Raw genomic sequence first — 72,089 nt, 5'->3', positions numbered from 1 at the left:
ACATGGACAAATTTTTAGTTTGTATTTTTGTAATTAGTCTTACAATCATTCAAAAGTAATTACCTTATACATAAGGCATGAACAAGGGCTGGTTAGGTGGTGATTTGATGTATATATACCAATAGTAAATACGTATAGAAGCTAGGTATGATACGAGTACAAATACTCTAGATATACGTATAGAAATTTTGTGAAAAATGGAATGAGGATTCAAATATAGCTATCTTTTGTGAATACACTTATATGATTTTATGTATTTAAGTCTTTAAAAGTGATTAAATACATTACTTATACGATATATGTATAAACATTATAAGTCTTAAGTATTTATGTCAAATAACGTTACGTATAGTTATCGTTTTGAAAACTTAAGTTAGTAGTTTCAAAATATACTTATAACTTATTGTTATTAATACAAAATGAGATATTAAAACATTCATTAATCATGTTAAATATGTATATATACATATATATACACAAACGTATAATTATCATATATTGTATAGTTCGTGATATCATCGGTCAAACTAGACGGTCAAACGTTGTGTAAAACTCTTTTAGGAAACATAAATCTCAACAATTTGGATTGCTTATCATGTTGGTAAGGTTTAATTTATGTAAATATTAATCTTATAAGTATAGAATGATCGAAAAAGTGCGGGTCAACTTTAGGGTTTTTGCTTATCGTGTCGGAACCATATAGAGATTAGAGTTTAAATTTGGTCGGAAATTTCCGGGTCGTTACAGTACCCACCCGTTAAAGAAATTTCGTCCTCGAAATTTGGTAGAGGTTGTCATAAATAACAATAGGAATGTTTTCATGACGAATATGAGGTAATAGTGAAATTTTATCATTATTGAAAGATTTAGATAAAACGATTCGGTTATGTGAGACGCACGAGCGAAGCTATCACAAAAGAGTGAAATGAGTAAATATAGAATTATTGTAACCGATGACGTGATTATGATCGATTTCCGGGATTTAAGGGTTTTAAAGAAAATCTTATGTAATAAGATTTAGTTTTGCGGCGATCAGGATCTTCTTTGATTTAACGCGGCAATCTGTTTTGATTTCTTTGTCGAATATTTCACTATAAATTTACCTTCTTCCCTTTCTTTCTTCCCACATCTTCTATTCTTTCTCTTTAGTTCCTACTTTAAGACATTCGCTAATATGCTCCATCCCATTCTAATCCTTGTTATATTTCTAACTTTCATATCTTTCATTCTTCTTTTTCATCTATCACCAGAAGAATCTATTCTCTTTTATCCTTTCCTTGGAATTATAATGTTTTTAATTCTCCCGTGCCTTTACGTTGCAATACGTATTGATATGCACGGTTTGTAGTTTCGGGGTTGTTGTTAGGTTTTATACCTTCCCTTATATTTCGATGTTCCTACTCCCGTCCCTTAAAATCATTGTCATCCACAGTTAATGCTCTCTCTTATTTGCTGTGGTTTATGTTCCTATTTCTATTCTGAGGTTTTGTCCCTTCGTTTCTTCTTCCTGTCCTCGAGCCAAGCGAACAATGGTCCGAAATTCGTAGGTAGGAAATTTGGAATGAACCTTGCTATTGGTTTTAGAATGAAATTGTAATGGCACGATCTTGATTCGTTAAATTACTCGAATATTCCAAAAAAAAAATAGAACTATCAAGGTGATACGTTCTAATATGTTTGGAGACTTGATAGAATGTAAGAGCCGTGTAACATGGCACATGATGACGGTACTGTGAATCATCACATTCCATTAGAAACTTAACATGACTTACTGTAATATAATGAAGTTGATCAAGTTTCATTATATTATACTAATTCATGTATCAGTTCCCAACACTACTTCAAAACATTCATATTTTTAAACTTAGAGATTTCAGAATTTAGAAACTAACACAGTTTCTTTTATATTGTAGCGCAGATGTTACGGAGAGTTAAATGATCGCAGATAGGAATAGTTGTAAAAATATCTCCAGAAATATGAAAAATATGTATAACGAATGAAGATATCTTATAATATCTAAGATAAAATGATGGTGAAGAATATCATCTTGAAAAGTTTAGAATAAGGAGCAGTGTTCTTACTAACGGTTTCAGCAGGCACTGGATCATTTGGATCCTTTGAAGGCAGGTTCTGTTTTCATGATTTGTTCACAGCCTCCTTCATACTTTGCTCAATCCGTTTTCCAGTTCCAAACCTTCTCTTTTTCTCAGCTTTACCACCATACCATTCTTTATCATCAATCTTTTGATTGTTAAAGTCGTTTACAGTTTTTGCTGCTTCATCTGCATTTCAAGAGCTACTTCATAGTTCAGGGTGTTTTCAGAAATCATGAAAGGATTTGAATGCGAATTGTAATCGTCAAGTTACGAATGAGGTTTAAGATAAAATCAAGTGGCAAACTTGAAGAATTGTTTAGTTTCATATGTTACAATCAACATTTTAATTCATTTTAATTATCCAATGTTTTCTTCTTTATGCCACTTGTTGGATTCTGGTAGGTCAAAATCCGAATATGAAATTTGATTGAAAATGGTTATTCTGGGGTGAGCGGATACGAATATCGGTGGTTGTAAGTAAGATAATAGATAACCGTTGAATCAGATTCAAGAATGTACAATATAACTTATTAATGTGAATTCTAAATATTCCTCGGGTACTACCCACCCGTTAAAATATTTTCATCATTAATAGTTTGTACGAAGGAATTTTTAATTACTATCTTTATGAAAATATACTTGCATATATATTTTCTTCAGAGATAATCATAGATTTAATGAGTCAATAAGATATTAAACTCATTTGATTTATCGTTAATTCTAGATTACAAAATCTCTAAGACTTTAGAAATTACATAATCGTCATACGATACGTAAAGCGAAGATAATCGATGTAGAACGATATATAGAACGAAGATCATACTCGAAGTACAGATATTGAGTCGTGTGATGTTGATATTCGAGATACAGATTGTGATGTTGAGATTGTGATTGGGGTGATAAAGGTACTGTCGGCGTTGACGATGGTAGTACGGATTATGCTGCTGGTGCTGCTGTTGGTGTTTGTAACCTTCGCACCATATTCTCCAAAACCACTACCCGAGCACGGAGTTCGTTGACTTCTTCTATTATACCGGGATGATTGACGGTTGGAACGAGCGAATGAACAAGATTTGAAATATGGGATAGTATGTAATCATGACGAGATACTCTAGAAATGAGCGAGAAAATGGTGTTTCGAATGGGTTCGCCGGTAAGTGCTTCAGGTTCATCGTTAAGAGGGCAATTTGGTGGATGAAATGGATCACCTTCTTCTTGCCTCCAGAAATTTAGTATATTACGAACCCATCCCCAGTTCATCCAGAATAGATGATGGGAAATTGGTTGATCCATTCCGGTGACGCTGTTCTCGGAGCTCGAATGGAAATCCATGTCGGCGTAGCTATCGAAGTCGGAGGAATTCGAACTGGATGAAGAATTCATCTTGTATAGTTGGAGAAATGAATTTTTTTGGTTTGGAATAGATTATAGGAGTTGGGTTTGGTACTCTTCAATACATAATTTTCATATGTATATATAATACCGAAATCCCGTGAATTACGGAGAATCTTTGAAATTCGTCGGGCAATGTTTATAGTAATAGATACGCTAGGATATGAATTTTGTCTATACACTATCGATGCACTAGATGTAGTAAGACGTGTCTAGACTAAAGAATGATAAGCAGGCAACTCCCTAAGGATGATAAGCAGATGGTTTCCGACTAGAAATGATAAGCAAAACTTTTTAGCAGGTAGATACGGTCAAAGTCCAGACTCACTAATGTATCCTAACAACTACCAGTTAGACACACTAATGCAAGGCCTGGTTCGCTAAGACCAACGCTCTGATACCAACTGAAAGGATCCGAAACTAATCATCCGGACATCGTCCATATAGATTAAAAACGAATTACAATAGTTGATAACATCGCGAGGTACTTGACCTCTATATGATACATTTTACAAACGTTGCATTTATTTCTTAAAGGCAATCTATTATTACATCGAGAGTTGACATATTAGCCTAACATTTTATAACAACCAAATGATCTAATCTGCCATTTTCATAACAATAGTCTTTAATGAACTTCAATGACTCGAATGCAACGTCCTTGTATCATAGCTTAAATGGTCCCAAGTAGTATCCTTAACATGAGCTAATGCACAGCGGAAGACTTAATTCGTACCTGAGAATAACATGCTTTAAAACGTCAACATAAAGTTGGTGAGATATATAGGTTTGATGCTAGCAGCGTTATAACAATGGACCACAAGATTTCGTATATAATCATTTCAATAAAAATATTCTAAGTGGTTGAGCACTTGGTAACCATACTTAACATTTTCACGTCGCATATTCCCTTTAATATGAAATCTTACTACACCGTACCAAGTGTAGTCACAAAACGAAGTACTGTGCAACCGTTGAATACTGGTCGTCCAGTCCGGTTGGGGTTGTCAGGCCCGATAGATCTATCAACAGGATTCGCGTTTACAATACCGCTGTAAATATTAGTTACCAAGCTACAGGGAAGTATGCCAGTGGTACAACTCAACGTAGAATATATTTTTCAGTTACTTGTGTCCATAACGTAAAACATAAAATACATGTATTCTCATCCCGAAATATTTAGAGTTTAAAAGTGGGACTATATACTCACTTTCGTCTTGAAGATATATATATAATTTGACTTGGTCTCCGGTTGATATCACGAACCTATCCATATATAATATATCAATATATTTTCATTTTAAACAAACGTCTCGTATATATATTTATAATACTTTTAATACTTTGAATAATTCCTTAGTCCGTAGTTAGCGTTTCGATGTTAGTAATTCAATTTTAATGGTTCATTTTTAGATGTTTAATATACCCGCAATAAACAAAACCCCCAACGAAATAAATAAAACCCCATCGTATATGTATTGGTCGAGATTAATCTTGACCCATGGTACCGGTGTTGTCAAATGACGTGTTGCGTACATAAAGTACCGGTGTTGTCAAATGACGTGTTGCGTACAAACACGGGATCTTATGATTAATCTTCTCGTATTGTTTACGGGTGATCCTGAACCATATAAAATTGAATTATAAGTACATATATATAAAATATCATGTTATCTTAGAAATATGTGATTTATATCATTTTTTTCCAATTGATCCCGTAGTTGAAATGATCTAGGATAACCAATTTTGTTTCGGTCATAGTTTCTTCGTTACAAATCCGTTTTCGTTGATTCAAATTGCCATCTTCTTGGATCGAGTTCTTCTTTAAGACTATGAACTGTAAATACCTTGGTTTGTATTCAAAATCATACGGCATAGGTGAGACTTTAGTGAAACATATGAAGTTAAACATTTTTGCTACAACAAAATCATTTAATGACCATTTTTCTAAAAATACTTATACTTTGAAAAACCAAGTTTTACCTTGTTAAATTAGCATATACATAAGTTATATTACAGGTCTTGAAGTATTTTAAAAGTTAAGTTAGAAGGATCTATTTAGTTTGCAAACAAGTTTGAAAACATTCAAACTATGTTCTTGTTGTTAAACTTTTGTACCACAAAATAAGATAGCTATATATATATGAATCGAACAAGGTTATGAACATAGATTCTACCTCAAGTTCCTTGGATAAGTTTGCTGTAAAAGAGGAGTAAGAAGCTAGAATCAAAAGGGTGATGGAAGTGGATGAAAGATTGGAAGTAAGTTGGTGTTCTTGGAAGGTTTTCTTGAAGTATTTTTGTATGGTTTTCTTATGGTGTTTAAGTAAGGTTTTTGAAGCTAGATCTTCATGGAACTTTGCTGAATGTTTATGGAGTTTAATGTTCTTGAGAGTGTGGGTGTTTTTAGCTAGAGAATGGAAGTAAAAATGAAACAAAATGAGGATACATATATACTCCTAAAAAAATGTTTATGTAGTAGACATGGACAAATTTTTAGTTTGTATTTTTGTAATTAGTCTTACAATCATTCAAAAGTAATTACCTTATACATAAGGCATGAACAAGGGCTGGTTAGGTGGTGATTTGATGTATATATACCAATAGTAAATACGTATAGAAGCTAGGTATGATACGAGTACAAATACTCTAGATATACGTATAGAAATTTTGTGAAAAATGGAATGAGGATTCAAATATAGCTATCTTTTGTGAATACACTTATATGATTTTATGTATTTAAGTCTTTAAAAGTGATTAAATACATTACTTATACGATATATGTATAAACATTATAAGTCTTAAGTATTTATGTCAAATAACGTTACGTATAGTTATCGTTTTGAAAACTTAAGTTAGTAGTTTCAAAATATACTTATAACTTATTGTTATTAATACAAAATGAGATATTAAAACATTCATTAATCATGTTAAATATGTATATATACATATATATACACAAACGTATAATTATCATATATTGTATAGTTCGTGATATCATCGGTCAAACTAGACGGTCAAACGTTGTGTAAAACTCTTTTAGGAAACATAAATCTCAACAATTTGGATTGCTTATCATGTTGGTAAGGTTTAATTTATGTAAATATTAATCTTATAAGTATAGAATGATCGAAAAAGTGCGGGTCAACTTTAGGGTTTTTGCTTATCGTGTCGGAACCATATAGAGATTAGAGTTTAAATTTGGTCGGAAATTTCCGGGTCGTTACACTTGGGTTGTCAGTGCTTTAAGCTCTGACTTGAGCTTGTTGATTTCGGTTCTGGGATGGTACTCTTCCATCATCATGTGCTTGAAAGCGGACCATGGAAGTGCATAGGCGGTATTCTGTCCTACGTAATCCATGTAGGTATTCCACCATGTCAAAGCAGTACCCCTGAAAGTATGTGTGGCATACTTAACTTTATCCTCTTCTGCGCAGTTGCTGATTGCGAACACAGCTTCAACCTTCTCTGTCCACCGCTTTAGTCCAACGGGTCCTTCGGTTCCTTCAAACTCATTGGGTTTGTAGGCCATAAAAGCTTTGTAGGAACATCCTATCCGGTTGCCATTGTTTCCCCTACTGCTGGAACCCGATTGGTTATTGTTGTTCATTGCATTCACCACTGTAGCCACATTTACAGCGAAAGCTTGAAGTTCTTTTGTGTTCAATTGTTGTTGTCTAGTAGCTGGAGGAGCCATTTCCTTCAAAAATAGCCGAATGAGTTAATCATATAGAATTTTTAGAAGTAGCCAAAAAGTATTTTGTAGCTTAATATGAACTTATTATTATAAAAACATTTTCTTCATATTAGCATTTTATAACTGTAATAATGTTCATACTTAGCAGCTAACACACAAATTAACTACTAAAATTCTAATATGAAAAACTACGGTAAGTTATTACGTTACTACGTAATAATAAGTTGTAATAATAATAATAAACCTTCCTTGCTTATTCTTATTATTATACAATCATAAGGAAAATTACATTGCGAATTTTCTTACAAACTTAAACACACAATATAATACATATTTCACAATGCATGGAATACATGATAGCTGTCTATGGTTCAAGAATGGCGAGATTTCTTAGATGTTGACGTTGTTTCTTTCTCGGCCAAACGTTTGGATTTTCATTTGGATAGTTCTTTTTCCAATTCCTCCCAATTGGTTCTTTCGGCTAATTATTTGGGAGCAAAACCAACAGTCGTTATACGAGCGGTTATTTTATAAACTGGTCTCTTAGGTGGTTCAGGTGGATGATCACCCACATTTTGGGTCATAATAGGTTCATCGGGTTTGGTATCGGGTATAACAGCCAAAGATTTTCCCAAATCACGTTGTGGTTCGGTAATTTTCACAACTTCTTCAGGATCCTCTTCTTCGGGTTCCTCTTCGGGATCTTCTTCTGGATCCTCTTCTAGAACCTCTACTGGCAATTGTGAATCTTCCCAATTTTCCCAACAATTTTCCACTTTAATGGTAGCACCAAAAGTTAACTTTTCCGTTGGTTCATAAGTCGTATGCTTTGACTCAGCCTCTGAATCACTTGATAAGTAAATGAAATCTGAATCACTAGAGATGCTTATATGATCGGATGAAATCATCTATCACATAATAGCAGGCACGTTAAGAGAATGATATATCTTATAATATTTATATGTTAATAATCTTATGTTTCCAACAATTATATTAAGCAATCATTTTTAAAACAATTACGGTCGAAGTCCAGACTCACTAATGCATCAAAAATCAGTTAGACACACTAATGAAAAATTTTCTGATTCTCTAAGATCAACGCTCGGATACCAACTAAAATGTCCCGTTCATATTAATTATAAACGTTTCATATTAATTGGATTCTTTGCGAGGTTTTGACCTCTATATGAGACGTTTTTCAAATCTTGCATTCGTTTTTAAAAACAACCATAGCCTTTATTATTGAATAAAGGTCTTAATGACATAATTTAGATTGTCTATCAAAGACAATCTCTACAAATAAATAAGTTTTTACACAACCCATTACAATATGATCAAATATATTACAACAACACTCCGAATGCAAGTTTAAACAATATAAACAATTATGCCGACTCCAAATCTTGACCTTGGGTTGGCATACGACAGCGGAAGCGTTTTTAATATTTACCTGAGAATTAACATGCTTAAAACGTCAACAAAAATGCTTTTGGTGAGTCATAGGTTTAATTTCTAATTAATAATCATAATATTTAATAAGCCACAAGATTTCATTTAATTAAATGCGCAGGATCATTACAACTGCAAAAATCATTCATACGATGAGTCGCCTGGTAACCGACCTTAACATAGAGCGCTTAAGATATCTGGCATCATACCTTCCACTATTTAAATGTATGACAAGGACCCTTCGAAGTACTAAAGCATTTCCACTATTCAAAAATGGGGGTGGTTGGTGCCCGTAGATCTACCTTTAGGATTCGCGTCAATTAGTGTTTTTCACTAATTCTTAGGTTACCAAGCATAATAATAATAAGTACAGATATCCGGTATAACAAAACAATCGTAGAATGTAGTTCCATGAACTTGTGCTTATTTTGTAAAACATTTATAAATTTTGCATGTATTCTCATCCTAAAATAATTTAGATAGTAAAAATGGGACTATAACTCACTTGTGATGATTTCCGAATAGATGGTGGTAAGACTTGGCCTTTGACAAATTCACGAACCTAATAATAATATTCTTGTGTCAATATATGTATATATAATTAATATTCCATACTTATGATACTTGTGATAATTTTAATTGTCCATTGTTAGTAGTCCAACGTTCGCAGTCCAATAGTCCAATAGTCCAATAGTATAAATATATATATAAATATAAATGCGTATATTGTGTTATAATTCACTAACACTATAATATATTGTATTAATATAATAAGACACATAATATGTATATTGTCTGAAGCAATACACGACCCATTGTATACATGTCTCAGGCTCGATCACAACTCAAAGTATATAATAGTTTGGAATCCACTTCATCCCACAGCTAACTCAAAATTATTGCCAATGGTGTCTTATAGTTCGTTCCAATAATATATATAGAAGAAATCAAAATGATATGTCAAAACGCTGTATACGGATCCACGGTGATCAAGTCATATATATATATATATATATATATATATATATATATATATATATATATATATATATATATATATATATATATATATGGTGCCTTACGATCTTTATTAAGACTATAATATATTGTCGTAGAACTTAATCACGACTATTATAAATTGTACCATAAGTTCGGGAACAAGACATGTATAAATACATGTAGGATACAAGGTAAGTTAGCTAGGATAAGGTTAGCATCTATTTTTATGAATCATGTCCGTAGCTAAAAATTAAGAAAAATATCCAATTTTGTTTTACCCATAATTTCTTCGTTACGAATCCGTTTTGAGTGATTCAAGTTGCCATGGTTTCGTATAGAACTCAACATTACGAATCTTAACATAAAAAGTATAAGTTTATAGTCGAAAATACAGCTTATGTGTTAAATAAGAGAAGATAGTAATATCCGTCGTAAGAACGACATCTTGATGACCCTTTTGAAAAACATACTTCCACTTAGAGTTTAACCATGGATTTTGGATATATTTCATATCCATATAAAATAAGATTTTTCACCAAAGAAAATCTTTTAATTCAAAGTTTAAGATAGGTTTTTAAAATTAAACCCAAAACAGCCCCCGTTCGACTAAGACAGCGTATATTCGATTTTAAGGTGTTCTTCGTGTTTACAAGTTTTATATCCTTATGTTAGCTTGACATATAGTCATAATACATGTGTTGAAGTATTTTAAAAGTCAAGTTAGAAGGATTAAGTTAATTTGCAAACAAGTTTAGAAATAATCTAAACTATGTTCTTGTTGTTATTAGTTATAACTCAAAATAAGATAGCTATGTGAATATGAATCGAATAAGATTATGAATAAGGCTACTACCTAAAATCAAATGAACAAAGTTGCTGGAAAAATAAGGAGAATGTATTGAGTTCAAAGATACCCTTGATGGCTTGGAATTCTTGAAGTAAAATCATGAAATGAACAAAAGTTCGAATAAGAATTCTATCTTGAAATAAGATAGTTATAAGTATATGAATTGAACTAAAGCTTATATATGATTCTTACCTTGATTATAAGATGAAAAGCTACTGGAAAGAAAGTAGAATTAGTGATCCTAAAGAGTTGTTGAGTTAGTTTGAAAGATTGGAAGTGAACTTCTTCATGTTGGAAGGTTATCTTGATATGTTCTTGAATGATTATTGTTATGATGTTTTAAGCTTGTTCTTGAAGTGGTTTATGAGATATATGATGAAAGTTTGCTGAATACTTTGAGTATGTGTTTAAAAGTGAGTTAAAATGAAGATGTAAATGAAATGAGATGTGTATATATACACATACATACATACGTGAATATAGATATAGATATATGATATGTATAGTTTTGTTTTGTTACAAATAAGTCATGGTTAATGATAAATGATGGTTCCAACAAGTCTCCATCATGTTTATACATGGCTAACAACTGATTGAGGGATGCTAAGATCAATGATTTGGAATGTATATACCAATAGTAAATACGTTTAGAAGCTGGGTATGATACAGGTATAAATATCGAATGAATACGAGTAGAATTTTTGATAGAATTGAATGAGATTATGAGTATAGCTATATTTGTTGAGTATAATTATGTTGATATATGTATTTAAGTCTTTCAAAAGTGTATTAATACATCTTAATACAATACATATACATTTAGTTTAAATTAGGGTTTAAGACGTCGAAAAACGTTACATATATGTATATTGTTTCGAAGTCTTTAAGTTAGTAGTCTCATTTTATATATATAACCAATTGTTAATATACTTAATGAAATACTTAAATATCATTTTAACAATTCATAAATATATATATCCATATATATATATATATATATATATATATATATATATATATATATATATATATATATATATATATATATATATATATATATATATATATATATATATATATATATATATATATATATATATATATATTCCATTAAATAATTATTACACGTTATGACGTTCGTGAATCGTCAGACAAACTGGGTGGCCAAACGTTTGTATGAAATTCATTTCAAATAGACAAGTCTTAACAAGTTGGATTGCTTAACATGTTGGAAACATTTAATTATGTAAATATTAATCTTATATATATTAGCGGAAAAATCCGGGTCGTTACATTACACACCCGTTAAATTAAATTTCGTCCCGAAATTTAGAATAGTACCTAGTTAACGTGCGATATCGGAAAACAAATGTGGGTACTTCAGCTTCATTTGGTCTTCTCGTTCCCAAGTAAATTCAGGTCCTCTACGAGCATTCCATCAAACCTTAACGATTGGTATGTTACTTTGTTTGAGTCGTTTGACCTCACGATCCATAATTTCGACGGGTTCTTCAACGAAATTTAGTTTCTCATCAATTTTAATCTCGTCTAAAGGAATAATGAGATCTTCAGCAGCTAGGCATTTCTTTAGGTTTGAAACATGAAAGGTGTTGTGAATCTTTTCTAATTGTGGAGGTAGCTCAAGTCGATAGGCCACCGGCCCAATGCGTTTTTCAATCTTGAATGGCCCAATGTATCTTGGGCTCAATTTCCCCCGTTTTCCAAAACGAATAACACCTTTCCAAGGTGATACCTTAAGCATAACCATATCACCTACCTCAAACTCTAAAGGTTTTCTTCTAACATCCGCATAGCTCTTTTGTCGACTCCGGACTGTTTTCAATCGTTGCTGAATCTGAATGATTTTATCGGTGGTTTCTTGGATAATTTCTGGACCTGTAATCTGTTTATCCCCCACATCACTCCAACAAATCGGATATCTGCACTTTCTACCATAAAGTGCCTCGAATGGTGTCGCCTCAATACTAGAATGATAGCTGTTGTTGTAGGAAAACTCAGCTAACGGTAGATGTCGATCCCAACTGCTTCCAAAATCAATAACACATGCTCGTAGCATGTCTTCGAGTGTCTGAATCGTCCTTTCACTCTGCCCATCAGTTTGTGGATGATAGGCAGTACTTCAAAAGTGTATTATTACATCTTAATATAATACATATACATTTAGTTTAAATTAGGGTTTAAGACGTCAAAAAATGTTACATATATGTATATTGTTTCGAAGTCTTTAAGTTAGTAGTCTCATTTTATATATATAACCAATTGTTAATATACTTAATGAAATACTTAAATATCATTTTAACAATTCATAAATATATATATCCATATGTATATTCCATTAAATAATTATTACACGTTATGACGTTCGTGAATCGTCAGACAAACTGGGTGGCCAAACGTTTGTATGAAATTCATTTCAAAAAGACAAGTCTTAACAAGTTGGATTGCTTAACATGTTGGAAACATTTAATTATGTAAATATTAATCTTATATATATTAGCGGAAAAATTCGGGTCGTTACAACAAGTTTCTTAGTCGGAATTCGTGGTTCCACGGGGCAATAAACTAAATGACTTTAACATTTACATTCACTTAATACCTAAAATATATCATTAAATTGTTTTGTTTAAACAAACCCGTGTTTCCACGGGTCATTTCACTAGTAAATAATTTAATTGACAAAACAAAACAAAACAACTTTAAAGCTAACATAAATATAATTGAGAAGACAAATCAACTTTAAAGCTAACATATCATATAATTGACTTGAAAAATCAGCTTTAAAAAAAATATAGCAAAATATACAATTGACTAGGAACATTGACTTTAAAGTTACTCCCTCCGTCCCACCAGAAGTGTCCACTTTGACTTTTTCCAGTCTTCTTTATTTAACTTTGACTTTAGATATTATTGTTGGTGTTATATAATATTTGATGAAAGTCATATTAATGAAAACACAATTAAAACTCAATCCATTCATATAATTTTCATCAAATATTATATAACACGAACATAAATATTTATAGTCAAAGTTGACAAATAAAGACTGTCAAAAGTCAAAGTGGACACTTTTGGTGGGACGGGAGTAGTATTAAATTATCCGACCGAGTAGACAAATCAACTTTAAGGCTAAGACCAGTTGTAGTAGAGCAAGTTAGAGGAAATATGCTTGGAGCATGCCACAAGCACGTTGGTAATGCGCCGTGTTGGGCTACTTTTTCTTTGGCATGTTTGCTTCCTTCACACAAAAGAAATTGGCTTGTGTCTATTTATATATTTTTAAATATTATAATGCTTTTATCTACTTTTTTCACTAAACTTTCAATCATATTTAACACATCATTCTGTAACGCAACCCACTACCCATCTTCAACCTTCACATTTGTCACGTCACCGTCAACTGCCCCTTATAACGCAAGACTCCACCACTACAAGTGGTCTTCTTAATATAGTAGCGTATATGAAAGGACAAATCAACTCTAAACCTAATAAATTGTACGGTTGATAAGACAAATCAACTTTATAGCTAACTAATTGTACGACTGACTAAATAAATCAACTTTAAAGTTAATAAATCTTAGAGTTGTTAGGACAATTTAATTTTAAAGCTAATAAAATATAAAACTAAATAGACAAATCTACTTTAAAGCTAACAAATCATACATTTAAATCTATTACATGCTAGTAAAATGCCACTTTCATGACATCACTTTGTAATTAGAACCTTAGCTTAAAAAAATAAATGGGACGCATGGAACATATCTAAAACACCATGCTTACATCATCCATTAAATCTTTAAAATTAATTAATTAAAAATAATAATAAAAAAAGAAATTTAAAAAAAAACCGTGTATGCTGCACGCTTTTCTTGACCTGCGCAATAACTTTTTTATGTTATTAAGGTGTCAGCTTTTTTTGAGCTCACATACCCATTAATTTTTTTGAACGGCATTTTCTTCCTCTTCTTTTCATCTGCTCTACTTCATCTTCATCTATTTTCTTTTTCAAAACATCCATTTTCTCTGCCATCATGTACAGAACAAAAAATATTTATCAAGGCTATGCTTCAAAACATACATTCTCACAATCTTTTTTCTGAGATTGACCAAACTATCACGGGTATGCTTGATGCCATTGCCATCCAATCGACCCTAAACTGATTCAGTTCCAAAAAATTTTAACAGTGTCCACTAAATACTCACAGCAATCCATCAATCTGATTTCTACCACTCTAATTTGCATCGAGTTTCTTTAAGGTATGTTACAGATTTTTTACTTAATATTTTGGTAGCTTGTGCTTTTGGCTATTTCATTCTATATGGTTTCATTTAAATAGTTATGTTTCAGTTATATCGTTTGTTCATTTGTTATTCAAATTGTGATGACCCGGAAATTTCCGATCAAATTTAAACTTAATCTTTTTATGATTTCAACATGATAAGCAAAGTCTGTAATGTTGAGTCTCAAAAATTTTAAACTATGTCATGAATTCATTTGACCTTCGACTATTCCCGACGATTCACGAACCACTATCTGTAAATAAATACATATATATTTAAATATATATATTAATTTGAAATAGAAACTTATATGATTTAATTCATATGTGTAAATGAAATAATACATGATATTACTATAAATCTATATATATATATATATAAACGCTCGTAGCACTCGTTTGTCATCTTGATAGCTATTAATTAGGTTAAAAACGAACTTATGTGATTTTAAAACAAACGGTGATCCGAAAATGAGTTCTATAAATTATAGACTTATTAAAAATGTATTTGGGAGCTATTTGTTAAATTTTAGAACTTTTTATATTTTACCCAGGATCGAGCGCGGACAGTTGAGTTAATTTTTATTTAATAATTTTAAACAGTTAACTATACAATATTGACTTAAATAAATAAAGATAATTAATATAAAAATTTAGAATTTTTCCGAAGACTTTTTATCCGCCACTGAGTAACAACGGAGTACGAAATAATAGTCCGTGAAAACTGTCGGTAGAATAAATCAAGAATTCAGACTGATGTACTGTTTGATCACGTTTCAATTGTTAGGCGAATTGATTTAAGATTATTAATCAATAAAGTTAATGTTTTTCTTTTGTCTGCCATCTATCAAATACCTTTATCTATAATATCTCTATCTACCTAATATATTATGCATATCTTAGATATATACAAATACAGATCGATCAATCAAAATAACCACACACTAGAGGACCCATCATAAACTCAACTATCACAAACATATATCTCACCTTTCACTGTATCAACTTCGACTTCTTTCCAAAGGCACTTCCAAAACAATTACTCCAAACTTTCTTTTCTACTTTGTTATACACTTTTCTGTTATCTATCATCAATCAAGATGACCACCACATCAACCCACAAATTATTTCTTTTTATTAATATATGATACTATATTATTATATTTTCATTATAATTGTATATATAGATGGATGATAGATAGGATGTATCGATATATATATATATATATATATATATATATATATATATATATATATATATATACATCACCATATTCATACTCTATCACCAACACAACCTTCTTGAACAACCCATCACTCGCCATCTGTGACGACCCGGAAATTTCTGACCAAATTTAAACTTTATCTTTAAATGATTTAATGTTTTCGACACGATAAGCAAAGTCTGTAATGTTGAGTCTCAAGTTTTGGAACTATATTCATGTAATCAATTATTCTTTGAATGTTCTCGAAGATTCACGAACAATATATATATATATATATATATATATATATATATATATATATATATATATATATATATATATATGATTTCAAATTATTTAGTAAACGATAGTAACATTCGATTATTGATTCGATTGATATTTAGATAAGTTAACTAAAATGTTTAAGATGAACCAGTAAAACACTAATTTGCTACAGTATTTTTGAGTTGCTACAGTACCCGAAAAAGCTACAGTGTTTTCGAAAATCACTATTTGCTACAGTAAAAAAACTTTGCTGCAGTAAACACTATTTCAAAATGAAAATGTATATATGTATATGTATATACTACGAGATGATGATTTATAGAAGCAAATAACCAAAGCACTTAATTGATTAAAGCTACACTTCGAGTGACATAGTTTATCAATGATAAGTTTAATTTTTGATAAAGGTACACGTCGCGTAACGAAAAGTACTAGGTTTCTAAGCATACGAAAATGTGTTCGAGAAACCGGAAGCGGGACATAAGTCGAACGTAAACGTACATGACATCGGAATAAAAATTACAGGTTAACTATGCACGAGAATTTAATATAATATATAAATAATTATTTAAATTATATATATTATATATTAATAAATAAATATGTCGACAAGGAAGAGTTAAAATACATGTGTGAGCTGGAAAAGGGATCCATGCGATCGCATGGAATCCCCTCACATTAGCCATGCGATCGCATGGCAGGGGAATTCAGGCCACACTATAAAAGCTCGATCATTCTGGCTCAGTTGCACACTCTCAATCTCTCTCGTATATATACATATATATTTATATTATTATTATTATTATTATTATTATTATTATTATTATTATTATTATTATTATTATTATTATTATTATTATTAAGATTAATAATATTAATCTTATTATTATTAGTATTAGTATTATCAGATATCGTTACCGTTATTATTAGTATTTTACATAAAATATTACGACGAGGTTATTGCCAAACAATTTCAAAATGGGTTTTCGAGCGGGATAGAGCTAAGGAAACTATGAGTTATAGCTATGGAAGTTATGGGTAATGTTCATGGGTATTATTCGCAAGTCAAACCTAGTGTTTATCATCTCTGTTGCGTCTACGTACTTTCCTGCAATATTGAATCACAATATTGATACGTGAGCATTCATATCTTATCTTTTATATATTAATTGTGTATCCATGTCTAGTGCTCGAGTATATATGTTTATGCATGCTTGTATACTAAATTTCGTCGTTAAACAGTTTATAATGAATCACGAATTAAATAGATATATTACTGGTAAAAGGTATATGATATACATGTTTTTGGAAAGCTGACGAAAAATCAATAACTTTTCATTTAGATATCGAATAGTTTCGATGAACGGATTAAAAGATATGATCAACTGAATTATGATTGAAGTTAATTGAAATTGCTTTTGAATCTGCAATTAAGATTTAAACAACTTGTTTACGAGATTGATAAAGTAGATTTTTAAATATTATCAGCCAAGTAAATAAATTCTTATATAAGGCATGTCTCGTTTTGTTGAACAATTGTCAAAACTGAGTGTTTTATCATATTTTAAAGCCTTATAAAAACTATAGTTTAATTTTACAAAAATTGGGAAACTATGTGAAATGTTAAAATGTTTCGATTGACATGATCATTTAACTATAGTATTGAGTCAAATTGACTTTTTGAAACGACTTTGGATAACTTTTGTATGTCGATCTCGAGCATTAGGATTATGATACACTATGACCTGACCTAGCTTGATAGACATTTATTGACCAACATATGTTCTCTAGGTTGAGATCTACGATTAATTGGTAATCTGAGTTTCAGTCACATTTTGGTGAACAACTTTATATGCTGCTAAGGTGAGTTTCATATGCTCCTTTTTTAATTGCTTTTGCAATCTATATTTTTGGGCTGAGAATACATGCACTTTATTTTAAACGCAATGGATACAAGTACATACTAAATTCTACACCGAGTTTGAACCAAAAATCCCTTAGCTTTGGTAACTAGTAACTGCCGGTTATAAGAACTGGTGGGCGCGAGTAGTTATATATGGATCCATAGGGATTGACATCCCCGTCTGTTCCAGGTTTAGAAACCCTAGCCTGAACTATAAAACATACGTATGCTATTTGAGTTTAGTACACATTGGATTGCGTGTATTGTACATGTTGGTTGCATGTATGTTAAAATAGGGGTACTTATTATAACGTTAAAGTTTAGTTACCAAGGTGCTCAATCTTGTAGAATCTTTTGATAAACGTTTCGGATGAAACAACTGAAATCTTGTGATCCACCTTTATATACAGATTATACGAAACATTAAAACTATGAACTCACCAACCTTTGTGTTGACACTTGTTAGCATGTTTATTCTCAGGTTCCCTAGAAGTCTTCCGTTGTTTGCTTATATGTTATACAAGATATGTGCATGGATTCATACATGATTTATTCGAGAAAACATTGCATTCACAAATCATCACCATCTATCTTATTTTGACTGCATTGTCAACGGAAGTACTATTGTAAACTATTATTTACGGTGATTGTATATATGTAGAAATCATCAGATGTCGAAAACCTTTTATTTAAATATTCATTTATGGTGTGCCTTTTCAAAAGAATGGAATGTTTACCAAACGTATCATATAGAGGTCAAATACCTCGCAATGAAATCGATGAATGACGTGTTCGTCCATATAGATTTGGAGCGATCGTCACACCATCCTTCTAACAGTCGCCAAACACCATAGTTACACCACCTCCGGCCACCATGTCGACCACCATATTTTCTTGCTTCGTGAACCAAACACCAACACCCACTTATGATAACCGCTTCAAAATTTTTATTTCGAACACCCCAAAACCCATAAACCTGCAACATTTATTTTTCTGTTTCTAAGTCATTCGCTGTTATTGTGCTATTCTTTCGAACAAGACCCATCACATGAACACCTTTGCTGCAGCTTTAGTCACCACAACCACCGCCACCTGCAACACCATAAACACACCCTTTATACTGACCAGTTTCTATTTTGGGTTCGATACAAAACCAACAAACATCGGGCTTCTTTTCTCTGTTAATGATCAATAAATGACAACTTCAGAAAAAGTATCGATTCTAAGGCTGTATCGACTGCTACTTATTTTCTGTTGCAACTCAAACGCCATCACAACCCAATTTCAAACCACCAAAACCCACCATAACCATTGTTACTGTTGCTGTCATATTTCTGTTTGGTTCAAGCTATTACCACGCTCCTGTTTCAGTCGAAGGAGCTGCTATTCCTGCTCTTGTTATTGATTCTGTGAACGGAAATAATAATGGTGATGATGATTGATAAGTTTTATCTGTTTAACGATGATAAAAAGGAATAATGATGATTTTTCAGCCCGATGATAAAATAATAAAGGAGGTTGATGATGAATGAACCTACGATTTTTTTTTTCGTTTTCTTCAGATTCCTGTCAACAAGGAATACAAACTAGTAGATTGTGTTGATATTATAATAAGTGATTCTATATCTGGTCACGGTTACAATCACGAAGAAGATGACACATAAAATAACGATTATGAGAAAACTAAGCGTGATTAGGGTTGTTGCTGCTGCAAAATTTCAGAAATCGTAGAAGTTGTTTTGGGCCCTGTTTTGATTGAATTTCAGTACCACACCCACATACACATCGATCTGTTAATAAGAAACCAGGACTGGACTGGTGGAATTAATCATTTACACTAATGGACTAATTATATTGGGTTCCTCTTAAATGGACTATTGGGCTTGTAACATGGGCTCTATATTAATACTAAAAACATTTAACTTGGGCTTCTTGATCAATTGGAGTCTTGATGGACTAAATTGTAAGCCTATACGAATTTTAAGGTATAAATTAGACTTAGTATTATTATTATTATTATTATTATTATTATTATTATTATTATTATTATTATTATTATTATTATTATTATTATTATTATTATTATTATTATTATTATTATTATTATTATTATTATTATTATTTTTATTATTATTATTATTATTATTATTATTATTATTAATATTGTTATTATTAAGATTATTGTAATTAAGATTAGGATTATAAAAAGATGAATACAATTTTAAAGATAATAAGAATTATATTAATAAGAATAATGATAAGATGTGATCTTCGTAAAGTTATAATGATATTAAGTTATTAAGATGGAAGTATTACGGTATAATATTAAGACAAATATGATTATGACTATTATCATGAATATAGTTAAGACCGAGAAGTATAATTATAAGTATGCTTATAATTTAGTTAAGATAAATATATGGTTATGAAAATAATTATAACTAAGTTATGGTTAAATGAATTATTATTATTGTTACTATCATTATTACTAGTAATATTATTATTATCGTCATTAAGATTATTAGTATTATCATTTTTATTATTAAAATTATCATTTTTATTAAAATTAATACTATTATTAAAATTATTATTATTATTAATATTATCATTATTACTATTAACATTATTATTATTAGAGTTATTATGAATATTATGATTTTTATTATCATTAATATTATTATTAGTATTTTCATTATTATTATTACTACTATTATCAATGTTATTATTACTACTAATATTATTATTATTAATATGATTATTATTATTATTATACAAAATAAAACAACATGTTATTCATTATCTTTATTATTATCATTCTATCAGATAAATACTTATATGAAACATATATACAAAGAATATATATATATATATATATATATATATATATATATATATATATATATATATATATATATATATATATATATATATATATATATATATATATACATATATGTATATATCAATTGAAATAATATATATTATTAATATCAATATATAACTTGTTCGATTACGATTATATGTGTTAATATATATACTTGATATAGGTTCGTGAATCCGAGGCCAACCCTACACTTGTTCAATGTCGTCACATGTATTCTTACTACAAAATACAGTATTGTGAGTTTCATTTACTCCCTTTTTATATATATTTTTGGGACTGAGAATACATGCGCTGCTTTTATAAATGCTTTACGAAATAGACACAAGTGATCGAAACTACATTCTATGGTTGGATTATTGAACCGAATATGCCCCTTTTTAGCTTGGTAGCCTAAGAATTGGTGTTTATGATAATTGCCACCAATTGACGCGAATCCTAAAGATAGATCTATCGGGCCCAACGAGCCCCATCCGGGTTACCGATGCTTTAGTACTTCGAATTTATCATGTCCGATGTGAGTCCCGGAATGATGGGGATATTCTATATGCATCTTGTTAAGGTCGGTTACCAGGTGTTCATCATATGAATGAATTTTAATTCGCGAGTTACGCGTGACAATATATGAAATCTTGTGGTCTATTAAAATGATGGAAATGAATGTTTACGATAAACTAATGAACTCACCAACCTTTTGGTTGACACTTGAAAGCATATTTATTCTCAGGTATTAAGAAAACCTTCCGCTGTGCATTTGCTCATTCTAGAGATATTACTTGGAGTCATTCATGACATATTTCAAAAGACGTTGCATTCGAGTCGTTGAGTTCATCAAGATTATTATTAAGTCAATTATAGTTGGATATATTATGAAATGGTATGCATGCCATCAACTTTCGATGTAATGAAAGTTTGTCTTTTAAAAACGAATGCAATGTTTGTAAAATGTATCATATAGAGGTCAAGTACCTCGCGATGTAATCATATGTTATTGTATTCGTCCTTATGGATTAGAACGTGTCGCTTCACAAATGTGTTCCTTATTGATTCAACAAGGCTTGGTTAAAGGTTCTGCAGAAAAGGCAAAAAAATAGCATACTTTTGGATGCCCACCAAGTGTTTGACGAAATGACAATGGCAAGAATGGATATTATAAGGTGTAAGGCGTCCATATGAAATAGGAGGTTTTTGATAATCAAGCAAAAGAATACAACAAGATGTGGGGAACAAGTATTATTTCAGTTTTGTTATGTGTAAATGTGTTGATATTGGTTTAATCTTTTTTTTTTTTTTTTTTTTTTTTTTTTTTTTTTTTTGTAATTGCTAAAATGTGTTCAAATCAAATTTGTGTTGTTGAAACATATTAAATGTGATGAACACGTATGTACTTAAGATATGAAGCTCTTTGTTTTGTAATTGTTATAAGTAATGTTTTTTTTCCTTTCATATATGTTTAACAAGGTATAAGTTGGCGTACATAAACAACTTGGAAATCTTATATTCATATATTCAGTTGGAGTAGGTAAATAGCTTGGGAATCTTAAGTTTTATACAAGGGGTTTAGTATAGTTATGATGCTTAAGTTAGTTTGATGTCTTTCTTGTTATATATGATGAATACAAATACTTATCGTATTTGTATTTTTAGACTTGCTTAGTGAGATAAAGTGGCTCGAAAAAGATAGATTTGATTTGTAACTTATACTTTTTGAGTCCATGATATAGTTTCTTAGGTCTGCACATAGATATTTCAAACTGGACCCATTTTAGATAAGCTTGATTTGTATTTCTAAAATGGTACAGAAGGTTAAAATACATGCATTCCGGACCCCTTACACTTATTTACACATGGTTAGACTATTTGTCGAGTCTACGAGACCCAGACTATTTGTCGAGTAACGGAGAAACTATTGACAGATGACATCAACCTGATGGTTAAACTCTGCTGACAGATGACAGAAAAGGAGTGAACTTTGTTGTACAGAACATTTGTCGAGTCTACGAGACCCAGACTACATACAGAAAATAAGGGAGTTCAATGATAGACTTGATATGGTAACATTAACCACTGTGCAGCATAATTCTTGACATTTTAGAAGTATATGAAATGCGTCAACCCATTCATAGTGAAATGGGTCAAAGTTGCTACCTCTTATTTTGACATTTGGTCTTAACCCGTTTTAATAATGATTATTTAATATTCCCCTAAAAGGAACAAACTAATCAAACAATTCGGGCACTGTTATAATCAAAAAACATTTACTGATAGTTGATGGACCCTAGGAATCTTGAGTTAATTTTGAGTAAAACTGAGAATAACTTATGGAGCAGGACTCAAAAACCGTTGCAGTTTATGACCAATTTTAATTGTATAAATTCAGGTTTGTTTTTGTAATGCATTTGTCCCATATATCTGCATATTAGTAATATGTTTTCTGATGAAGGTTATATCTTGAATCTTATATCAATATCAGTAATGCTTTCCATTGCAGGTTAAACAAGTTGATTACCATGAGTGATAAAGAGTGATTGTATAAGAAGAATATGAATGCAGGACCTTGAATTATGTTGTGTTAACTTGAGCGATAGAAATGAGGTGAAGTGAAAAATACTCCATTAATGGTATTTCTATTTATTATATTTAAATTTTTTAATAATCATAATCATAGAAATCTGGCCTTTAATTTGTAGTTTTTTGCACTAAGAATGATGGGTTACTAATTTAACATTTTAATGTAGAAAGTGAGCCTACAACTGGAATTGACCATTTTAAAGCAGAAGTTATGAAGGTTGAAACAATATTATACCATGCTACTCATGGGATACGTTATGCTACGTTATGCTGACATATTATTCTCATATATACATTAGCCCTGTTCTTATATCCCTCTTAGGTGCATACACATTTTTGACCCAGAAAGTGTGCCCGTTGTTATATACGAAATCCGAAATGATCTTACTTGAAGTATCGTTTAAATTCTATAGGTGATATGCTAATGTATTTTACGTATAAAACAAATCATAAGAATCATGGTAGTACTTTCAATTTGTTCTTAGGTATTTGTCATCTACTTGAAGACGATAAAACTTATGTATTTGAACATAGACATATCTTCGTATGTATTATTTTGATGATGTGTTAGTGGTTGGAAAATAATGTAGATAAACTGTGACGAAAAGCATACATTTATTAGGTGGTTGTTAAATGTAGATAAACTAGACTTTGGTAAGCTTGATGGGTTGTAGAAAAAGATAGTTATAGCAAGAGTAACCATTAATAAGATGTCTTTCAAGTATTTGTTTAAACATTGTTATTTTCTATCTCATATAACTTGATGAATTATGTTAGTTTATCCACCCGTTGATTATATAAAGTATCATTACAAAAAATTTCCTTTAAAAACCCGTGAATCCACGGGTCCCTGCACTAGTAAATAGATCAACTTTCAAGCTAATAAAACGTAAAGTTAAAAGGACAAATCAACTTTAAAGCTAACAAATCGTACAATTGTTAAGACAAATCAACTTTAAAGTTAACAAACTATATAAGTGACTAGACAAATCAACTTTAAAGCGAACAAATCGCAGCATTGACTAGAGAATGTTAGAATAAAAGATGTCAGTCAACAAAAGTCAAATTACCTATTTAGGTAATTTGACTTTAGGATCAGAAGTATTTGACTTCATCATCTCCCAATTTAGAAGATCACATGACTGATTCAATGCAAACAAGTAAACGGCTAACAGCAGGCTGCCAATATCAGCTTTTCCCTTTTATGCTATGGTGGTTCCAAAAGTCTTGGTGGAGCCTAACCATATTTAGAAATAGTTGTTGTAATACATGTGTATAAAACCAACACTTAGCAGTTGTAAATGAATATAATTCAATTGTATCAAATAATCAATCTATTCAATACAAGATCAAATTAATCACTTTTATCAGAGAAATCAACTTATAAGCTAATAAATTGGAGAACTGACTCTACGAATCAACTTTAACGCTAATACGTAGAATTGACTAGACAAATCAACATTAAAGCCAATAAATTGTACAATTAACTAGACAAATCAGCTTTGAAACTATTAAATCGTAAAGTTGACTAGACAGATGAACTTTAAATCTAATAAATCGTACAATTGACTAGATAAATTAACTTAAAGCTAATAAGTAAATGTAACAAGATAAATCAACTTGAAAGCTAATAAAACGTATCGATAATTTTATAGAACATTTGTTTACGAGGTACCTTCCAACCATATTGTCACCACGGTGGGTTATCAACAGATTACGTTTAGTGTATGAGCAAGTTTGAGGTTAGAATGTTAGATTTGCCAACAACTTCTTTTGGAACAATGAATATATTAAATAGGAAAAACACTATAATAAGAAGTTAGAGGAGAACCACGACGGTTTTTAACCAATCGTCAATTCGTCATAGCTTGCTTATTTGGATCAACAAAAAAAAAAAAAAAATTACAAATACAGTGAAAAAAATCTTCTTACTAAAATGAGATTGGAAGATAACACTATTACTATTACGATATCTCCAAACCATAAAAGTCTGAGGTAGCATGCAAGTCATCAAACAAGTGAAATATATCCGACCAAGACGACCAACAACTAATATGGAGGACTTATAACAATATGATACAGTAAAATACAAAATAAGCTCATACATTACCCCTATATACTTGCAAAATCGTAGTTTCAGTTTTATTCGTTTTGAGTTTGCGTTCACACTACACCCGGCCCCTCAAATTCGGCTTCATATACAAAACGACCCCCAACTTTCTACTTTTTTAGGGGTAAAAAGCGTAAATATATAATTTTAAAAAAAACAAAAGAAAATGATTCCACCCATCATCTCGCTCGGTCCGAGTTAAATTTTTCCGAGACCACCGTTCAACTCGAAAAAATCAGACGGACACAACGGGACTAACTATGCGCGAAACGGACATCGTTAAAAAAACACTAAATAACGGGCCCTATATTCTCGCTCGGTGCGAGCTAAATTTTTCCGAGACCACCGTTCAACTCGATATTATTTTACGAACACAACGCGACTAACTATACGCGAAACGGACATCGTCAAAAAAACACTAAATATTTCGAGCTATATTTCATACATATACGTACACGTCTAACAAACAACCCAACTTACTAGATATATTAGGTACCAAACAACGTATATACAAATATGACCGCGCGTTGAACACAACCGCAGCAACGCGCGGTCGAATTTTTTCTAGTTATTATTTATTTAGTATTCAATTTAAGAAGTTATAAGTTTTTCTTTGATAGTTCATTCACCCATGATCCAATAAATAACACTTGTCATTAGGGCTGTGCATGGTCCATACCCGGACCGGACCAGACAATACCCGGACCGGACCGAAACCCAATTTTTTATGAAAATAGGAACCGAGGACCGGACCATTAATATACGGTTTGGTTCGGTCCGGTTCTAACTTCGGTCCAATCGGTTCGGGTAAAAACCCGACCCATATGTATACTTTTGAAAAAAATGTTATATATATTATTTCATTCCATTATTTATAACGCACTTCATAATTTTCAATATATGCCATATAAAAATGAAAAAACTTAATCATATAAATAAACCAATCCAAGTTCAAAATTAAAGTACTAAACGAAACTTCAAATAATACCAAATTATCAAAGTACTAAAGTTAGGATGATGATCGATAAGAACACAAACTTAACATTTGGGTATATAATTCACAGCCTATCATTTACCATACGAACTATGATAGCGCATATTTATATATATATATACATAGAAACAACCTTATAGAGTTTATCATATACGAATTGTAATCCATTATTTGCTTTGACTCCAAGATATGGTACGATAACTAAAATTCCTATTATTATTTAGATATTATTTACATAGTTATCATGTATTGTATTTTAGTACATGTAACTTAATTAATATTTATAAGATCATTGCCATAATAAATATGTATATTGATAACAAGGATATATCATCAGTACGAAATATATGTAGGCCACAAAGATATACGTCTTCTCGGTTCGGTCCAGACCAATGGTCTTTTCGGGTTTGGCCCGGACCGGACCAAAACCCGAAATAATCAAGATATATGGACCAAGGACCGCACCAAATATTCTCGGTTATTTCGGTTTCGGTTCGGTTCCTCCTCGGTCCTCGGTTTTTTTCGGTCCCACCCGGACCATGCACACCCCTACTTGTCATATTTGCAACAGGGTGACACCAGTTAAAGCAAATTTGAAGAACTGTCTATACTCAATAGTCAATACAATGATACAACATGTGAAATGGCGACCTTATGCGCTTCTGGCATGCTTAAACATATTTGAGCATAATGCCACCTAGGATCAAGATAATTTGACCTAGTAATGCAATTGTCATTACCTAAGAAGCGGCCGTTTCTTGGTCTACAGTTTTAGCCAATTTTGCTTGTACAAGTCTGTCTAAGATTGCCGGCTCCAAAGGACAAGGATCAAGACAACGTTCCGCAGAAGCAACAATCACCTGTTCAACAACAAAGTGAATGTTCAAGTTTCGCAAAATGAATTGAAACACAAGCTTTCTTGATCATGAAATAGTGCTGTATATAGAGAATGATTTGACCATCTATCGGGTTGAATTTGATTTCAAATGGGTCAAATAGAAAAAAGTTTAGTTAAAATTGAGCAACATGTCAAATAGGTTAAAAGAAGTCAAAATCTATCTTTAACGCATACAACCTCCAAAACTTACAAAGATTTACACTACTATTGTCACAATTTCATTTTCAGTAGATAACTGCTTACCTCATCAAGCAAAAATTCAACAGCGGCTTCATCTTCAGCGCTATCTTTGAGTGTAATTCTAAGGTACTGCATGTCCAACTGAATCTGTTGGAATCCACTCCGATTAAATGTATGCAGCCTAACAAACTCTTGCAAACTTTTGAGACAAAGTTTTACAATAGTCATCACAACAGATTCCTACAACAACAAACAAGTATTACTCACATATACTCCACTACAACATCAATTGTATGTACAAGGAATAGAGTAGAACCAGACCTGTGTATGATCAACTTTTGTGAAAATTTCCATTTTCTGTTTAAACAATTTCGCTAGATGGGTTTCCAGAAGCTGACTGCGGGCCCTATTGGTGTTTGTACGGTTATCTCTTAATGTATTGCCACGTGAAGAACTTGTGCTTCCGTTGCTCTCGGTGCGAGAATGTTTTCGAGTAAGTCCATGAGGTAAAACTTGTTTTACTTCACTTCCTACCGCTTTTAACTGTCACGAGATAAATTACTCAACACTCAAAACACTTTCATTATTTTGTAATAATAAGTAAAATAAGAAAACTCATACCTCTTGAAGAAACAAGTCAACAAACATATGAACTTCTCTTGGTTCTTTATGCTAGGGAAATAGAGGATATCAGGCAATATAAAAATATGTAATATATGTATCTGTTACATCAAACGACATTAAAATTAAAATTCATGTGATAACAAACCTTGATCCAATTTGGCGTTGAGAGCCTCTTCTTCATAAGAATGGAAATTCTTTGGCTTCTCATGTTGATATACTGTATGTATTGTAGGAAAATCTTAATAATTGTAGAAACTATAACGGAAGATGGTATAAAGGACACTTGAATAAAAGAGACATACACGTAACAAGAACTTTTCTCCAGCTGATCTAAAGGTGTGACGGACTTCAGCAGGAACAAAAGTGGGACCACCACCTGACAATGAAGAACCAATTTCCTGAAAAGTAACAAACATAATTTAATAATGCCGCATTGAGATAGAAACCAGCACAGTTGGATGGTAAATGCAAGCTATAAACTTTGGTTCAGGGTTTAACTTGTGTGTTAGATATAATTACAGACTGCAAATTACTTCAATGATGGTAAATGCACTTTGGTTGACTTTTGATCCATCTGACCAACCTATTTAACCAGTTTCCTTATAAGTTTTTTTTTCCTACCCATTTGTCCAGTTAAAGATAAAAATAACCTGAATCGACCCATTATCCATTCAAAAGTATATAGCATGATTTTGCCATATTTATAAGAAACAGAAAAGCAGTTCTTGCCTCGGTAATTCTTGAAATAGCATCTCGTTCTATGAAAACAGATAGTTCGGCTATTACAAGCACAAGCCCAGCAGGGACCTTATCTGCTTGTACTCTTTCTGTTAAAAACTGTTCTTGTGCCGTCGAGACATTTTTTCCAGAAAGCAATACTAACAGATCATTAAGTTGTCTAAAGAAAGATTGAAATCCTTCTTGTACCCAACTAATAAGTATATCTCTCAGCTTCAATACCAATCCCAGATCATCATCAAGAAGATGCCGTATATCCTATAGAATAAAAAATAACGAATTAATAGAGGTATAAAGTCAATTGTATGACTAAAAAGAAAGCGAGTGAGCGATGAATTACCGACAAAACTTTTGTACTGCCTTGAAGCAAAACATTTCTGCTGGCCTCAAGAGCAACTTTCAAAGGATGTTCCTGTCCCGTGCCATCCTTTTGAATTTGCAGAAGAGTGTCTGACAGTTAAATAAGTCGCTCAAGTGAATATTGTGACTTAATTACTTCTATCTGCCTGTATGCTGATAAAACCTTACTTGTTTGTAGGTGATGCAAGATGGGCGGGTCATCAGATTGGTGATACGAAACTCTAACATGATAGAACTTATATAATCAATACAAATATCAATAATACAAAGAACAATGCCTAAAATTTAAGACTGTCTGGAATGTGGGAGGTCCTGCATCTCGATTTGTAGTCATTGTTCTTTATATCATTGATCTTAGTATTGATTAATTTAAGTTCTATTCCGTTAGTGATTCGTATCAATTGGGTAATAGGTTAGGACGATCTTGGGTCGAATCGTGTTATTTAGTGGAGCAGGTTAAAGCTGGACAAGGAGGGTTGATCAACAAACTCTTTTTTGTCCATTACAAAATTTTGTACATACAACTAATGGGTTTTTTAAAGGTTACAGAAACAAGATTATTGCACTAACAATATATCTTGGAATAGAATTACTTGAGAAATTATATACTCTATGAACAAATTTGCAGCCTTTCACCACCTATGAGTATTTGACCCATTTGATTTGTTTCCTTTCAGTTAACTTTTTTGTCATGACCCATTTAAGATAAAACATAGCCCAAAAATCAATTATTTATAATTAAGAATGATTGGTATTGGCAATAATTGGCTGTTTTAGTGAAAGAGATGCACTAACCAGATATTTCTTGAAGAAGATGAGAAAACGAGCTAGTGACATACTGCTTCAGAGCAACACGAGCAGCCTGAAACCATGAACATTAAGTCAGCAAAATTAGTGATTACACAATAACAAAAAAATTTATAGTTGAACAAATTAGGTGATATAGACACGATAAATATAACCATTAAAGTTAAAAAGAGTGACAACCTCGAATGCAAAATCTTGTATACCGGCCTCTGGTAAGACGTCGTCGATCAAGAGAACATCGGTCCAAATAAATCCTGTAACAGGAGAATAGATATGACATGGTAAATATTTAATGCAATAGTAAAATATAAGAATCTACAGTAAAAATTATCATTTTTGAACGGCAGAATCGACAGTAAATTGAGGTGGCTAGTTCGACCTAACTAACGGAAAAGAGTGAAACTGTTCGAACGGAGTGAAGGTCAAGTGTACTGTTAATGGATGAAACCTCCTAAATCCTTCTATACAGAAAAGAAAGAGTAGTAATAAAAGGTCTTTTTGGATAAAACCAACCTAACCTTATACCAGAACATGACCATTTTGACCCTTTACCCAATCCACCCATTTTCCACCTCTAACAATAGATGATATCTTTAGTGGTCATGTTACATACGCAGTCGGTTTAAGAGCTTTGCGGAAGAGATCTGCTCCTGTATTTGTTGTTTGGCAGCTTCAAAGTGCCTAATAAAGCAAAAGTCAAATTAGGAACGAACAAAATAAACTGGTCAAAAGTAGATACCAGTACCAACTGAGAAAACTAACAAGATGCACATACACACCTTGTAGTAAGATCATGCACAAGTTTAACGAGATGCTGCTCTGAATCAGGGAAAATCACATGATAAGCGTGAACAGCTTCTACAAACTCGCGAGTAGGAACCTATTCAGGAAATTAAACAGATGAAAGAACTCATATTTATGATTGAAAACTGAAAGTTGCAACGTAAGTTAACGATCAAAATCCTCAAATATGTTGAAATATGAAATACATATTTATATACATAATGTGCGTGTGTGTGTGAGCATCTATGAAATTACCTCATGAATAGGAGAAATGGAATCAGTTTCATTTCCTTGACTGGTAGATTCATGATGATCTTCGGAAGCAACCTTTATCTCTACGAAAAGATCGAGTTCCTCAAGGAACTGTTCTAACTTTTCAAGAAGCTTTGATTTCAAGTTTTCAACCTGCCAAATTAAAGGAATATAGCTAGAGAATACAACATAAAACTTAATAATTTACACAACAACAACAGCAACAACAACAGTACCCAATACCACTTGAGTGGTGTATGGGGGAGGTGAGATGTAGACAATCCTTCCCTTATCCGAGAATAAAAACAAGTCATTTCTCCACCCAGAAAAGTAGAGAAAGTCATCCCTCTCTTTATTCGGCGGATAAAGAGATTGCTTCCGAGTGGACCTCCGGCCTTTTTTATTTATTTATAAAAATAGTAAAAAAAAAAAAAATATATATATATATATATATATATATATTGAGACGCCATGAAAATGATAGAATCAAAATTTCATGGGTTTAAAAGTCTCCCTGAAAATCAATTTAGGCTCTAATCGGCTAAAAAATAAAAATACTAATACTAGTACTAGTGTTAGTAAAAAATAGTTAAAAGCAATAGTAATAATATTAATACCACAAATAATATTAATAATTAATATTAACACACCCATAATACAATAATAATAATAATAATAATAATAATAATAATAATAATAATAATAATAATAATAATAAAAATAATAATAATAAAAGTAATAGTAGTAGTCGTAATAGTACCAGTACTAGTAATACCAAGAGTATTATAGTAGTAGTAACAATAATAAAAATAATACCAATAGTAATAGTAATAATAATAATAATAATAATAGTAATAATAATAATAATAATAATAATAATAATAATAATAATAATAATAATAAAAATAATAATAATAAAAATAATAATAATAATAAAAACTAACAATAATAATATAGAGATAATAATAATAATAAATAAAGTAATAATAATAATAAAAAAAGTAATAAAAAGCAAAAAAAGCAAAAGTAAGAAACCTAATGAGAAATACTATTAAAAATAAAAAAATAACATAAAAGGACGTAACCCTACTCGACTATTCTAATTCTAGCCCTCCACGCACTCCTATCAGAAGTCATGTCCTCAGTCAGCGAAAGCTCCCTCATGTCGAGCCTAAGTCTATCCATCCACCTACGTGTAGGTCTACCCCTTCTCCTTACGCCATCGACCGTGAGTGCCTCGACTCTCCTTACCGGGGCAATACGAGGTCGCCTCATCACATGCCCAAACCATCGAAGCCGTTCTTCCCTTAGCTTGTCGATGATGCTACAGACTCCAAGGTTTTCCCTAAACACCCCATTTGGGATCCTATCTAACATGGTTTTACCACACGTCCACCTAAGCATCCTCATTTCTGCTACTTCCATCCTTCTCTCTTGGGCCTTCGTCATTGGCCAACATTCTGATCCGTACAACATGGCAGGTCTAATAGCTACTTTAAAGAATTTCCCTTTTAATTTGAGTGGGATCTTCTTGTCGCACAAGACCCCTTTCGCCGCTCTCCACTTCAACCAACCTACCTTAATACGATGAGTCACGTCTTCGTCTATCCTCCCCGATTTGTGGAGGACCGAACCTAGATATCTAAACGACTCTTGTGGGTGCAAGATCTGGTCCCCAATGTTGATAATCCCTCCACCATTTAGTTCATCCTCACTCCTACTGAATTCGCACCTAAGATATTCTGTCTTTTGTCTGCTGATCCGTAACCCATTTTGTTCTAAGGCCTCCCTCCATTGTTCTAGTCTTCTGTTAAGCTCCTCATTTGATTCTGATACAAGCACGATATCATCGGCAAAAATCAGACACCAAGGGATGTTCTCTTGTATTCCTCGAGACAGCTCGTCTAGAATCAAAGCGAAAAGGAAAGGACTAAGGGCCGATCCCTGGTGCAAGCCTACTTCTATCGGGAAATACTCTGTGTTTCCCACAGGCGTCCTGACACAGGACTTCGCCCCATCATACATATCCATAATAGCTCTAATATATCTACTTGGGATACCCCTAACATTAAGTGTCTTCCAAATCAGCTTTCGCGGTACGCTATCATAGGCCTTTTCTAAGTCTAAGAAGACCATCTCTAGGCCCTTTTGTTTCTCCCTATACTTCTCCATAACGCTTCTTAAAATATGAATTGCCTCCATCGAAGAGCGCCCTGGCATGAAACCAAATTGGTTTTCTGAAACCGTAGTCTCGCGTCGAAGTCTAGTCTCAATCACTCTCTCCCAAAGCTTCATAGTATGACTAAGTAATTTTATGCCTCTATAATTACCGCAGATTTGGGCATCCCCTTTATTTTTGTAAATAGGGATAATCTCGCTGAGTCTCCATTCCGTAGGCATTTTATAACTTCTAAGCGTCTTATTGAAAAGACACGTCAACCACCTGACACCATCCTCGCCCAGGCACCGCCACGCCTCTATTGGGATCTGGTCAGGTCCTACAGCTTTGTTTCTACCCATCTTTCGTAGTGCCGAACTTACTTCTTCCTTCCTGATTCTCCTACAGAAACTGTTGTTCCGGAATTGTCCTATTCCCAAGTCCTGCGGAACTTCTTGGCGCCCAGGTCCTTCACCCACGAAAAGAGTTGAGAAATACCCTTCCCATCTTTTCCTAATTTCTTCTTCCTTCACTAAGGTTTGACCGGCTTCATCCTTGATAAACTTGATGTTATCTATATCCCTCCTCCTACGCTCCCTAGCTTTTGCAATCCTGTTAATAAAGAACTTTATATTCCTTTAAAAACAACTTTTTTTGGTTTGGGGCGGTAGAACAAGATGGTCATAAGAGTTCATGCACGAATTTATGTATATGCTCTTTTTTTTTTTACACAGTTGATATTGCATATAAGCATGCTTGAAAGCATGTAAAGATGTGCATCTGTCCCTTCAATGCCTTTAAATGTTTCTACCAACTTGAGTTGGAAAACTCAACCCATTCACTTACGATTGGCTCAATTTATGATTGGCTAATAAAAGGATGGGTCAAGTGGCTGAAAGGTCATGGCATATATTATATAACTTACCCCTAGATGAAGATATACCAAACTTTGGATTGTTATAGTCATATAATACTCATAATCATACTTTAATCATTGAATATTCAAAACAAACTCAAAAGATTATCAAAATAGTGTTGTGGGTCAACCCAAATCTTGGCCCATTTCGACCCATCACCCAGGTAATGCAGCCTGCATGCCACCTCTACTATCAATAGGTAATCAACAAGTATTAGTAACACAAGGTGCAAGTACTGAGGTAATATAAGGATCAGGTGAATATGAAAGCACTATGTTAAAGGGTCAAACCTTTTTCTAAAACATGTTACTTTATGGAAAATAAAAAATTCAGATGGCATGTTACACTTGAAGGGTACATGCAATGCAAACATCTGTTTTTGCTAATAATTAGATGCATGTGCGCGCATCATGAGTTAACTATGCTGCAGGACAAAAGAATAAAAAATAGGCTAAAATCAATGTTACGAACCGGAAAATCCAACTTCTTAAGAAGCATTACAGCCTCTGCCCTTGCTTGTATTGATTCAGAATCAGAAGAGACCTTGTCCTGAAACAAAACTTGCACAATATGAAATCTTTTTGTTTCCCCTTTATTCTTATGCTGCTAATAGATAACATAATACTAGAGGTGGCAAGATTGAGTATTGGGCACCAAATCAAAATGGGTTCGGGTTGATCTGAAACACTGGTTTGTTGTTTACTTTGTAATAAAATAGCGAGCTATTTATGATCTAAGAATAATGTTACGATATACGATATTAGTCTAAATTCTTTAATAAACACAATTTAGCAGGTTGTATGCATATTACAACTTTCAGTCTGTGCAACCCGTTCCCTTTAATCCATTTGAAATGACAACCCAAGTTGACCCAAATGAACATGACCAAATCATAAAGACATTATCAAAATAAAGGTAAGTTCTCTGTAAAGAATGAGATGTTGTAGATGGAAATATAGCATCCAAAGCCTTCATGTTGGTTTGAAATGGTAAAGAATAAACTAGATTAACAAGGACTATACCTGAAGCTTGTTAATAATAACTGCCATTACTTCTTCTGACGCTTTCTTACAGTCCTGGAATGAGGAGTCCCCATATGCCTGTCAGAATTTATAATAAAGAGCAAAGAGATAAATGAATGTCATCAAGTAAGAGATCGCAAGTATTAAACAGAACACATAAAAAGGGATATGATGATCAAAGGGCCAGTAAGTTAACCTTAAATATCGGCATCGCTCCAGTGTAGAACCTCACTGCATCACCATATGCTTCAGATTTGATACACTTTCCAAGTGTAGTAGGAAGATCGTATATAAACTGCTCAACACATGATAACTGATAAGAATTATGTAACGAGATGTGGCCAAAGACCATAAATTTTAAAATGTGTGGAACTTTAGGTACAACTAGGCCCTATAAGTGGCACAACAAATAAAATGATTATGTTCTAGAAATGTGAAAATTTTATTTACGTTGATACCTGAACTTTGCGCAATAAATTACGTGTACGATGTAATTTCTCTATATGCTCCCTTTTTTCAAAAAGTGATGTGTTGACCCCATCACTTCTTGACTGCACTGACATTATCTGACAAAAGTAACGAAGAGGGCAGGTCAATTTCAAAACGTTCTTCTAACTTATATTTTCGAACAATGCCAACAATATACAAAGTAATTCTTGCCATTATACCTTATCAAGGAGTTGCTCCATATTTACTTCCATTCCAACTATATTGTTCTTCATTCTGGAATAAAAATTATATTATATTTACAAATGTCATACAACAAAAAGGTTCTGAAAAAATGCTGTCAGCAGAAACTTCCATCGGCACAACATAAAGAATAAAGAAATCCCATAATTCTAACCTTTTAATTGTATCTGTAGCACTGATAAACTTGTTATAATTCTCATATACTAGCATTTGCAAGTCAGTGTCAAGATTCTTTATTTCAGCAGCCATTTCAACATGTCTCTGTAGAAGTCCCTCCAGATTTGACTTTTGGACCTGATACATAAAAGGAATTAACATTATCAACTAGTATCAAAATTCAAATGATTGAACATGTACACCACAGATGTATGATTTTGTGTTTAACACATATCTTCCATTTGACAAACAACCGGATTTATTCATAAAAAGACGAAATCCATCAGAACTATATGACATATAAAGTTTAGCAGTTATATGCAATAGGAATTTAAACAATGTAGGGGCCCAAAGCTAAGGCTCACATTGGTAATAAACATTTCTACATGATCTATAACAAATTATACAACTATAGCACCTTTTGCATGCTCTAAATAGTCCAGAGGCTTAACTATTAATACAAATCATCTCATCATATTGTATATATAATATCTTAAAGAAATATAACACCATTAAAAAACCACTTGAGCAAAATAATAACCCACCTATAAAATTTTAAAAAATAAATGACAAATTTTTTATTTTAATATACAATTTTGTATGATGTTATCATGATACAAAAAGCAATTAAATTGCCATGGGATAACATTTCCTTATGTGTAGCAAGTGGCGGAACTTGGACGTAAAGTTTAGGGGGCGAAAATACAAATACACATTTTATACATATTTCCGAATGCAATATTTGATCATAAATGTGAATTATCTATTTTTATTTATTGAACTAACTATACTTTTTTAGTTTATACATATTTCCAGATGCAATCGATCCTAACTATTGATAATATATGTTAATTTATTGAACTAACTATTTTATTTAGTTCAAAATTGTTATTAGTAGAAAAATGACGGAGAAATACGGAAACGATAACTCTTGTTGATAAATGCAAAGTTTGCGAGTCATCACCATTTTGGCCATAACTTCTTCATACGAACTCCGATTTAGTTGATTCAAAAGCCCAAACGTCCATAATACAAAAGGCTACAAATCCTATTACTTACTCAAAACTTAATGGGGGTGGTTGCCCCTCCATGCCCTCAATAAGTTTTGCCCCTGTGTGTAGCTAGGAAGAGTATGAAAAACTATACTTCTAAGGTGTCTATATAGGGACGCCACACTTCTAATTATAAGTAAAGCACTCCTCTCGCTCATATGTGTGCATGCATACATCCTTCACATGTGCAAAAAAAAGGAAAAAAACAAACTTGATGCGAGATCCCTAGCATCCGATTTTCATGTATTTATATATATGTTACAATGCATTAGCTTTGATGTAAAACCCCTCCATAGTCTTTCTTATGCCATCTTGTTCTACTACCATTCTTTAAATCCTACACTCCTACTCAGTGTTGTAAAAGTCGGCCGACTTGACCGACGCGTCAGCCGATGCGTCATTTTTTTAGGTTCTCCATACCGTTTTTTTGAAAACGACTCAAAAGACGGTCAAAGCTAAAAGTTCGGTCAAAGTCTGTCAAAGACGGTCAAAGTTAGTCAAAAACGGTCAAAATCAGTCAAATTTTCGTCAAGATGTGATATGTTTTAAAATTAGGGTATGTTTTCATTTTTTGGGCCGCTCTTTTCTCTGTGTCCTTACTGATTATGTACTCGGTAACATTAATTGAGTTTGAAGTTTGATTGTATTTAAATTCACGTTCTTATTTAAGAAATTTATGGTACAGAATCAACTATTTTATACATATATAAATATATATTTAAGAAATTATTAATAAAGTCAACGTTGGTCAACGACGCGTCCCCGACTCGGCCGACGCGTCCTTTTTAGGTCTCGACCGATGCGTCCCCGACTCGCGACTTTTACAACCTTGTTCCTACTACATGGCCTATTGTTAATGAGTATAATTCCTGATGGTATATAGATAACCTATGTGAGCAAAGAATTTAGCCAGATGATATTTTTGAAAAAATAATCACTAGCAGGTGAACGTTAAAACATATAAAAAGCGTTACTGATAATGTCGTTGGACATGGATAGAGTGTAGTTCTTATACTGTAAAATATAACATACAGGAACCATACACCTTTATTGAATTTTATTTATGCATGAATGAACAATCTTATAGTTTACTGAATTTTTCTTTATGCGTGAATTAACAATCTCATAGTTTTACAACTCTTCTACAGTTCAAGCAATCATCTTAGATCTCAAATATTCTCTAGTCAACTACCTTTCGAACTTATAGGTGTTTTTTCCCGATAATATATATGTCAATTAGCGCACTCTAATGTCTGCAATGTCTTATGTCTGCAAAATAACTTAATCATGTCTGCAGCAGTTAGAAACACATTTCTAAGTCTGCGAGGTTGCGGACAGAATACGACATTATTTTATCTTATGTCTTCGGAAAAACAAACATTCTGTAGTAAAAACGTGTGCGGGCGCGCAAACATAAGACATAATAATATCTGCAGACTGAAAAACAAACGGCACCTAAGACTCACAAATCACATTAAAGGTTCCACATGACACCTTGTTCCACATATTATTTCTACAATTCACCTTAAATCACTTGTAGAATCCTACAAAGAACAAACAGCTTAACTTGTTCATGTCAGCTAGGCGAGCATCCTATTCAATTAATCAAAGGTAAAATACCTAAATCCAAATTTCTCATAAAAATATCATTATGATATATACAAACTCAAATTCGATATAAGATCAGCATCAGATAACAAAATGACATTACAGTTTTTGAACTAGAGAAATAATTTAGGGATCTAAAATCAGGAAAACCGTACTAGAAGATTCATGTACTGATCGGCATCGAACGACGTCGTGTTGATAGTATCAAGTGTAGCGAATCGTGATGTTGAATTGGTAGGAACGGAAGTTTGAGAAGAATCCTGTGAATAAAAACTTGATAACAGATCTCTCGTTCTTTTGACCTTATCATCCAACGGAACATCGTCCATCGTCATTATTATAGATTTTGAAATATAAATGTGTGTTTATAATGATCGGAATGTTGAAATTTCTATTATCCGGTTACCGGGGTTGAGGAGGTACGCCGGAACGGAGGTTGGAGCCGAGATTTGTGAGAAAAATACCGGTAAAGGGTCCAGTCAGGTAGATGGCCTTTTTTCTTAAACCTGTTTGAAAGATCCTATTGGCAAAATACACCCCTGAAGTTTTAAATTTAATTGTTAAGACCAGTTTTATCACAAATAGAAACAACTAGTTATCGAACTCTCGCTTCGCGCCGGGGGTTCGGTTTTCAATGTATTTTATTGCTTTTAGTAAAATTATTTTGTGGCTAACGATGATGTCATTGAAGCGCAACTCGAGTCGAACTAAAAGGTATAACCCGTGTGAGATTTAAATGTTATTTTAAATTAACAATATATGTGCATCTCCGCGTTTCGCTATGGAATTGTCGACTTTTAAAAATTTAACGCAAAATCAACGTGTATGAAAAGTACCCCAAATATATAGCATTTTTTAAAAATCATCCGTTTTGCGTATAGCTAGTGACATAGTGTTCCTAAAATTATTTCGAGTTTAACGATGGTGTCGGAAAAATTTAACTCGTTGCGAGCGAGAAGATATGACCCGTTGAATATTTGGGTGGAGTTTATTTAAGATTTTTTATAAAAATGATTATTTGACACTTTATCCCCCTATTTGGGGGGTCGATTTGAATTTTTCAAAAAAGTGTGGGGGGCTTTGTTGGTAAAATGAAATTTAGTTAAAATTTAAAAAAAGGTGAAAAGTCGAAAATGCCCCTAGTTACTATTCATAACTTTTGTCTATTAGTTAATATGTAAATTTTATGGCTCGTCCCCAAAGTTTGTATAAAAAATCAAGATGAACCTAAAGTATAAATCGATCATGATTGGTCCCAAGTTTTAAACATTGTACACGATTTATCCCGAAGTTAACTGAGTGTTAGTCATGCCCAGTTAAGTGAGTCGTGTGCAGTACACATGTAGGGCATTTTTGTCATTTAGAACTATAATTAATCATAAAAGTAGAATTCATGGCAATTGGAATATTCTTGAGATTTAGCATAAACATGTCATTGTTGTAATAACCAAAACCAATAAACGCACCCGCTTTTGACAAAATATATTTGTCCGATTAAAACACTTGCTTGTAACCACATTTATTTAATAAAGGATTAGAAATCAAATTCTTTCGCAAGTCGGGTACATATAATACATTATTTAGAGTAATTATGTTTCCGGAATGAAATTTCAATACAACATTTTCACGTCCTAAAACATTTGCTACAGATTTGTTGCCCATATGAGAACATCATTGTCTGGTACAGGAGTTTTGAACCAACAATGATCCTTGCTAGCATGACATGTAGCACCTGAATGAATCCATCAACCAATATTATCATCCTGCACATAAAATGTCTCATAAATGTATGATACATAATTCTTAACGGGATTCAACAAATCAAGATTTTGACCTTGGTTTGAAGTCGGATCCTTATATCCTTCTCCCACGTACACCCGAAGTGTTTCCTCCATCAATGTTCTTCACACGACAATTCTTTTTTAAATGCCCGGATTTACTGCACCTCCAACAAGTGCTTTTGTTCCTCTTGTTGAAACCATTATTGTTGCCATCAAATTTCCTTTTCTTTCCATATGACTTTTTGTGGTTTTTGTTCTTGTTCCCACGATTATTATTCTCTATCATGTTGATAGAAGATGATACCGGTTCCTTACCCTTTCCTTTGCCACCCTCATGTACCTATATTAATTCCTCAATACGCAAGTGGCCACCCAATTCGGTTAAATTCATTTCTTCCTTTTGTGTTTCAAGGTGTGTTTAAATTCTTGCCAAGATGGAGGCAATTTATCAATAATACATGACACAAAAATAGATTCATCCATTTTCAAGTCATGTTGAGAAAATTGTCCTAGATCCCAAGGATTTCATAGTATTGCTCCATAAACAGTCTTGTGTCTACCATATTGTAATTATTGAAATTACTAACAAAAAACTTCTTACTAGTAGTGTAACACCGTACAATTTTTTTTTAAATCACAGCGGAAACATAATATATTGATATTTACAAACCATACGTAGTAATTAACTAGATCATAGTTATTACAGTCATCCAGGTGTTACGTTAACCAAAAGCTTTTACACACATATAGGTATCAAAATATAAACATCATAGTGTAGCCTGTCAAACATATCCAAAAGCAACCACTCCCAAAACTATAGCATGCAAAACTTAACCTGCAAGGGAGAAACTGGGGGGGGGGGGGGGGGGGGGGTTAGCATAAAGCTAAGTGAATAGAATTATCCTAGCAGTCATAGGTATCTAGCATCAAGCTAAACACAATGACATAGCATTAACAAGGTAAACCAGAATGGTAACACTAGGCTCGGTGGCTTGTACGGGCCATTAACTACTAGTTGATCAAGCTAGAGTTTACTGAAGTTCCTGTTACTGTCTCCCTCGCATAGTAATCCGGGCGCAGGGGATGCGTCATTCAAACTATACTACACGAATAGTAACTCTTGAACCCAACCTGACAGCAAGGTTGACCTTATGCTCAGCTTTATACCCAAAGCTGATTACCGACTAGACATCATAGCCGATAATACCCAAGTGCACATAATCATCACATAAGCATAAACATCATATGCTAACTCATCAGGTATAACATGGCAGGACAACAGTAGCATAACCAGCTACTACATACATATAACAGTTAAGATAGTCCAACTCACCTGATAAACAGCAAGAACTCATAAGTCTTATTTTACTGAGCCTTCTCCGTTTCCTTATTACCTATAATATCATATCTCAAGTTAGCACATATCTAACCAATAATATCATCAATTAATACTCTAAACAACATCATATAGCCTAATATATCCATATATGACAAGTTTACATGGTTTCCCATCCAATTGTAACTATCCCACGTGTGTAGAACGAGGCATACGCGCTATCCCATCATTTTGACTCAAATTAAATTTGATTTAGTGTTTCAAAACTTCACCATTAGAAATTAAATCTCATTACGTTTCCAACGGTAGTTTATTCATCAAAAACGGAGTTACAGTTTGAAAGTTACGGCCAAAACAAGTTTTCCAAAAAACTGCCAGACTGCAATCGCGCGGGAGCACCTGCAACCGCCCGGTTGCACCTGCAACCGCCCGGTTGCATCAGAAATGGTCTGGATACACCCCATAACTGTATAGATGCATCCTGCAACCGTACGGGAGCTGTTCATCAGTACCAGGTCGCTGTTTTCATCATTTTTAACCCCAAATCTCGTTTTTGCACTATTTTGACACTACAAATCACTTAGAAAACATATATAACTCATATACAAATGTTTTCTAAGATCAATTTGACATAAAAAACACATTCAAATCACTTTTTGATTCAAAACCCACTTTTACCAAAACCTAAACAAAAACCCATTTTGCAAACTGATTTGGCTATGAAAATCTGATTAGTTTACCTTATTGGATTCGTGAAATCACAAGGATTCCAAAAATATGATTTAATTGGACAACCAAAAATGAATTTGGATTAGGTTTTGAGAGGATAGAAGCGTATGTGTGTGTGGGTTAAATTTCTAAAAATAGAAATAAAGAGTAGAGGCAGGAATAAAAGGTAAAGGAGGTTTCCTTCATGTGAGGGAAATCTCTTCAGTGATAAACACGTGTATTTATTAGTTATCTAAAATACGAAACACCGCATTAAGTGGTCCAAATTAAATAAACATACCTGTTCTGTGACCCTTGCCACAAACTGGTCTCAACTATATAATTAAATAATTATAAACATATAATTATTAAAATAACATATAATAACACACAAGGGAAATTAGGACAATTACCACTAGGCCCAATGTGAGGTTGTTACAAATCTACCCCCTTAAAGGAGATTCCGTCCTTGAAATCTAGTCAAGGTCAAACAAACGAGGGTAACGAGTTCTCATCAACTCTTTTATCTCCCATGTTAGGTTTGAACCTAAGATGTGCTTCCACTCAACTAATACCATCGGTATCTGCTTATGCCGTAACTTAGTAATCTTCTTGTCTACAATTCTTACAGGCTCTTCCACTAACTTCTTATTCATATCAACTTTCAAATCTTGCAGTGGTAGAATCTGACTTTTATCTTCTACCTTGCACTTACGAAGATAACACACATTAAATGTGTTATGAATACCTGCTAATTCAGCAGGAAGATCTAATACTATTGTCTGATCATTCAACACCTGTTGTATTCTAAACGGCCCAATGTACCTCGGAGCTAATTTGCCCCTTTTAGCAAAACGAATGACTCCTTTCCAGGGCGAAACTTTCAAGTATACCTGCTCACCTACGGTGAAAATAACTGGCCATCTTGTCTATCTCTTGCGGCTTTCAATTTCTCGCGTGCAATTGCTACTTTCTCGGCAGTTAACTTGTGACGACCCGTCCTTATCCACCTGGACGAAGTCATCAACATTTGGTCCCATTGCGATGATCGACTCCAAGTAATGTCCTTAAAATGAGCAAATGCACAGCGGAAGACTTAATTCGTACCTGAGAATAAACATGCTTAAAAGTGTCAACCAAAAGGTTGGTGAGTTCATAGGTTTATCATAACAATCATTTCAATATCTTAATAGACCACAAGATTTCCGTTTATAAATATATGTACACTCGCAAGTGTATAAAAGTATTCTATAAGCTGTAGGCACCCGGTAACAAGCCTTAACGTTCATGTTTTACCCTCTGAAGTACACCAGATCAGGTGTGTTTACAATAACCTCGAAGTACTAAAGCATCCCATAGTCAGGATGGGGTTTGTCAAGCCCAATAGATCTATCTTTAGGATTCGCGACTACCGTACATAGACAAGTAGTTTAATGTTACCAAGCTAAGGGTATATTTCTGGTTTAAACCCACATAGAATTAGTTTTAGTACTTGTGCCTCTTTCGTAAAACATTTATAAAAACAGCGCATGTATTCTCAGTCCCAAAAATATATATAAAAGGGAGCAAATGAAACTCACCTAATGTATTTTGTAGTAAAAATACATATGACGACATTGAACAAGTATATGGTTGGCCTCGGATTCACGAACCTATATTAAGTATATATATAAACACATATAATATTAATCAACTAAGTTTATATCGTATTAAGACTAATGTCCTTATATATTTTCATATTAATACTTATAATCTCTTATAGTATGTACATGAAATATAATTTAATTACTATAAATAATATTATATTAGTTAAAAAAACATGATATTATGTAATATTAGTATATTTATGATATAGGTAATGAATATATTTTGCATAAAATATTTGTTGTAATAATAATAATAATAATAATGATAATGATAATAATAATAATGTTTAAAATTAATAATAATAATGATATTAGTTATTATAATAATAATCTTTAATAATGAAAATGATTAGGTTTAATAATGATAATGGTAATAATAGTTTTGATATTAGTAATGATAGAAATCATAATATAATAATAATAATAATAATAATAATAATAATAATAATAATAATAATAATAATAATAATAATAATAGAGTTAAAAATGATACTTTTAATACTAATGATAAAAATAATAACTTTTAATAATACTTTTAATAGTAATAATAGCTTTAAAATGATACTTAATAATAATACTTATTTTACTATCATAATATTAACAATAATAAAAATACTAATAAAATAAAAATAACACTTATATAGGAATAATAATAATAATAATGATGATAATAGTAATAATAATCAAAATATCAATATTAGTACTAGTGTAATGATAATAATAATCATAATTATAATAATAATAATAATAATAATAATAATACTAATAATAATAACAATAATAATAATAAATAAGATTTTTGAAATTAATAGATACCTCAAAAACGCCTTAAAAAAATAGTTGCCACTGGTAAGGCTCGAACCCGAGACCACTCGCTAACCAACACACTCCTTAACCATCTGGGCTATGCCCATTTTCTGATCTAAAACTGTACCTGTATCTTTTTAACCCATTTAACCTTGCTTTCTTAAAATCCTTCTTCTTCTTCCTCAATTTGTAATCGATCCAACATTAATCCTAACAATTAATCCTAGCTAACCCATTAATATTTATTAATTTACGAGAGTTAACCAGTAGTAATCCTTCTGAATTAACAGAAATTGAATCAAAAATAATATAAACAAACTGATGAAAAAAAAAACTCGTTTTAAAACCCAAGATCACTTTCAAATTTTTAGAAGGTTTTAGACCGAAATCATAACATGAAAGATGTTCCAAATTGTTCATATAAACTTCCTGGGCTGTCAATTTAATTCAAAACATCAAAGTTTCTACGAATTTCTCTAATAACGATCTAGTTGACTTTTTAGACATAAATTTTGACTCCCAAAAAATTCGAGTTTGATAATAAGAATTGGAAGCTGGAATTTTAGAGAAAGATTAAATGAAAAGTTTCTAATCAAACTACATTAACACATTTTGTAATTACATTCGAAATTGTTCAAACTAAAAAATAAAAAAAAAACAGATAGTCGACTAGTTCCAGTTATTTTCCTATCTTTCTGTTATTTTCAACGATTAAAAATAGATACCAGTGGCGTGTATAAGACAATGAAGGTATAAGAATTTAATGAATTATTATCAACAAACTGATAAGATCGATTGTCTTATATTGAAGAAATCAGGCGACAGGTTATCACGAGTACACAGGAAGTAAATAAAAAATATATATCTGATAAGTAAACGTGTGATAATCTGATGTATACATATATATATTACTTCTATTAATAAATAATAAGTATACAGAATATAATAATATATTGATATTAATAATACAATTAATATTATTAGTAATAATAAAAATACTAATAACAATAATATGACAATTTTATTAATATTATTACTGATAAAAATAATAATAACCATAATACTATATTAATTATAATAATGTTTATATTTTTAATGATAATAATAATAATATTATTAGTAATTATAATAATATAACAATTTATATATAACCAGTTTCATATTTATATGTTATTTTAATAATACTATTGTTGATATTAATATTGAAAATAATAATATTACTAATACAATTGGTTTAACTTGTATCTGTCTTTAATATATTAATATCACACATTATTAATTATGTAGTATTTAATAATTATATACATAAATACATATATTAAGTATTTGCTATTTATACACTTCATATTTATATACATATTATGTACAGTAACCATATATACATTTAATTTACAAACATTTTTTTCGTGAATCGACGGGAATGGTCAAAGGATAAATGAATCCATATAAATAGTTCAAAGGTAAAATGTATACATGAACACGGTTCTAAGTTTTTGAGACTTCAACATTACAGACTTTGTTTATTGTGTCGGAAACATATAAAGATTAAAGTTTAAAATGGATCGGAAATTTCCGGGTCATTACAGTACCTACCCGTTAAAGAAATTTCGTCCCCGAAATTTGATAGAGGTCTTCATGGTTAATAATAAGAATGTTTTCATGACGAATATGAGGTGAATATGGAGTTTTATCATTATTGAGTAATATAGATAGAACAATTTGATTATGCAAAGAGTATAAGTGAAGCTATCACTAAATAGTGAAATGAGAAAGGCAAGTTTCATCATAACTTTTGACTAGTCATGGTTGAATTCCGGAATTCAAGGGATTTCAAAGAAAATCTTTGAAATCTATAAGATCTGATTCTTCGGTAATTAAGGAAATTAGAATCCTCGTTGATTAAATGTGATAATCGGTTTCGATTTCTCTGTCGGATATTCTACTATAAATACACCCTCTTCATTTCTTTATTTTTACAGTTCACACCTTCTATTCTTTCTCCCTCAATTCAAACTTTTGTTTTCTCTTCTCGATTTTAAGTCAAACGAATAATGGTTCAGAATTCGTAGTATAGAGTTTCGAATGAACTTAATGTTCTAAACAGAAAAGAACGTAATAGCACAATTTGGTTTGTCAAATTACCAGAATCATTGAGAATAGAACTGTCGAGAATATATTTTCTAGATATGTTCAGAAGTTAAGTAGAATGAAAGAGTTATATAACATGGCACATGATGACGTTATGGTCTACTGTGAACCATTATCACATTTCATTAGAAACTCAGCATGACTTACTGTAATATAATCACGTTGGCCAAGCGCCATTATATTATACTAACTCATGCTTCAATTTCTAACATTTCTCCACAATTCATTCATAATTTATTCTTAGATTTTATAGAAGTTTCCAATATAATGGAATACAGAAAGCGCAAAGAGATATATAATTTCAGACAAAAATATTTATGAAAATATCCCCAGAAATATCGAATATATTTATGATGATATTTTGGAATTTCTAAGTTCGAAAGTTGATAAGGAAAAAATTTTCCGCAAGATTTTAACGTGGTTACGGAGCAAGATATTCTCTAAAGATTTCATCGGATCCAGAATTACCTGGATTCTTTGAATATAGGGTTTAGTCCTTGTATTTATCCTTGATCTCCTTCATGGTGTGCTCAATCCGATTTTCAGTACCAAAATTTCTATCAAGCGTTCCTAACACTCCTTTCTGTATCATCAAACTTTTGGCCGTTTGGACCATCTACCATTTTCCTGTTTCCTCTACATTTAATGCTACGATATCTAAATCATCGGTTATCAATCCGAGGTGGTTTCAGGAGAATTATATTTTTAGATGATTAAACGCTGATGGTAATATCATGGAATATAAAAGATTCTCTAGTAACAATAAAGAGTACGCATATATATATATATATATATATATATATATATATATATTATAATAAGGTTGTTTCGGATGAAAAGTCGGAGTTATCTTGCTGGAGCTGTGACAAAATTTGCTACTTTAAAAAAGAATCGTAAAGTTGTTTTTGCTAATAAATGATAAAGAATTCGACGCGGTACGTGTTAAGCTATGACTCTAAGTTCGAGAGTTTTTCAGGTGCATAACTATATGCATAAATCTTTTCTTCCGTAGATGAAGTGCGGTTGGTTCATCTTCTCAATTGAGGTGTTTTCAAGAATCATGAAAGATTTGAACACAGATTGGAATTGTCAAGATACAAATGAGGTTTAAGATGAAATCAAGTGGCAAACTTTAAGAATTGTTTAGTTTCATATGTTATAATCAATATTTTAATTCATTTTAATTTTCCAATATTATTAGTCCACAGTCGATAGTCCACAGTTACAGTTCAACAATTCATATATAGTTTAATATATAATATTCGAATTAATTAATATGTACCATGACCCGTATACGTCTCAGACTCGATCACAACTCAAACTATATATATTATTGTAGAATCAACCTCAACCCTGTATAGCTAACTCCCGCATTACTGCATATAGAGTGTCTATGGTTATTCCAAATAATATATATAGATGTGTCGATATGATATGTCAAAACCTTGTATACGTGTCCCGATATTTAAAGTGCATAAAATAAATAACAGAAATTAAATGACGATAAATAAAGTGCGTAAAGTAAATAACAGAAATTAAATGACGATAAATAAAATTGCGAGAATGTAAATTGCGAGAATGTAAATTGCGATAATTAAATTGCGATAAATAAACTGCGATAAATAAAATGTAATCAGTTAGCTAGGAACAGTTAGCGTGGATTCTTAACAAAATTTCTCATAATTAATTTGTTTGTTTCTAACAAGTTTTATTTTGTCCAATGTTTTCTTCATTATGCCATTTGTTGGATTCTGATAGGTCAAAATCCAAACATGATATTGAATGAAAATGGTTATTCTGCGGTGAACGGATACGTATATCGGTGGTTGTAAGTAGGATAGTAAACGACTGTTGAATCAGCTTCGACGAATGTACAGTGTAACTTATTAAGGTGAATTCTAAATTTTTCCTCGGATATTACCTACCCGTTAAAATATTTTTACCATTAACAGTTTGTACGAAAGAATTTTTAATTACAATCTTTATGAAAATATATAAACATATATATTTTCTTCAGATGTAATCATGGATTTAATGAGTTAATATGATTTTAATCTCATTTGATTTATCGTTGGAAAAAGAATATATAATCTCTAAAACATTAGAGGTTACATAATCGCCATGATGAACGGAGATAATTTATGTAGAACGATACGTAGAACGATGATTATACTCGAGGTACAGAATGATATGTTGAGGCGTGTGATGTTGAAACTTAGGTTGTTGGTGGTACTGGTGTTGACTTTGGTGGTATTGTTGATGCCGGTGATATTGTTGAAGCTGGTACATTTTGCACCATATTCTCAAAATTTATTACTAGAGCGTGAAGCTTGTTGACTTCTCCCATTATTCCGGGGTGATTGTCGGTCGGAACGAGCGAATGAATAAGGTTTAGAATTTTAGATAAAATATAATCTTGTCAAGCTACTCCGGAAATGAGGTTGAAAATGGTGTTTCGGATAAGTTCTCCGGTAAACGCTTTAGGTTCATTGTCAAGAGGTGAATTCGGTTGGTTGAAGGGATCGCCTTCTTCTCGTCTCCATCGGTTAAGTCGACTATGAACCCATCAGATGAATTGGTTGATTCATTGTGGTGACACTGCTTTCGGAGCTTAGGTGAAACTCTGTATCGAAATAGCTGTCGGAATCCGAGGAATTCGAACTGGTTTAGGGATTCATCTCGTACGACCAGATCGATAAGAAATAGATTATAGGATATAGATTAGTACCCTGCAATACATAATTTACATATGCATATATAATTATAAAATCCCATAAGTTACGGAGGAATCTACGGAAACTGTCAGGTAAAGGTAACAATCGCTAAGATATGAATTTATCTATACACTGTCTATGCAATAGAGGCAGTAAGACATGTCTAGACTTTAAGGATGATAAGCAAATAATTTTTCGACACTAAATGATAAGCAAAACTTTTGACATGCAGACACGGTCAAAGTCCAGACTCACTAATGCATCTAAACAACTATCAGTTAGACACACCTATACAAGACCTGGTTCGCTAAGACCACCGCTCTGATACCACCTGTGACGACCCGTCCTTATCCACCTGGACGAAGTCATCAACATTTGGTCCCATTGCGATGATCGACTACAAGTAATGTCCTTAAAATGAGCAAATGCACAGCGGAAGACTTAATTCGTACCTGAGAATAAACATGCTTAAAAGTGTCAACCAAAAGGTTGGTGAGTTCATAGGTTTATCATAACAATCATTTCAATATCTTAATAGACCACAAGATTTCCGTTTATAAATATATGTACACTCGCAAGTGTATAAAAGTATTCTATAAGCGGTAGGCACCCGGTAACAAGCCTTAACGTTCATGTTTTACCCTCTGAAGTACACCAGATCAGGTGTGTTTACAATAACCTCGAAGTACTAAAGCATCCCCTAGTCAGGATGGGGTTTGTCAGGCCCAATAGATCTATCTTTAGGATTCGCGACTACCTTACATAGACAAGTAGTTTAATGTTACCAAGCTAAGGGTATATTTCTGGTTTAAACCCACATAGAATTAGTTTTAGTACTTGTGCCTCTTTCGTAAAACATTTATAAAAACAGCGCATGTATTCTCAGTCCCAAAAATATATATAAAAGGGAGCAAATGAAACTCACCTAATGTATTTTGTAGTAAAAATACATATGACGACATTGAACAAGTATATGGTTGGCCTCGGATTCACGAACCTATATTAAGTATATATATAAACACATATAATATTAATCAACTAAGTTTATATCGTATTAAGACTAATGTCCTTATATATTTTCATATTAATACTTATAATCTCTTATAGTATGTACATGATATATAATTTAATTACTATAAATAATATTATATTAGTTAAAAAAAATGATATTATGTAATATTAGTATATTTATGATATAGGTAATGAATATATTTTGCATAAAATATTTGTTGTAATAATAATAATAATAATAATAATAATGATAATGATAATAATAATAATGTTTAAAATTAATAATAATAATGATATTAGTTATTATAATAATAATCTTTAATAATGAAAATGATTAGGTTTAATAATGATAATGGTAATAATAGTTTTGATATTAGTAATGATAGAAATCATAATATAATAATAATAATAATAATAATAATAATAATAATAATAATAATAATAATAATAATAATATAATAATAATAATAATAATAATAATAATAATAATAATAATAATAATAATAATAATAATAGAGTTAAAAATGATATTTTTAATACTAATGATAAAAATAATAACTTTTAATAATACTTTTAATAGTAATAATAGCTTTAAAATGATACTTAATAATAATACTTATTTTACTATCATAATATTAACAATAATAAAAATACTAATAAAATAAAAATAACACTTATATAGGAATAATAATAATAATAATGATGATAATAGTAATAATAATCAAAATATCAATATTAGTACTAGTGTAATGATAATAATAATCATAATAATAATAATAATAATAATAATAATAATAATAATAATAATAATACTAATAATAATAACAATAATAATAATAAATAAGATTTTTGAAATTAATAGATACCTCAAAAACGCCTTAAAAAAATAGTTGCCACTGGTAAGGCTCGAACCCGAGACCACTCGCTAACCAACACACTCCTTAACCATCTGGGCTATGCCCATTTTCTGATCTAAAACTGTACCTGTATCTTTTTAACCCATTTAACCTTGCTTTCTTAAAATCCTTCTTCTTCTTCCTCAATTTGTAATCGATCCAACATTAATCCTAACAATTAATCCTAGCTAACCCATTAATATTTATTAATTTACGAGAGTTAACCAGTAGTAATCCTTCTGAATTAACAGAAATTGAATCAAAAATAATATAAACAAACTGATGAAAAAAAAAACTCGTTTTAAAACCCAAGATCACTTTCAAATTTTTAGAAGGTTTTAGACCGAAATCATAACATGAAAGATGTTCCAAATTGTTCATATAAACTTCCTGGGCCATTAATTTAATTAAAAACATCAAAGTTTCTACGAATTTCTCTAATAACGATCTAGTTGACTTTTTAGACATAAATTTTGACTCCCAAAAATTCGAGTTTGATAGTAAGAATTGGAAGCTGGAATTTTAGAGAAAGATTAAATGAAAAGTTTCTAATCAAACTACATTAACACATTTTGTAATTACATTCGAAATTGTTCAAACTAAAAAAAAAAAAAAACAGATAGTCGACTAGTTCCAGTTATTTTCCTATCTTTCTGTTATTTTCAACGATTAAAAACAGATACCAGTGGCGTGTATAAGACAATGAAGGTATAAGAATTTAATGAATTATTATCAACAAACTGATAAGATCGATTGTCTTATATTGAAGAAATCAGGCGACAGGTTATCACGAGTACACAGGAAGTAAATAAAAAATATATATCTGATAAGTAAACGTGTGATAATCTGATGTATACATATATATATTACTTCTATTAATAAATAATAAGTATACAGAATATAATAATATATTGATATTAATAATACAATTAATATTATTAGTAATAATAAAAATACTAATAACAATAATATGACAATTTTATTAATATTATTACTGATAAAAATAATAATAACCATAATACTATATTAATTATAATAATGTTTATATTTTTAATGATAATAATAATAATATTATTAGTAATTATAATAATATAACAATTTATATATAACCAATTTCATATTTATATGTTATTTTAATAATACTATTGTTGATATTAATATTGAAAATAATAATATTACTAATACAATTGGTTTAACTTGTATCTGTCTTTAATATATTAATATCACACATTATTAATTATGTAGTATTTAATAATTATATACATAAATACATATATTAAGTATTTGCTATTTATACACTTCATATTTATATACATATTATGTACAGTAACCATATATACATTTAATTTACAAACATTTTTTTCGTGAATCGACGAGAATGGTCAAAGGATAAATGAATCCATATAAATAGTTCAAAGGTAAAATGTATACATGAACACGGTTCTAAGTTTTTGAGTCTTCAACATTACAGACTTTGTTTATTGTGTCGGAAACATATAAAGATTAAAGTTTAAAATGGATCGAAAATATTCGGGTCATTACATAACTGTACAATCTCTGGACCTGTAAACTGTTTCTCTCCAGCTTCTAACCAACAAGTCGTCGTTCTACAATGACAACCATAGAGCATTTCATAGGGCGACATGCCTATACTAGAGTGATACGAGTTATTGTAAGCGAATTCAATCAAAGGTAGATGAGAATCCCACGATCCTCCATATTCTAATACACAAGCTCTTAACATATCCTCTAGCGTCTGAATAGTATGTTCACTTTGACCGTCTGTTTGAGGATGATACGTTGTGCTGAGATTAACTCGAGTACCCAAATTCTCCTGTAAACTCTGCCAAAAATTAGACACGAACCTTGAATCCATATCTGATACAATAGATAATGGTATTCCATGTCGAACTATAATCTCATTCACATATAGTTGGGCTAACTTGCTGAGCGAAGCTGTCTCACTTGTGGCCAGAAAATGTGTGCTTTTAGTCAATCTGTCAACTATCACCCAAATCATGTCATGACCTTTCTGGGTTCGAGGTAACTTTGTTACAAAATCCATCGTTATGTGCTCCCACTTCCATTGAGGAATCTCAAGTTGACATAATGACTCGTAAGGTTTCTGATGTTCAGCTTTTACTTGAGCGCTTATATGACACTTTTCCACGTAATGCGCGATATCTTTCTTCATTGTTGGCCACCAATATAAAGGTTTCAGATCATGATACATCTTCGTGCCTCCAGGATGGATAGACAATCTCGATTTGTGCGCTTCATTCAAGATTAAATCCCTCAACCCTCCGAGCAAGGGAACCCAAATTCTGTTACTGAAAGTCTTTAATTCACGAGAATCGTCAATTAAATTCACTTTTTGCTTTACTAATATCTCTGATTTCAAATGTTCTTCATTCAAAGCTTCTAATTGGGCTATCTTTAACCGATCAATCAAATCTGATACAATTTCAATTCGCATAAATTTTACATTGTCAGTGGATTTCTTTCGACTCAAAGCATCTGCAATTACATTTGCCTTTCATGGATGATAACGAATCTCACAATCATAATCCTTGATCAACTCTTTCCACCGTCTCTGACGCATGTTTAATTCTTTCTGTGAGAAGATATACTGAAGACTCTTATGGTCGGTACAAATCACACAATGAGTGCCGTAAAGGTAATGTCTCCATAATTTCAACGCAAATAAAACCGCAGCCAACTCTAGATCATGTGTCGGATAATTCTTCTCATGAGTTTTTAACTGTCTTGAGGCATAGGCAATAACTTTCTCTCTCTCTTCATTAACACACAACCCAATCCGGCTAATGACACATCACAATACACAATGAAATCTTCTATACCCTCAGGTAACGCTAAAATCGGAGCTTGACACAATAACCGTTTCAATGTATGAAAGGCGTTTTCTTGTTCATCGCTCCATTGAAAAGTTACATCTTTCCTGGTTAACTTGGTCAATGGACCCGCGCTCTTTGAGAAATCTTTAATAAACCTTCGGTAGTAACCGGCTAAACCCAGAAAACTCTTAATCTCTGTCAGAGTCTTCGGTGAATTCCAATTCATTACCGCTTCTATCTTAGACGGATCGACTTTAATACCCTCTTGGCAGATAACGTGACCCAAAAACTGCACTTCTATTAACCAGAACTCACATTTAGAAAACTTGGCGTACAACTTTTCCCTTTTCAACAGTTCTAATACTTGTCTCAGATGTGTAGCATGTTCTGATTCTGTCTTTGAATAAATCAAAATATCATCGATAAATACTATCACGAATTTATCGAGAAACTATCTGCACACCCGATTCATTAAATCCATGAATATTGCTGGCGCATTTGTCAATCCGAACGGCATAACTAAAAACTCGTAGTGACCGTATCTTGTACGAAAAACTGTCTTTAGAATATCTTCCTCGGCTACACGAACCTGGTGATAACCTGATCGTAGATCAATTTTAGAGAAGTACGATGTCCCTTGTAGCTGATCAAACAGATCATCAATTCTCGGCAAAGGGTACTTGTTCTTCACTGTCCTTTTATTTAGTTCTCTGTAATCAATGCACATACGAAGACTCTCTTTCTTCTTCACGAATAACACTGGAGCACCCCATGGCAAAGAAATTGGCCGAATAAACCCACGATCTAGCAACTCATGAATTTGCGACATCATATCACGAATCTCGGACGGTGCTAATCGATACGGAGCTTTAGCAACTGGTGTGGATCCTGGCAACAACTCGATTTTATATTCTACTTCCCTAACTGGCGGTAAACCCGGCAATTCATCTGGGAAGACTTCTGATAATTCGGACACTATCGGGATATCTAACACGGATTTCTTCTCTTTCTTTGCATCGTTCACATATGCTAGAAACGAATCACACCTCTTGGCTAACGATTTCTTAGCTTTCATCATCGAAATTAATGGACAATTAAACTCGCCCCGTTCACCTCGGACCACAGCACGTGTCCTATCGGCCAAAGGAAAATGAATTATTTTCTTATCACATTTTAAACTTGCCTTATGGCGGACTAACCAATCCATACCTAATACGACATCAAAGCTCGGTATAGGCATAACAAGACAAGTCATAGGGAATTCATTCCCATCTATTTCAATGGTTACTCCGAACACAGAAGTTGTGACTGGAACCGTTCTACCATCACCCACTTCTATTCTTAAAGGTTCAGATAATACGTCGTAGGCAATTTCAACTTATCACATAGTGTAACAGACATAAAAGAGCGATTTTCTCCACAATCAAATAACACACGAACCGGCGAAGAATTTATCAGAAACATACCGGTAATCGCATCGTCGGTTTCAGTAGCTGTATCAACCGACATTTAAAAGGCTCTTGCTTCAGGTGGTGGAGGATTCTTTCGCTTATGTCTCGTTGAAGAAGCAGATGATCCTCCGACTGACATTGTTCTTGCTCCAGCCCCTACCCCAGAGCTCGCTCGCCTTGCAGAAGGACAATCAGCTGATCGATGACCTGGTTTTTTGCAATTCCAACAAATATTTTTTCAGAATGAACAAACTTGAACATCATAACCCATCGCTCCACACCTTATACACCTTTTTGTTGACTCTGTACAGGGTCCAGCGTGTGTTAACCTACACACATTGCACCACGTTTTCTGACTCAAATTACTACCACTGCTTTGAGTAACCCTACCTCTTTGTTGGTTACCATGAGATCTTCTAGATTTACTACTCATTTGGCTCATCTGGCTTGTCGCTTGTTTTGGTTGTGACATTTGCTCTCTCTGTTTACTCTTGGTGGCTTTGACATCTCCTTCCACCATTCTTGCCATAGCAAACGCTCTAATCTCATGTAATATCCGATTATTTATTGTACAGAGATGTAAATAGGGTACATAAAGTATGGATAACAGTGTGTAATTAAACTGGGTCAGAACCTGTTCAGATCACTTGTGCGCGCCACGCACTATTAAGGGTGCGCGTGGCGCACTACTCCTGGGCACAGTTTTCTGCTTTTTAAATTAAAGTTAAATGAGGGGCATGCTTGTCCTTTAACTTGAGGCCGGGTTTAGGTCACTTATGGCCAGTTTTGTGGTGGTTGAAACACATTCAACACAACCACCAACACCATCTTCAACTCCACTTCAATTTTAGAGCGAGAAACCCTTTGAGAGAGAGAAAGCTCAAATCAAGGAGGAAGAAGCTTGATTCGGGTTAAAACTCAAGTATTAAAGTTGTTCATCTAGTCTTTAGCTACATTTTGGTTGTGGTGGTATGTTCTAACTTTGATTTCCTTACTTTGATTTATATAAGGGTTATGGTTTGGGTAAATGGTGAACATAAAACCCATTTTTGGTGATTTTGGGTGTTCTTGGTTAAGATTGGGTCATGAGGACTCAATAGTAACTAACCTAGGGTTTCAAAATGTTAATTGGTGGTTATGAGTCTTAAATGGATAGTTAATCACTAGCACACTTTGTTGTTTTTGTAAATGGGTGTTATTTGGGTTGTGGATGACCCAAAAGGGTGTGTTAACCTCGGTATGGGTCAAACAAGTTTTGAATGACCTAGGGGGTGTAGTTGGGTGATGTAATGTCGTGGTCACTACTTTTAGTGGTTATTGGCGAGTTTGGCCTATGATTGCCATTATGAGTGCAAAAGGGTGAACATTTACACTAGGTGTCTATTTGGGCGGGTTAAGAGTCCCATTTAGATAAGTGTTGATTTTATATTAATATTATAGGTGATTTCTTTGACGGTTGAAGAGCTTGTTGGATTACCTTCGCTTTGAATACAAGTTGAGTGGAATAATTATATGCGTATGTATATAATGTATTTATTTGTATGCTATGGTATGAACCAAAGAGCCGGTAGTGCCATAGTATGTGCGATTGTTCTATGATGTGAACCAAAGAGCCGGTAGCATCGTAGGACATGTGTTGTAGCGTGAACCAAAGAGCTGGTAGCACTTAGCGCGAGTATGACTCGGGTTGTGATGTGAACCAAAGAGCCTGTAGCGTCATAACCGATGCGTATGGTGTGAACCAAAGAGCCGGTAGCACAATGACACGAGTATGGTTAACCATGGTTATGTGTTGTATTGTAGCATATTGTATTATGTCGATTATATGCTATTGTTTATGCTAGTTGCGGTATTGGAGATTTTTAGCTTCGTACTTGATATGGTATGCTAAATATATTGCTAGCATGTATACGGTATGTGAGTAAGTGTTTGCAAGTAGGTATATTATATATGTATGTGTATAACTATTGCATTCACTAAGCGTTTTGCTTACCCTCTCGTTGTTTACCTTTTTATAGGCTCTGGCGTGGACAGGGGAAAGGGTATTCATTTGGACAAGTGATCTCGCTTTGCGTTGATAGGAGATGCTTTTTGGGATGTTTAGCTTTTGAAGTTTGACCAAGATTTGGGTAGTTTAACCCTCAAACACCATGCTCAAAGTGTCGTTTGGAATTTAAACTAATGTGGTCGAAACTTATATTTTGTACGAAACTCGTATTTCGGCATATGTGGGCCCGGTTTCATAAAACTTGTTTTATTATTGAAACGTGTTAGTTTTACATATTATAATGTGTTGTGAAAAGCGTTTCGTCTAAAAGTGTCGGGAAGTGGGAGATCTTTAAACGAAAATTGGACATTTTGGACAGCGGGCTACCAGGCCTTGTGCGCGCCGCGCACGCAAGGGGCTGCGTGCCGCTCACCCTACAGATAAAAAAAAATAATTCGCGTATTCAGTTGGATAACAGGTTGGGTTGTTACAAGTGGTATCAGAGCATGATTTAAGGGATTTAGGCGACTTGAGATAGGTGCCTAGACTTGGACTTTATTGTGTATGCGATTTATGCGGGACTTGTAGGAGACGGGTCAGACCGGGATTGGTTAGTGCCTAGTTTTATGTGAACTAACCTTGCGCTAATTGTTTTGTGTTGTGTTTGCAATCATCAAGCGAGATAGATGTTGTACTAGCAAGTTAATGCGACGTGCTCGCGTAACAATGATTAGCTACCATTGTTACGGGTTCAAATCGTGTCAAACAAGCGATGTACGATGATTGTTGAGCAAGATGGGGCGGTGAGGTGTATTTGTATATATGTGTCATGTCTCTTCGTTTCATGGTTTAACCTATTTCCATTTTATAGAATGAAGATGAGAAACGAGCATGATACCAATGAAGGAGGTACGAGCGAGGACGCCGAGTTCACGGCCAAGGTTGAGGCCATTATGCAAAGGAGTCACACGGCTTTTCTAGAGGACGTCAAGAAGATGTTCTTAGATTCGATTGATGAACAAGTAGTCAATCTAGTCAAGAAACAAGTTAAGATTGTTTTTCAAGAAGATAACATCGGAAGGCGAGACTTCTACTATAAAAATTTCAAAGATGCTCAACCTCCCACCTTTGAGGGAGAACGAGACCCACTCAAGAGTGCTCGTTGGATCTTTGATATGGAGGGGGCTTTTCGTGCTAGTGAGTGCCCTCTCGATAAGAGGACGAGGTATGGTAGTAGCATGATGAGGGGTGATGCCAAGTTGTAGTGGGATGCGAAAATCCGACTTTATGGTGAAGAACAAAGTATGAGTTTGACGTGGGGCGAGTTTAAGGGGGAATTTTTCAAGGAGTACTGAACTTCGGCCGATCTTTCGAGGCTTAAGGACGAGTTGCGTACTTTAAGGCAAGGGTCAATGTATTTGAACACTCTCAAGTCCACCTTTTTATCAAAGACCCAATTTTGCCCGGAGTATGTCGGGAATGCCATATGTTGAAAGAAGATTTCTATCGAACCTTGAATGATAACTATCAAGAAAGGATTAGTAGGAACTCGACGAAAACTTTTGATGAGTTGTTTGATATCGCTAAGGGTTTTGAGTCGCTTGCTCCGAGAAAGAGTGACTTCACCTTTGGCAAACGAAAATTTAAAGCTACTAGCCATTCGAACAAGAAGAGTAGGAGTGTGACCGAGAGCGTCGGTAGTGTAAAAAGGGGGGCTTCTAAGGGTTTTGGACCCACATGCTACAATTGTGGGCGACAAGGGCACATGGCCCGTGATTGTACGAACTCATCTTCCAACAAAATCGTTTGTTTTAATTGTCAAAAAGAGGGTCACCGAAGGACGGAATGTCCCGATTTGAGGAATGATCAAGTTAAGAAGCTAGAAAAGGCGGTGGGGATGGTGAGGGGACGAAATTACTTAATGACCCATGATGAGGCCAAGCAATAAAATGAAGTTGTCTCAGGTACTTTCATGGTTAACTCTAATCTGGCAAGGATACTATTTGATAGCGGTGCTAATTGATCGTTTGTGTCTCCGCATTTCGTGTCTAAGCTTGATAAACCGCTAGCTAAGTTAAGTCATCCGGTAGAAGTTGAAATAGCGGATGGTAAGACGGTGCTAGGGGTTGATGTGTGTAATGATTGTGATGTTGTGTTTGGTACCAAAACCTTTAAAATTAATCTCATCCCGATGACTTTGGGTGAGTTCGATATTGTCGTTGGTATGAGTTGGCTCGATCGTTATAGAGCCGATATTGCATGCCATAAAAAATCTATTCATGTGAAGACCCATAGTGGGGGAGAGTTAATTATACATGGCGAGAGACGGAGAAGACTTGTGCCATTATGAACTTATGCACGTGTACGTCGTTTTCTTATTAGTGGTGGCATGGCTTTTCTTGCTCATGTAGTTGATACTCGTGAAGAGCTACCACCCATTCATTAAATTCCGATGATTAATGAATTTGAAGACGTTTTTCTGGATGAATTACCGGGTGTTCCGGCGGAAAGACAAGTTGAATTTCGCATTGAGTTGGTTCCGGGTGCTACTCCCATTGCTAAAACTCCTTATCGTTTAGCACCAACGAAAATGCAAGAATTGTTAAATCAAACCCAAGAGTTGCTTGAAATGGGTTTTATTCGACCGAGTGCTTCGCCATGGGGCGCTCCGGTTTTATTCGTGAAGAAGAAGGATGGTAGTATGCGGATGTGCATCGATTATCGGGAGTTGAATAAAGTGACGATCAAGAATCGTTATCCATTGCCTCGGATTGACGATTTGTTTGATCAACTCCAAGGCGCGACATATTTTTCTAAAATTGACTTAAGGTCCGGCTATCACCAAATGCGGGTCCGTGAGGAAGATATCGAGAAAACGACTTTTCGAACGCGTTACGGGCATTTTGAATTTGTAGTAATGCCTTTTGGTCTTATGAATGCACCGGCGGCGTTCATAGATCTTATGAATCGAGTGTGCCAACCTATGTTGGACAAGTCGGTAATTATGTTCATTGATGACATACTTGTCTATTCGAAAAGTATGAAGGAACATGAACGTCATTTGCGCGAAGTATTGAAGACGTTGCGAAAGGAGAAGTTGTATGCTAAACTTTCCAAGTGTGAATTTTGGCTAAGGGAAGTGCAATTCCTTGGCCATTGATTGTACTCCAAATGAACATATATTTAGGTGCAATATCCTTCCAAAATGTAAAGTTTTTAGTTGCAATTGTTCTATTTTCAAGTAATATTCGTTTAAATAAATAAGTGCAAAGACAAAAGAAGAAAACGAAGATTTGAAGATGCAAATGACCAAAAAGCTCAAATGTACAAGTTAAACTCAAGTGGTTCAATTTATTGATAAATAACATCTAAAAATGACAAGAGTACAAGCTGCGAAACGTAAAGTACAAGATATTAAATCATACGAAAAGGCGTTCGAAAATCCGGAACCTAGACATGAACCAAATATCAACGTACAACTCAACGAAGCTAAATTTACAAGTCAACTATGCACAAGAATATAATATAATATATAATTAATTATATATTATAATATATATATTATATATTATATTATACAAAGCCGCCCACGTTTAAATTAATTGGTGAGCTGGAGTGCGAAACTCCGCGATCGCGAAGCTGTAAAGGGGAAATCCATAGCGATTGCAGAGCAGCCCAGGATCAAATTGCCCTATAAAAGCTCACACATTCTGCTCGAATTCTGCACCCCATTTTCTCCGAATCTCTCAATATATACGATATATATATATATATATATATATATATATATATATATATATAATATTAATTTTAATTTAAGTTTAATAGTAATAATTTTGGTTATTGTAAGAAATGTTTTACGGGTTTTAAAGTCGGAACTCTGTCTGTGTAACGCTACGCAATAAATAATCACTGTAAGCTATGTTCTTCCTTTTTCAATTAATGTCTCGTAACTAAGTTATTATTATGCTTATTTAATCCGAAGTAATCGTGATGTTAGACTAAATATTAAGACAGGGTTATTGGATTTTGTACCATAATTAGGGTTTGGACAAAAGACCGACACTTGTGAACATTGGACTATTGACTATTAATAGGTGGGGGGTATTGTCTAATTGAATGACAACTCATTGGAACCTGTCGAACCTATCTTCAAATTAGTTAATCTAATAATTATTAAAATGATTACGAATGTCCTATTTAGTGACATTTATACGACACCGTTTACAATCATTTAATTAATCAATTAGATTGGGTAATTGATTATTCATTATGGCCAAGTGAATAAATTAATGTATCATGGACTAATTAAAACAGGGGTGGATTACATACAAGGGTAATTGGTGTAATTTTTAACAAAGTATTAAAACCTTGGATTACACGCAGTCGATAACCTGGTGTAATTATTAACAAAGTATTAAAACCTTGTTACAGTTTGAATCCCTAATTAGTTGGAATATTTGACTTCGGGAATAAGGTTAATTTGACGAGCATTTTATAATTATGACTGATGGACTATTATGGGCAAAAACCAGATAGGTATCAAATAGATCAGGACAAAGGACAATTGACCCGGAGTAATAAATTAAAATCAAAACGTCAAACATCATGGTTACGGAAGTTTAAATAAGCATAATTCTTTTATCGTATTTCTCATCGTACTTTTATTTACCGTCATATTATTATTCGCAATTTTATATATCGTCATTTAAATACTATTATTTATTTTACGCATTTTAATTATCGTCATTTATCTTTACGCTTTATTTAAAATCGACAAACCGGTCATTAAACGGTTAAACCCCTTTTTTTAATATTACTACTTATATATATATATATATATATATATATATATATATATATATATATATATATATATATATATATATATAAAATATATATTTAAATATAGTTATTAAAAATATAGTACGTAATCACTAGCTCCCTGTGGAATGAACCAGACTTACTAAAAAATACACTACTATATGATAATGCTAAAAACGAACATATATTTCATAGCATTATCATTCAAGAAAGACAAGCTTTTAGTTGCAATTTTCTATTTACAAGTGATATTCGTTTAAATGATAAAAGGTGAAGACAAAGACAGATTCGACGATTTGAAGACGCAAACGACCAAAAAGCTCAAAAGTACAAAGTAAAATTCAAGTGGTTCAAATTATTGATGAGAAACATCTAAAAATTACAAGAGTACAAGCCGCTAAACGCAAAGTACAAGATATTACATCGTACGAAAGGACGTTCGAAAATCCGGAACCGACACCTGAACCGAGCATTAACGCGCGAGTCAACGGAGCTAAAATTACAAGTCAACATTGCACAAGAATATAATATAATATATATATAATTATATAAAATTATATATATTATATTATATATATTAAATAATCGAGCAGCCCACGTTTTAAAAGCAAAATATCTGAGTACAGTTGTTCATGCGATCGCATGGCCAGGAAGAAGATAATTCATGCGATCGCATGACACTAGAAGACTGGCCACATCTATAAATCGGAACGTTTTCTGCTCGAATAAAACACACCTATATTATATATCTTACTCTCTCTCAATATATTTATATTTATAATTTTAATTTTAATTTTAGTTTTAAGTTAATAATAATAATAAGGTTATAGTAGCGAATGTTTTAAGGTTTTGTAAGTCGAAACTCTGTCCGTGTAACACTACGCGATTAATACTCATTGTAAGTTATGTTCAACCTTTTTAAATTAATGTCTCGTAGCTAAGTTATTATTATGCTTATTTAAGCCGAAGTAATCATGATGTTAGACTAAATATTAAGACTGGATTATTGGGCTTTGGACCATAATTGGGGTTTGGACAAAAGACCGACACTTGTGGAAATTGGACTATGGGCTATTAATGGGCTTTATATTTGTTTAACTGAGTGATAGTTCGTTAATTTAATATAAAGATTTACAATTTGAGGTAATTATAAATAACCACATACATTCGATCAGACACGATGGGCGGGATATTTATAAATACTAATAATCTTTCATTTAACCGGACACGGGAATGGATTAATAGTCAATGGACTCATTAAAACAGGGGTGGATTACATACAAGGAAAATTGGTGTAATTGTTAACAACGTATTAAAACCTTGGGTTACACACAGTCGATAACCTGGTGTAATCATTAACAAAGTATTAAGACCTTGTTACAGTTTAAGTCCCCAATTAGTTGGAATATTTGACTTCGGGTATAAGGGTAATTTGACGAGGACACTCGCACTTTATATTTATGACCGATGAACTATTATGGAAAAAAATCAGATGGACGTATCAAATAAACCAGGACAAAGGATAATTAACCCTTGGTAATAAACTAAAATCAACACGTCAAACATCATGATTATGGAAGTTTAAATAAGCATAATTCTTTTAATTTATATCTCATCGTACTTTTATTTACCGTCATTTTATTTATCGTCATTTTATTTATCGTACTTTAAATTACTGCAATTTTATTTATCGCACTTTTATTTATCGTCATTAACTTTACGCTTTAAATTAAGTCATTTTTATATTTAATATTTTACATTAGGTTTTAATTGTGACTTAAGACGTAAAATCGACAAACCGGCCATTAAACGGTAAAACTCCCCTTTTATAATAATAATACTACTTTTATATATATATACATATTTATATATAAATATAGTTTAAAATAAATATAGCGTTAAACTCAGCTAGATCCCTGTGGAATGAACGGGACTTACTAAAAACTACACTACTCTACGATTAGGTACACTGCCTATAAGTGTTGTAGCAAGGTTTAGGTATATCCATTCTATAAATAAATAAATAACTTGTGTAAAATTGTATCATATTTAATAGTATTTCGTAGTAAAATATAATCTATTTCGTACTACACTTCACACACATCAAGTATTTTTGGCGCCGCTGCCGGGGACACGCCAAAGCGAAACTCCATATTAAAAAAATATATTTATTTTTAATCTATTTTTGTAAAAAAATAAAGGAATTTTTAAATATTAAAATACAAAAACATAAAAAAAATAAAAGAAAAATATATATCTATATTTTTAAGTATTTAAATTAAAAAGTTTATAATTTTATTTTTCTTTTGTTAAAAATTAAAACTAATAAGTAAGAATTTTTTATAAGTTTGTATTACATATTATTTTCTATAAAATCAAAAAAAATATAAATAAGTATTCGGGCATGCCACTGTAGCAGCCCAAATATCAGGCCTGGTATCCTAACCCATGCGACCGCATGGCTGTATAACTTCAACATCATGCGAACGTATGACATGATTTGACAGGTCTGGTACCTCGTCTGTACGAATTAGGGTTAGGGTTTATTAATTATTATTATTAATTAATTAGTAATTAGGGTTAAATTTAATAATAATTAGTTTAGTTTTTAAATTAAATTTGTATTTTTAAGTGTTAATTTAGTTTTATTAATTATAAAATTAATACTTTTATGAAATAATAATATAAAAATAATATTTTTATAAAAATAAGTAATTTTATCATTTTTTATATCTTTTTGTATTTTGTATTTTTCTTTATTATCGTTTAATTCCTAATTTGTATTTTTTTATCGTTCGTAATTAGTTTTAAACTTAGTTTTTGCCGTAGTTAATTTTTATTTCTAGATTTTTAGGATTTGCCGTAAAATCCCTTAAGTGATTTTTCTTTAGATTAAGATTTAGACGCTTTAGAATTTTACGACGTTACTTATCGCTTTAATATTTAATAGGTTTTAGTGCCTTTTTAAGTTATTGCCGTTTTGGATATAGAATTCCTTTAAGCTTTAATACTTTTAGGCGCAATTTTTTAGCCTTAAGTTTTTAGACTTTTAAGTTTCGACGCTTTACTTTCTTATTATTATTTTTTGACTTTTTGATTCCCGACGTTTGTTTTTCGACCTCTTGTTTTTCGACGCACTCTTTTTCTTTTCTCATTTCTACGCTCTAGTTTTTAGGACATAGAATTTTCTATATTTTCTTTAAATCTCGACGAAAAATTATTTTAAGCGGTTAAATTGATAGACATCCAAAATTTTCTGGTTCGTAATAATAGTTGAATTTGTTAGTGGCGAGTTGTGGGCTTCCGATTTAAAGAGTCCTGGCTACCTGCTGCATCTATTGGCTATTCTAAACGTGGGCAAAATCAGAAAAGTCTATTAATTTAATAACTTATATAATTTTTATCTTTATAACTAATAGGATATTCTGTGAATGCACCGAGCAAAACGTTCACCACCTTTCATACGTTCACCTCCTCTAACTCGATCAAGATATCTAGCCAATATTGTCGCCATTGATTTTTCTTTAGAATCATCATCAAGTCGACCAAGTACTCCAATTCAAATTTCCGATAATCCATTTTTTGAACCCAACCTCACAATTGAGAACCCGGAGGATATTCAAGGACAATTCAGAGATCCTGAACCACTAATTATTCCTCCTGAACCACAAATTACTCATCCAGAGATTGTCGAGGAAGAAACCATTAAATCGGAATCCTCTAGTGATTCAGATTCAACAAATTCAATCATGGAAAATCAAGAACCTCTAAGTATGAAAGATCGAATGAGAGCTACACGCACTGGCCAAGGTCATGCCATTACTCAACCAGATATTAATGCGCCAGATTATGAAATTAAAGGATAAATCCTACACATGGTAACTAATCAGTGCCAATTTAGTGGTACGCCAAAAGAAGATCCAAACGAACATCTTCGTACCTTTAATAGGTGTGACGACCCGGAAATTTCCGACCAAATTTAAACTTTAATCTTTATATTATTCCGACACGATAAGCAAAGTTTGTTAAGTTAAATCTCAAGAATTTTAAACTGTGTTCATACATTCATTATAACCTCGACCAAATTCCGACGATTCACGAACCGTTATATATAAATAGATATGTATATGTATGTATATATATATTATAACTTGAGAATATTAATAAAGTATTAAACGTATAATACTTTACACGAACGTATTTGTTTCAATATGATTTTCGACGAAAAAAAATATATTAAATGATTGAATTATCAGAAATATTGAATTATGATTACAAGTCTCTGGTGAGAGGTCCACTATGATTTGAGAAAATCTATTCCTCTTAACGATATTCAGAATAATTTGTAAAGCTATTTATAAATAAAAACAAAAAGTGTCATTTACGAAAGTTAGACAAAAGTTAGTGGAGAATTGGTTTCCATAATATTCTATTAATCTATTTTCAAACGTACAAAGACGTTTTCAGTTTAAAAAGAACTTTATTATTAAAACATATATAACTTTTATAGATATCTAGAATCACTTTTGACAACTCATTACTTAACCAGTATAATAAATATAACGATATTTATATTTTATTTCATTAAATATATATAACGATTTAAATTAATATTATATATATTTATACGCGTATTATACATACATAGTTTTTTATACTTTTACTATACTTTAACTTTACCTTTACTTTACTTTTACTTTACTTTAACTTTAATAATTCACTTTAATAATTCATACTTTAATAATTCACTATAATAATTCATACTTTAATAATTCATACTTTAATAATTCACTTTAATAATTCATACTTTAATAATTCACTTTAATAATTCATACTTTAATAATTCATTTTTTTAATTCAAAAATCTATTATAAATAGAATTCAATAGGTTTCATTATTTCATAGAAACTTGAAAATATATTTCTCTAAACTCTCTCAATTGATTTATATATATATATATATATATATATATATATATATATATTTGCTCTGTATTATTTCAAGATATTATTAGTATACATAAAATATTACGACGGAGTGCTGTCCGAGTGATTTCAAAATAGTTTTTTTGAATGAGTCGAAGCTAAGGAAATTATGGGTTATAGCTATGGAGGTGATGGGTATGGTTCATGGGTATGCTCGTGAGGTCAATCTAGTGTTTATCATATCCGTTGTGTCTACGTACTTTCCTGCAATATTGAATCTCAATATTGATACGTTCGTGAATCCGAGGCCAACCTTGCACTTATTAAATGACGTTATATGTATTTTTACTACGAAATACAGTATTGTGAGTTTCATTTGCTCCCTTTTATATATATTTTTGGGACTGAGAATACATGCGCTATTTTTATAAATGTTTTACGAAATAGGCACAAGTACTAAAACTAATTCTACGTGGGTTTAAACCAGAAATATACCCTTAGCTTGGTAACATTAAACTACTTGTCTATGTACGATAGGCGCGAATCCTAAAGATAGATCTATTGGGCCTGACAAACCCCATCCTGACTATGGGATGCTTTAGTACTTCGAGGTTATTTTAAACACACCTGATCTGGTGTACTTCAGAGGGTAAAACATGAACGTTAAGGATTGTTACCAGGTGCCTACAACTTATAGAATACTTTTATACACTTGCGAGTGTACATATATTTATAAACGGAAATCTTGTGGTCTATTAATATATTGAAATGATTGTTATGATAAACCTATGAACTCACCAACCTTTTGGTTAACACTTTAAAGCATGTTTATTCTCAAGTATTAAAGAAATCTTCCGCTGTGCATTAGCTCATTTTAAGGATATTACTTGGAGTCATTTATGGCATATTTTGAAAGACGTTGCATTCGAGTCATTGAGTTCATCAAGATTATTATTAAGCCAATTATAGTTGGATGTATTATGAAATGGTGTGCATGCCGTCAACTTTCATTGTAAAGAAAGTTTGTCTTTTAAAAACGAATGCAATGTTTGTAAAATGTATCATATAGAGGTCAAATACCTCGCGATGTAATCAACTATTGTGAATCGTTTATAATGTATATGAACGGGTCCTTTCAGTTGGTATCAGAGCGGTGGTCTTAGCGAACCAGGTCTGCATTAGTGTGTCTAACTGATAGTCGTTAGGATGCATTAGTGAGTCTGGACTTCGACCGTGTCTGCATTTCAAAAGTTTTGCTCATCATTCTTGTCGGAAATTACCTGCTTATCATTCTTAGTCTAGACACATCTTATTACATTGATTGCATGAATAGTGTATAGACAAAATTCATATCTTAGCGTATCTGCTAATTCATATCTTATCGTATCTGTTACTGTAAACTTTGCCTGACATATTCCGTAAATTCCTCCGTAATCTACGAAACCTTTTGCTCTATATAATTAGAATACCACCCGATAGCCGGAAAATCATTTCATATCGAAAAATTCTTTATTCAATTGTACGAAATGGAATTCGTCATTAGTTTAAGTCCCTCGGATTCCGAAATGGAATCCCACTCAAGTTCCGAAAGCAGTGTGACCGGAATGGATCAACCAATTAGTCATCATCTATTCTGGATGAATTGGGGATGGGTTCGTAGCCTCCTTAATCATTGGAGACAAGAAAAAGGTGATCCCTTCCATCCACCACATTGCCCTCTTGGCGAAGAACCTGAAGCACTTACCGGCGAACCTATCCGAAACACCATTTTCTCTCTTATTTCTAGAGTATCTCGTCACGATTATATACTACACCAAATTCTCGGGGTGATTGTCCGCTCGTCCGAACCGACAATCACCCCGGTGTAATAGAAGAAGTCAACGAGCTTCGCGCTCGGGTAGTGGCTTTTGAGAATTTGGTGCAAAGGTTACAAACACCAGCAGCAGCAGCATAAACAGTACCACCATCAGCAACACCAACAGTACCATCACCACCACCAACAACAACATCCACATCCCACACCGCAACATCACAATATGTATCTCAAACATCAACGTCATACGCCCTGTAAATATCCAGGAATATCAACAACAACAAACGATGAAGTATTAATTCATAAACTTCATTGAAGAGATATCTCTGCGGCAGTTATGTAATCTCCAAAATCTTAGAGATTATTTAATTCTGACCGTAAATCGGATGAGTGAACGGAGATGGTAGAGTAGAAACTTTGATCGAAAATGGTGTACGATTTACAAGCTAGAATTGTTTTACCAACAGCATCAACAGGACCGTAGCATCATCAACACAGTCAGTGCCGTCAGTATCGTCAGAATCAACAGCACCTGTAACATCACAAACTCTGTCAGTTCAAGAATCATTGTGGACATCATTACGAATCAACAACAAATATATTGTATCAATGAGTTATGAAGTATTAACTCATTTCCAATCGAAAGATTTATATGTATATTTTATATGTATAAATTTTTAAACCATAATAAATCTTCCCGTACTAAGCTATTATATGTGAATCTTAACTACTCAGTTAATTCATATTACAAATATGCAATGATGTACGTCCTTCGTCTGCAACTTAACCATCGTTAATTACAATCTCTGTCTCAATTCAATAAAAAATCCAATTCATAATAAATCAAGTGTATTATTCGAATATATGTTTGATTTTACACTTTCATCATCGATGTACTCGAAACTTTTCAAATAACATCATTCGTACCTTGCGAAGTTCACAAGAATTTCACGAAAACCAACAAATAACAAAGTAATGATTCATAATTTCAATATTATTGAAGAAATACTTATGCAATTTATAAAGTTTTAGGGATTACTCAATTCTAGTTCCAACCATAAAACAAATGAGTTTAATTTAATATTAACTCGTTAAATCTATATTACATCTAAAGAAAATATACACATATATTTTCATAAAGACTGTAATAAACTTCTTTTGTACAAAATATTAATTGTGAAATTTTTTTTAACGGGTAGGTAATACCCGAGAGATATATAAATTCACAATTAATATATTACATTTTTCAAAACTGATTCAGCAATCATCAACTATACTCCCTACTTTCACAACAATATCCATTCTTTCATATAAATCAAAAAAATCATACTCATTCAAATTCAATTATATATTCTGATTTTGAAATCGCATAATTCAATTCGAAATATAACCAGTATCATCACTCTTAGATTTCTATATCTTTCAAAGCTATACTTTGACTTCAAAACTGTGTTAGAACATCATATGTATTAACGATTACAATATGTGCTCAAACCCTTCGAAATTCCTGAAGACACTTCAACTAAGGAACAATCGAGATGATGATCCAACCACATGTTACCCACAGTTATACACCTGAAAAACTCTCAAAACCCAAGTCATAGTTCGACACGTATCCGTGTTAGACCCTTTGGCATTTACTAGCTAAAATAACTTTTCAATTCCGTTTCAAAATAGACAGTTTTGTCACAGCTCCAGCAAGTCATCTTCGACTTCTCAATCAAAACAGTCTTATTATAACCTCGATAGATACGTTGCCCTTTCGCCAACGTTACCGGGGAATCGTTTATATTCACCACATTAGCAATAAACTTACCAACAACTTCATTGATCTTTGACTTTCCAAAAAAAAAAAAAATCATTATAATTATCGAAACCCTATCATATACTCATTCGTACCTTATAACAAGAATTGCCATACCAATTATTGAGAATCAGCAATCAGTATTTTGAAACCTCGCAGCATGTCTACATCAATAATTACATATACACACAATGTCTACCTCCAAGACTTACATTCTTTGAATGAGAAATTTCTGAAAAACACCCTAAACTGCGAACCAGTTCTCGAAATTTTGAAAAATGCTGATGAAGCAGCAAAAACTGTAAACGACCTTAACAGTAAAAAGTTGGATGATAAAGGATAGTATATTGGCAAAACTCAGAAAAAGAGAAGCTTTGGAACTGGAAAACGGATTGAGCAAAGTATGAAGG

General features: G+C 32.4%; 2 protein-coding genes across 2 annotated transcripts; both read right to left on the bottom strand.

Moving 5' to 3' along the window:
• Positions 1-27,285: 27,285 nt before the first annotated feature.
• On the bottom strand, positions 27,286-39,449 carry LOC139851570 (vacuolar protein sorting-associated protein 51 homolog). Its single transcript, XM_071840653.1, has 20 exons — positions 39,129-39,449; positions 36,312-36,451; positions 36,136-36,190; positions 35,926-36,033; positions 35,664-35,762; positions 35,468-35,545; positions 34,917-34,994; positions 31,374-31,523; positions 31,115-31,215; positions 30,949-31,016; positions 30,516-30,589; positions 30,324-30,390; positions 29,509-29,618; positions 29,160-29,426; positions 28,733-28,828; positions 28,576-28,647; positions 28,428-28,478; positions 28,128-28,349; positions 27,870-28,046; positions 27,286-27,588 (listed from the first exon to the last, which is right to left on the bottom strand). Exons 1-20 carry the CDS (start codon positions 39,306-39,308, stop codon positions 27,469-27,471), a joined length of 2,313 nt encoding a protein of 770 aa, XP_071696754.1. The 5' UTR covers positions 39,309-39,449; the 3' UTR covers positions 27,286-27,468.
• Positions 39,450-43,274: 3,825 nt separating this feature from the next.
• On the bottom strand, positions 43,275-56,384 carry LOC139854149 (uncharacterized). Its single transcript, XM_071843471.1, has 6 exons — positions 56,342-56,384; positions 55,634-56,252; positions 54,682-54,842; positions 54,392-54,537; positions 53,668-54,208; positions 43,275-43,699 (listed from the first exon to the last, which is right to left on the bottom strand). The coding sequence occupies exons 1-6, from the start codon at positions 56,382-56,384 to the stop codon at positions 43,275-43,277; spliced, it is 1,935 nt and encodes a 644-aa protein (XP_071699572.1).
• Positions 56,385-72,089: the final 15,705 nt, after the last annotated feature.

Source organism: Rutidosis leptorrhynchoides, chromosome 6 (genome assembly GCF_046630445.1).
Source record: "Rutidosis leptorrhynchoides isolate AG116_Rl617_1_P2 chromosome 6, CSIRO_AGI_Rlap_v1, whole genome shotgun sequence".
NCBI classification, from domain to species: domain Eukaryota; kingdom Viridiplantae; phylum Streptophyta; class Magnoliopsida; order Asterales; family Asteraceae; genus Rutidosis; species Rutidosis leptorrhynchoides.
The sequence above is the reverse complement of the archived record's forward strand: the minus strand, read 5'-3'. Positions and strand labels throughout refer to the sequence as shown.

Excerpts from the sequence above, each read along its gene's own strand:
- LOC139851570 (XM_071840653.1), bottom strand. The coding sequence starts at position 39,308 with ATGACGATGGACGATGTTCCGTTGGATGATAAGGTCAAAAGAACGAGA. Across the intron at positions 36,034-36,135 it reads TGGAGCAACTCCTTGATAAG|ATAATGTCAGTGCAGTCAAG; the intron begins GTATAATGGCAA and ends TACTTTTGTCAG. Across the intron at positions 28,648-28,732 it reads GAGAAAAGTTCTTGTTACGT|TATATCAACATGAGAAGCCA; the intron begins GTATGTCTCTTT and ends CAATACATACAG.
- LOC139854149 (XM_071843471.1), bottom strand. The coding sequence starts at position 56,384 with ATGTCGGTTGATACAGCTACTGAAACCGACGATGCGATTACCG. Across the intron at positions 54,538-54,681 it reads TTACCTTTACGGCACTCATT|ATGCTTTGAGTCGAAAGAAA; the intron begins GTGTGATTTGTA and ends ATGTAATTGCAG. Across the intron at positions 54,209-54,391 it reads AGATATTAGTAAAGCAAAAA|AAAGATATCGCGCATTACGT; the intron begins GTGAATTTAATT and ends CCAACAATGAAG.